This window comes from Hoplias malabaricus, chromosome 8 (assembly GCF_029633855.1).
Source record: "Hoplias malabaricus isolate fHopMal1 chromosome 8, fHopMal1.hap1, whole genome shotgun sequence".
In the NCBI taxonomy this organism is placed as follows: Eukaryota; Metazoa; Chordata; class Actinopteri; order Characiformes; family Erythrinidae; genus Hoplias; species Hoplias malabaricus.
In genome coordinates this window covers 16,203,195-16,275,283 of record NC_089807.1, presented here as the reverse complement: position 1 = coordinate 16,275,283, position 72,089 = coordinate 16,203,195, and the positions used below count along the sequence as shown (strand labels likewise).

Genomic DNA, 72,089 nt, shown 5'->3' with positions numbered 1-72,089 from the left:
ATCTGCCACTCCTACAAAAGATACCTAGAGAACCCCAAACTGAATATCTATGTTCTGAAATGAACAGCTAAATGTCTACTGGCTGTGATCTTGTTATAATGTCTTGTTTCTCAAGATGTTTTAGATATTTGAGCTACAATAACTATGTAACCTCTTTTGTCTAGATGATTTATATTTATATCTGCTAAACCTACTCCTACCTACTTTATTTCTGAAAGACTCTGCCTCTCTGAGATGCTTTTTTAAAACCCTTATCACCTGTTGCCAATAAACCTTATTTATCTTTTTTTATGTAGAATTACACAATTTTACTGGCCTTTCCTTGCCCCATCACAACCTTTGAGCTGTGGGGCTCAAATTATATCTTTTTTTAAATAATTAAACTTCCCAGATTAAATATTTGAAATATTTTCTTTCCAGTTTTTCCAATTACATATAATGTTTAAATTATGTGCACATCATTGCATTCTTTTTTATTTATATTTTGCAAAGCTATTCATCTAATTATATGGAAATGGTGTTTGTTCAGTGCATTTTATTTTTCGTGTAAGCATATTTTCATTAGTCTGTGCAAGGACTGTGCTTAATTCTTCCACATGTATTCTACGCATTTAATTTATTGTATTTTTACATGAATGTATATAAAAGTTATTTTTGTACTGTGAACTGTCAGTGTGTTCTTTCTTGATTCTTTATGTGATATAGCGATACAGGTCTTCGACACTAGAGGACACTAGACGTTTGAATCTTCAACTATCAGCTAATAGTTCAGAATACATGTGTATGTACTCTCTCTCTCTCTCTCTCGCTCTCTCTCTCTTTATATATATACACACACACACACACACACACACACATGAGAAAGCAAAAATGTTCCTTTTCAATTGTCAGGCACAGGCTTCACTAGTAAATTTATAGACTGTTCTTATGCATTATTAGAAGAGATTCACAACATGGCCCAGTTTAGCTTTAGTGACTGGGAGGAGCCAGCATTGTGAAGAGACTTGATAATGGTCTGTGAGACATTCTAGTTGTTAATGAAGGTGACAGGTGTGAAAAACAGTTCTAGGGAGCAGGTAAAGATGCAAACAGAATAATACTTATAAATAAGATTAAGCATATCTATTTCTGTGTGGATCAGTATGAGATTTTGAATTATAAGTTATCTCTAACAAATTATCTTATCAAAGTCTGTCAGTCACAAGAAAATTTCAGAGTTCAGTTATTGACATCCATATCAAAATGCTGGGGAATTGTATACTGCCCTAGTTGTAGTATACAGACCATAGACCCTAAGCTCAGGTGTGGCTGCTCCAGAGCATCCCATGTCATTACGTATGTGTTTATGGAGATTGTGCCCAATGAGTCCGGGTAGGTTCTGGATGCACTGTGACCTCTGACAAGATGAAACAAATACAGAAATTAATGAATTAATTTATTGTCTTGGCAGTATTTTTTTATTGTGTAAATTGCATGTCCTAGATAAAAGGTCTTGGATTAAGCAGTGGATGAAGAGATGCTGTATTAAAACTGACGCCTCTGCTGCCTACACTGTAGGGTATATATTTAACCAGAGCATGTTTAAGCAAATCCTCTCCTCTCAGGATTCCCTGTGCTTCTTCATTCTCATTCACTTTATGAGAGCTGAGCAGGCGTCAGACAGAGATATCACACTCCCTGACAGAAGAGTGTAGGCACATCAGCAACAATCAGCAAATTAGTCATGACACACACTGACACTTTCACTGAGAACCTTTACACCAGTGTGACATCTCACCCACATGAAGAAGATGCATCCTAAAAATACACAAGTGCATATTTAGATTCAGTGAGAATATGGTGTCAGAGGAAGACACTTGAGGGAGAAAGATGGCATTAACATTAACAAAGATCAAGATTTAATACAGACACGTTTGAGAGGACATTGAAATAATACAACTGAGATCATAAGATAAAAATAGCAACTTTTTGTATATCAAATATCTCTCTCTCACACACAGACACACACAGTGTATAGATGAGCATACATCTCTCATTTCTCTTACTTACACACACAGTAATACACAAAGGACACTAAGCAAATATTTTCTCACATCCATTTCTTTCACCGTGTCTAATTTGTTATCATTGATACAAAATATAATAAAGGAAAATGTGGAGAGGGCATTGAAGTAACAGGTACTGAATTAGTGTCTTTTCAGCATATCCTGTTAAGAAGAATATTCTTAAAAGACAAAGCTATCATGCATAGATTACAACCTGTCATGTTTTAAGTAATTTAGTCTGCCAGATCAGCATCAAAATTTCACTTTAGTTCTCCCTTTTATTAAATTGTTACAGAACTTTTGATTAAACCATTTTGAGAAAGATGTGTTTTTAGCAGACATTCTAGACTGAACTCAAAGTGAAATGATGACTGTAGTTAATCTCATGGCATACTTACAGATTCAGCCACCAAAAGTTCTGGATGCTGTACGTCTGTCCATGTATGAGGAAATATCCCATGGAAAAGCTAAGCTTAATATCAGGAATAAAAGAGTATTCAGTTTATTTTTACAGGTGAGTTACAAAACAGATTTTATCTGAAAGCACTTATCAAACCTTTTTATTTATTATTATTTTTGGCTAGCATTGGAATATTTTTTCTAAAATTTCACTAAAGCAAGTCATTTTCTTGAGTATTGATAAAAGTTCAGTAATGACAGTTTCCCCCACTGCGTCTCTTCTTGAGTCCAGATATGCCATTCTTCCAAATAAATTTCTGTGTAAAGCAGAAAAAGAGCATCAGTAAAGGATATGCTGTCAAAATATCTTTCTGAAGCAAACCCAGAATCTGAATGACACCGCTGTGAACAGCAGTGAGAACGGTAAATATAAAGTCCAAGCATCACAAGCGCAACCTTGATGTCATTCATGCTTTGAGGAAAAGGTGGGACATCCTCCACTGCTCAAAAAAGAGAGTGCATTAGCCTGGAGTGATCAAAATCATTAGCTGTCCACTTTGAAGAGTAGATACTTCTGACTTTGCTGTATGCTTTTTCTGAATCTTGTTTCCTTCTTAGTTTTTTTTTTTAACTTACCAATTCTTACCATTACCATCATGAGAAAAGTAGCCACTGTATTGCAGATCAGAGCAGTAAAGATATATAAAAGTAAAAATGCTCATAACTTCAAATGAGAATTATTTTTCTAATAGTTCATCATAACATTTTAACACAACATTGAGTGCAACAGATCTTTTCAAATAATGTAAAATAATGGAGATGGAAGGATTTTATCTGATTGCAAGGCAGTTATATAAATGTATTCATTCATCCAATCATACATCTGCTGTAGCAACTTCATTATGATCAGGCCATGGTGGGTCCAAAATATCATGGAATCCCTGGGCAAAAGAGAGGAACATACCTTGGACAGGACACCTGTCCATAACAGGGCATCACACACTCATCCAGTTACTGACACATTCACACGTGTGTAATCAAAGCATCCAGAAATAACTCACACAGACATGAAGAGAACACACCAATTTCCTTAGGAACTCAAAGAGAGAATCAACAAAGGAGAATAAGACCCTGGATCTATGTGGTAGCCACAGTACCTGCAGCACCACTGTGCTGTCCCACACACATATTGATTCAACTTTTAGACATTTGTTGCTGTATAATATTTTTTGCTGAAAACTGTATGTTCTACGTGGATTTCACAAAGTAAATAAAGTGTATGTAAGCAATGAGTATCATGTAAACAAATTCAGCTTGAGTGCCACCCTTTATTCCAGAGATACTCCTTTAACCACACATGATGTGTTTATGTGTATGTGTCAGTATTTGTGAGCCGTATCCTTTCCAAAGAGATTACACAAAATGAAAGATGCAACCACTCACTAAACAAGACCTTACTTACATCATACACAGCAATAATTTACAAAGATATTAATATAACCATTTTATGACATGTTTATATTTTAGGTTATCAAGTCCTAAAACTAGATAAAACTGAAATTCATAGAAACTCCATTTGAATGCATGTCCAAAGCACTTTTATTTGGTCACAGCTAACTACCCTAAATAGACCCTGCAACTGTTTTTGCATATACTTCATAATAATTATATGACAGTTTCCACTTAAACACCTATAAACCATGAAGTTGTGCACCTTTTAATTACATGTTCTTTCCCTACCTTTGTCAACCAGTATTAATTTAAATTTTACATCCTTATAACATTTATATTACACTTAAATAAAAAAGCATTGCAGAAAGTCTTCACTAGCATTGTATCATCGTACATTTCACGTCTCTGTTGTTTGCTTCTGACAGTTTCACTGCTGTGGCTTCTAAATGAAACTGTCATTTAGTACTTTGCATTCTTGTGAAGTGAAGAGTTGAGCACAGTGTTTTCAATGTCTTCAGTAAAACACAGCTGCTGACTGAGACATTTTTACAGTAAAGGGATGCACTTTACTATTAAATATGTTCTCAGATAGTGTACCCAAATGAAAATTTGCCAGCCTGACAACTTTAGATATTGTTATAAAACTACTCAAACAACTTTATTCATATGTTTTTAAATAGATATTTTCTCCAGTTTTTAGTAATTCGATATAATCAACTAGTAATTTGTGTCAATCATTTATTTTTGAAGCTGCTGCCAATGCAACATCATGGGACAGCAAAGCAAAAATTGAAGGAGAACCTCAGTGCAGCCAAGCTAGTAGTGTTTCCCAAGGTTTGACACTAATCTCAGCTTGTTTTAAAGTATCTCCAAAATAGACAGCTCAGCATAATTGAATAGAAATTTTAAGCGCCCAACACATGTACTTCAGTTAATTCAGACATGTGCACTGCCAGTCATCATACTGAGTGAGTGAGGCCAATGCCACAGTAGACCCTGACGTAACCAGGAGAAAATATCTTGCAATCTTCCAATGACAGGACAGTTACATCTCACAGGAGCCTTACTTACAATTTCTAACATAACTGTGGAAACACCCAAAATGAAACATGCTTATGCGTTTCCATAATTTGATGAGTGAATATTCTACTGTGAGCTGGAAAGCTTCTCCAAGAATAAGCAAACCCACACCCTCCTTAATAACAAATAAACCTGTAGGACAGTGTGTACCATAACACACATTTATACACAACATCACCACTCATAAAACCCACACACGCACTCTTAACCGCTGACCCCTTTCAAGCCAACAGAAAAGGGCAATAGACACACAGCACCATCCTCATCACTTGGGGCCTCTGATTTGCTGAAGTCTTTGATGTGAATCTGATTGGGATGACATTTAAAAGGACCACAGAAAGGTTAGAGAAGTGCATTAAATATGCCTTCATATATCTCATGGATATGGAGGTGGGGGATTTTCACATCATAAGCATTGCATTACTAAAATATTAATTACACTGCAGGTATAACATCATTTTTAATATAAAGCTTTGGAGTTTAGCGGTCACCTTTATATGTAATGATCAAGTGAACATGTATTAATCTTTTATCCGACTGATTATTTGTTTTATTACAGAGGTTCACTTGAATCAAACTTTGCAATGTAAAGAGGCATTTACAAGTACTGGACAGAAACAGAAAAAGCAGTTACAAATGTGCTATATGTCTACTGCAGATAGTTAATGTGTGTTTACTTGTATGTGCCCGTTTAAGCATGAGTGATGTCTAAATGAATATATGCTCATAGATGTCAGTGTCCATTTCTCGCTTGTGGCCACCTTTGAAATCCAGTGTTTGAAGATGGCAGGGGCTGTGACAAGGGAAGCAAGAGATTAAAGCTAATCCACTGAACAAAACATGGCTTTTAACTACTGAGAGGAAAAAATTACAGCAAATGCACTTCACATTGGAGCTCATTCATAGGGAAGCACACCTGCACATGGCTGTATTTGTCCTCAACATTAGAGTAGAATAAATTAATCCAATCAAAAGGACAAGGTGTGCTGTGTCTATGGCTCAGATGATAAAGCCAATGATAATCAGGGGAGTCTGCTGCTGATGGCTCTATTGATTATCAGACTCCAGACCCTTGTAAAACTAGGTCAAGGGCCACATTCTCTGGTCAGCATGAGCCAAATGAGCCAGACTACAGAGAATTCTATTACCAGAGGCATTGAAGGAGAACTGTATTACAGTGCCAAAACATTCGGTTTTTCTGTCATTCTGTTGCAGCATCTTGGTTGGCATCCAGCATTTCTGGTGCCAACTTTACTGTATTGTTGCTGCTATATATATATATATACAAAATTCAAAAAAAAATTCCTGAGATTGAAAGAATTGAAAGGTATTAAGAATTCACAGCACTGGACATCATTACTGAACAGAGGATTATGTGATCGTTAAGTGTGTCTTCAGGTCACAAAAGTCATGTTAATCACAGCATCTAAGGAAAACTTAATCACCTTATGTCCAGCTTCACAATGTGCTTTCAGAACAAAAATTGAGTGTGATTAAATTAAGTCAATATAACTAAGGCCATTATCTTTTCTACTTTGCATTCACAGAGTTTATTCATCTTGCCTTGTCTCTTTTTGTCTTTGCGTGTTCTGATTTATCTGTAAACATGTTTACACTGAATCTTATGCTTCATTTAATAGCATCAGTCAAGCGACTGTGTTTGCCAAAAGCCCTAACTTCTTTTTTACTTTTGCTGTCTGTGTGCCTGTCTCTCTGCTTCCCTTTATCCTCCTCGCCTTCCTCCTCCTTTCCTGCTTCTTTGTTTAGATTCAATTTTCTTTGTTGTCTTTCAGTTGTCCTTTTGCTAGCTGTCAACAGGAGCAAAGAAATATGTAATGGTGCAAAGAGGAGTTAAACTGAGTTATAGCAGATGCACATGTCCATGTAAGTCTGAGAATCATATGACTATAATACATGTATTATGCTACAGTAAATGACTAATAATGAAACACTTGTGCTCAGGTTAATTTTCTGTTTCTATGGTAGATCAATATTAGTATAAAGAACATAACTGCACACAAGTATTATTATAAATAAAGTAAATAATCAGAAAGGGAGACACTTTTGTTTTTATTATTTTCTACTCCAAATACAAGACCTGACCTGGATTATGGACCAAAATGGCATCTTTATTGTTTTTATTTGTATTTATTTTTGCGGAACCATATTAGTAAAACCATATTCTTGGTTTGTGGCTGATGTCACAGTATAGTGTAGCCGTTATATTGGAGAGAAACTCATTACTCAAACACACAACTCACATAAAAACGGTGATTTTTAACTTATTATTATATTATTAACTTATTATTATAACTATATTATTATATTGTTTCTGTCAATACCTCTTGTCCTCATTTAGATGTTAAAGCAAAAGAAATAAACAGTGGCAAGAAAAAGCATGTGAATCTTTTATGAATTTCATGGGTTTATGCCTAAATTTATTATAAAATGTGATCTGATCTTCATCCAAGTCAAGGGTACTGACAAATATATTCATTCATTCATTATCTGTAACCGCTTATCCAATTCAGGGTTGCGGTGGGTCCAGAGCCTACCTGGAATCATTGGGCGCAAGGCGGGAAATACACCCTGGAGGGGGCGCCAGTCCTTCACAGGGCAACACAGACACACACACATTCACTCACACCTACGGACACTTTGGAGTCACCAATCCACATACCAACGTGTGTTTTTGGGCCGTGGGAGGAAACCGGAGCACCCGGAGGAAACCCACGCGCACACGGGGAGAACACACCAACTCCTCACAGACAGTCACCTGGAGCGGGAATCGATCCCACAATCTACAGGTCTTTGGAGCTGTGTGACTGCGACACTACCTGCTGCGCCACCGTGTCGCCCCTGACAAATATAATTTGCCTAAAATAATAATTCAAAGAAAAATATGATCTTTCAGGTCTTTACTGAACACACTCATTCAATATTCAAAGTGGTAGTGGAAAAAGTAAGTGAAACCTTGGAACCTTTGTAGCAATAACCTCAACCAGGTGCTTCCTGTAGCTAGTTCCTGGCAGAACTCCTTTAGTTCTGTCATATCCCCTAGACATCTCATGTGTATGGCTCTCTTCAAGTCAATCCACAGCATCTCTATAAGGTTGAGATCTGGGCCCTGAGTTGGCCACTCCAAAGGCAGATTTTATTTTTCATAAGCCATTCTGTTGTGGACTTGCTCCGGTGTTTTGGGTCATTGTCCTGTTGCATCACCCAACTTCTACTTTCAACTGACATATAGACACACATAGAATTTTTGATATTTGATATACTTGGGAATTCATCTTCCTCTCAATTTCTGTAAGCTGACCAGGCCCTAATGTGGCAAAGCAGGCTCAAATCACCATACTTTATGGTTAGAATGACATTTTCATGGTGATGTGCCTTTTTTAAGCCAGATGTAGTGCTGCCTTTTCTTTCCAGATAGACCAATCTTAGTTTCATCTGTCCACAAAAAAATTGCCAGTATCATTGTGGTCTGTGTACTCTTTCACAAATTCAGGCATTCAGCAATCTTCTTTTTAGTAAGCAGCGGCTTCCTTCGTGGTGTCCTGCCATAGACACCTTGCTTGTTCAAGGTTTTATGGACTGTAGAATGAACACAGATTGTACCAATGATGCCCTCAAATCTTCGGCTGTCATGCTGGGTTGTTTCTGATTGGGATTACACTTAAAAGGACCACAGAAAGTTTAGAGAAGTGCATTAAATATGCCTTAATATATTACTTAATTGATAAGTCCCCTTTGTGCTTTTGGGGTCATTTTGACTGGCCCACTTCTTGGCGGATTAGTCACAATCCCGAAGCCTCTCCATTTGTGGATTTTTTGCCTTACTTTAGACAGGTACATTTCAAAAGTCTTTAAAATCACTTTGTAGCCCTTTCTAACTTTATGTAAATCAACAACTCAGTTTGGCAAGGCATGGCTCCCATACGCGTATCCTCCTTGTGCAGAGAGTGTTTTTTATCAGTCAAGGTAGCTCTAGTCCGCACATCCAAACTCATTTTCTTACCAAGACTCCTGGTATGCTAACACCTGAGGTCATTAACCCAAGGGTTCACATACTTTATCCACTAGCACTATGAGTTTTTTATAGTTGTTCTCAATGAAGACCTGAATGATCAGAATTTTTTTTTTTATTATTATTATTGTCAATACCCTTTTCCTGGATGAGGATCAGGTCACATTTATGACAAATTTATGCAGAAAACCATGAAGTTTCAAAAGGCTCCCATACTTTTTCATCCCACAGTAAGTATGGATCCCTGACACATTTATCCATGTCATGTATGTAAAGACAAGTCTGTTCCCTTGTCAGTTACAGAGCTCCCAAAGTAGCGCCATACTCCCAAAATAGTCCACATAACAGATAATAAATCTCTTAATACTGACAGTAATCAGATGCTAATTTGACATGAGAACTTAAACCTTACATCTCACAAAAAAATATTAATGACCTACGGTGCAATATGTGAGAGCACTATGGAGGGTTCCAAATCTGTTTTTATTATATATATATTTTAAACCTATCTCTTTCTTTTATTCCTTTTTTATGTAATCTGCCCTGAGTAGCTGATTTTATAAAATAGGTCTAGTGGAATTTTGCTGTTCTATTTTAGGAGCAGTTAACTGTAGTTTTCACAGACTTGTGCATGTAATGAACTGGTTCTCTGATTCTGATTCTGAAGTCACCCTTGGTCTCCCTGACCTTGTTCACTCCCTGTGTTTCCTCTGGTTTCTTCATATTGTCCAGTGGTCATAGTAGTGTGAGGTACGTTCTCCTCATGAGTGCAAGGGTTTCTTCTGAATTCTCCGTGCCCAAAAACACACATTGGATTGGTGACTCAAAAGTGTCCGTAGGTGTGTGTGTGAGTGAATGTGTGAGTGTGTGTGTTACCCTGGCGCCCCCTCCAGGGTGTATTCCCGCCTTGCGCCCAATGATTCCAGGTAGGCTCTGGACCCCCCGCAACCCTAAAAATTGGATAAGCGGTTACAGATAATGGATGGATGGATAAATAAATAAATATTTTGTTATGTATTACTTGCTGCTGCTTGCTGCTGTGTGTTGGTTAAAATGACTTATCATTTCTTTATGCAGTCTTCTTTTTTTGCATTCAGGAATTACAAGACTGAATTATTTATATTTATAGTAGCCTTTAACCATATTAAACACTTTACTGAATATGTACCTGCTTACCACCACCATTTATTTGAGAACTATCTGACCAAACAGAGCCTTTTCTGGTGTAGTTAGGGGAGCAATTTAAGTTTTAAAAGCTGCAACCAAGATGAATTTTGAGGGCTACAGACACATACAAACCTCAAGTTTACCACTGCGTATCACTTCTTCTTTTAATCACACTTTGAAACTGAGGAGACAAATTGCTGTCATTATGAAAGTGAAATATTTTTTATAATCTTGCTTAATATAGGATTTCAGCTCCTCAATAGTTTGGGTCTCTGCTATAGTGTTGCAGGGAGCTGTGTCCTAATGGTTAGAGAAGAGGGCTTAGGGCTAAAAGGTCATAGGTTAAATTCCCACGACTGGTAGAAAAATTGAGTGAATGAGTGTGTTCACAGCCAGTACTGTGTGTGTTCACTGCCACAGATGGGTTAAATGCAAAAAATAGAAATTATTATTACTATTTTTCAAAATCCACTAAATGTTTTTATTAGATGTCAGCACTGTTATAATTTAAGCAGAATGTGAAATGGCATTGTCTGGCTAAAATATACAAAGAATTATCTGATAAACAAAGTCTAGATGGCAGCATGTTGCTCCCAAACCAGTACTAATAATTCTGCATTAATGATGCCTTCACAGATGTGCAAGTCAGCCATGCTATGTGCACTAATGCACTTCCATACAATCATGGATGCTGGCATTTTAACTGTACACTTACAACAAGCTACATGGCCCCTTTATACATGGGTTGCAGCTGACAACACAGTACAAAGAAGCTGCCATATTGAGGACCTACTCATTACACGAACACACAGTTCAAATAAAAATTTTCATTTTTAATTGTTTTATTGTCTTTGTCAACACTTGTGATCATTTAGATGTTAAAATAAAAGAAATAAAAGTATGGATCCCTGACTCATTTATCCATGTCATATATGTAAACAGAATTTTGTTCCCCTTGTCAGTCAGTTAAGGAGCTCCCAAAATAGTGCCATACTTCCAAAATAGTCCACATCCATCCATCCATTATCTGTAACCGCTTATCCAATTTAGGGCGGGGTCCAGAGCCTACCTGGAATCATCGGGCGCAAGGCGGGAATACACCCTGGAGGGGACGCCAGTCCTTCACAGGGCAACACACACACACACACATTCACTCACACCTACGGACATTTTCGAGTCGCCAATCCACCTGCAACGTGTGTTTTTGGACTGTGGGAGGAAACCGGAGCACCCGGAGGAAACCCACGCGGACACGGGGAAAACACACCAACTCCTCACAGACAGTCACCCGGAGCGGGAATCGAACCCACAACCTCCAGGCCCCTGGAGCTGTGTGACTGCGACACTACACTATAGCTCATTTAAAATTGTTTTTGACATACATTGCATTACATGAGTGCACAAATCTTTATTTTATGACCAACAATGTGCCTTACGGAGGTTGTAGGGAGACATTTGGGATTCGGTTCATCTTGACTTCACTGCAGCTTGGAAACTTCTCTCACTGCTCATGCACACTTTCAGTAGTTCATGGAGAACTACTTTATTAAACTTTAAGCCAAGCCAGAAAAATAATTTCTCTTATCTGTTCTCTTTGTCTCAAAATTGACTATTTTTTTTTCAACATTTCAGGGTTTCAGGGTAATCAGGGTTTAAATGATTTGCACATTATTCCATTCTGTTTTTGTTTTCAATTTGCCGTGTCCCACATTTTTTGAAATAGGGTATTTACAATGTTTTTCATTTTGAATTTGTTTGGGATGTGATGTTTTTATTTTACTAGAACCTGTACATTTATTTTAGAGGCTTTGCATAACTAGTGTTGATATGCTTTTAATTTGGAATTTTAATTTAACCCTATTATGTCACACTTTAAATTACAGGCAGCTAATTACAGAGAAATTACCTGTTAAGTAAGGTGCAATAAAAAAATGGTACAGAGTAAGTGAAGGTATGATAGTAGATGTATATGTATATTCTTACTGGGTAAATTATTATTATTACTTTCAGCAGAAGCACTGGGTAATATTCATATATATATGACAAAAGAATTTTCTGGAGATGTCTACCTACACAGCAAAATCATCAGTGTTAAATCAACACTATTAGTATAATACTGAGAGTATTCAATTATTACACTAAGAGTGTTAATTTTACACTAATAGTGCTGATTTAACACTGGTGAATTTGCTGTGTATTATGTCCTGGACATTTTGTACACTGTTTAGCCTATGTATTGAGGAGTGACTCATTTATTGGTTCTTGTGCTGCGCATGCGCTCCACTCTTGTCCGTCTGAATCATGGAAGCTCCAGGCTCACATGACCACGGCAGTGCCTCAGTGTAGCCACAGACGCTCCTCCAACAAGTTGTGTGAGAGTCTTATACCATCAGTGCACTAATCTGGCCTCATACTGTCAGGTGCATTCTGATTGGATCTCTGTATGTCCATGTTTACACGTCTCTGCCTAGAGAGTCTGCGAGACAGCCCCAAATTAGGAAGAACTGATTTATTCAGAGCAGCAAAAAATGTAACTTATTGAGAGGCAAACATTCTTCAGTAATTAATAAATTTTACCTTTTCAAATGTGTCACTAAAGTCAATGTTTTACACTCAATATTGTGTATAGTGTGGGTGATATTTCTCTTAGTCTTTCATTCATTCATTCATTGTCTTAAACCGTTTATCCAGTTCAGGGTTGCGGTGGGTCTGGAGCCTACCCGGAATCACTGTGCCTCTAAATTAGCTCTATATAAAGGCCCCAAAACATTCTAGACACTAGATATGAATATTTTAACAGAAAATATACACAACTGGTGGATATTTAAGTTAAGAGTTTATTAAACATTACTGACACCATTTAAGAACATTTACACATGAAGACAAAGTACATTTACTGAAAATGTCAAAATATTGACATTTACTCAAAATAACAAAATATATGGGCTCATTTCAGGCCTGGGTATGTGTAGGTCAGTTCTATAACCCTGGTTTGTTGTCATTTTTAGATGGGGGTAAACACCTTCATTCATTTTGTAGCCATTTCCTTTTCCCATGTTCAGAAATAAGGCTTGCACTGATATAAATGAGGTGATGCAAAAGAGGGTTGTGGCAAATTCATCTACCATGCAAACATATTTTTAGATATTCTGAGCCAAGATTGTGCATGTTTTGTGTTATACAACTGTTTGTATAATTAATATTTTCAAAGCCCTGACCCATTTCCTGACATTACCCCACTTCAATATAAAAGGGCAATTTCCTATACAATGAGTTTTCCTCTCTTATATGTTTGCAAATCCTGGAGGGGGTGCCAGTCCTTCACAAGGCAAAACACTCACACATTCACTCACACACTCACACCTATGTACACTTTTGAGTCGCCAATCCAAACCCAACATGTGTTTCTGGACCATGAGAAGAAACCGGAGCACCTTGTACATAAAAGTCATATTTGTTTTTCCAACACAACAAATTTAAAATGGACTGTTCACTCACTGCTTAATATATCCCACTGGCAATGTTTTGGTAACATTTGATGCTATACCTATGTAATAAAGAATGTAAAACATGCTAAAATGTGTACATGTGGAGGGCACCAGGATGTTATAAATCATTTGAAAGGGAAATAGACTAACACTCAACCAAACACACGAAGATTGATATAGGAGGATTTTTCTGAAGCTTTGTGGCAGCCAGTCTACATTGTCTCCTGCCAGATTGGAATGAAGTCTCTGTACACACTTGTGCTCATGTGATAAATAATGCTTATATATAGGAAATGCTTTAAGTGGCCACTGTGATGTAAAAACAAATAATTAATCTGATTATAGGGTGTATTTAATGGGAACTTTCAGGGGTTCTTCAAAGCACTTCAAAGAATAATTCATTTTGTATAAGACTATTATTTGCTATATACATTTTTTTCAGTGTTACAGTTTACTAGAACCTTGAAAAAAAGCTAGCAAGCAAATATTTATTAACAGTCTCCTATTCAATACTGTGGCACATACACTAATTTTCCAGATCTATATATCTTGGTAGTAATAATTTTATTAGCATAACATCAGAGTAAATAAACATCAATATAGTATATATGAAGATGTATAAAATATGCTCCTCATTTATTAGCCAAACTAACTACTGGCAGATAAATACAATGAATATGGGTCTGTTTTGCTTATAGGTTATTGTAATATGAGTGTGACTAGATAAATAGCTTTTAAAATATAATTTTCTCAGGTCTTTTATGATATTGCACAATACTGTACGTATACTTAAATGGCAAATACATTTTAAATTTGAAATAATTTCATTACGAATGTATCAAGATTTTTTTTCTCATTAAAATATAATTTCTTATAACATGCTTTGTGGAAGCCACAAACCCAGAAATAAAGCTACTGAGAAAGCTAAAATATGGCACTTACGTGTATTATTTGTATATACACTGATCAGCCATAACCTTAAACCACTCGCGATATCTGGCACCAAGATATTAGCAGCTGATCCTTTAGTTTATTTTATTTATCTTGTAAATTACGAGGGCCTCCATGAATCAGTTTGTTCATCAAATGACTGGTTTTTCTAGCATATTCCAGGCAAAAGCGTTTACAACTGGAACAAGGACCACCCAGTCAGCCGGGGATGCGAGTGCACGATTGAGGACAAACTCCCTTCTCTTACTGTTCCGGACAAACGCATTTTCCCGCGAGTCGGACTCAGAGCTGGGGAGTGAAATTTATTTAGATTTATTTACTATTTATAAAATTATTTATTTCACATATTTTTTAGTTATTTGTATTAATATTATTAAATGCAGTTTTATTATCTGACATGTTCTGTCAACTGATTAATCCATTTTGTGCCGTCTCAACTCGGCTACATTGTAAATGACTGCCAACCTCAGTTGTATAAAAAACTGACCAATTGTATTTGGAAACTGAATGCTATGTTCCATTTAGAAAAGAAACGGGATGCGTTTATTGCGTATTTATACTTCAACTCATTGGTCGTGACTTTTATTTAGCCAGTCAGCAGCCAGAGTTAGCTTTCTATCTTTCAGCGCTGCAGCCAATGGAGTCACAGTCCCTCCTACAATTTTGGCGCTGAGAACAAGTCAGTGTTGAAACATTGGGAACTTACAGCTCTGCTTTTAGGTGTAACTTACGTTAACACCGTGTCTTTGGGAATTGACATTACATTCTCCCTCATCACATCTGTTATATGGGCCCCCTAGCAACCACATCGGAGCACTGGCTCTGCCAAAATAGAAACCACTGCTGAAATCAACTCCTCCGCATCCCTAAAGTTTGTATTTGTATATTATTGTAGGAAGATTAATTGTGCCCACCCACTTTTGCCCAGGCCTAAAGGTCTATTTCTGGATATGCCACACAGTAAATTCACCAGTGTTAAATCAACACTATTAGTGTTAACTTAGCTAACACTGAGAGTGTTAAATTATTACACTAACCATGTTAATTTAACACTGGTGAATTTACTATGCATTGATCCCAGAGATCCCTGAGATCTTTGGTATTGGTGGCAAAATCAACTATTTGAGCTATTGTTTATTTTCCATAAATCATTCTTTAACAATGAAGCCGTGTGTTTGGTCTGCACAAATGTTTTGGTGTGAATGCCAAGACAGACTTTCTCAGCAGACCACTGCCCAGACCATCAAACAATAGTCTTCTTTCCAAAGTGCATCATGTTGCAACTCAGCAGACCAGACCACCTTTTTCTGACCAGTCCTTTTTTTTGCAGCTTCTCCTACAGTAACTCTTCTTTGGGCTTGGAAATTATGGACTTTCACTTTCCTGGTACATTAAATTGCTTTGGCTCCTGATTAATCCTGCCATTTTGGAATTGCTGAGACCAAAATGTTATGACCATCACAATTTGGTCAAAGTTGCCTCATGCATGGCCATTTTTCCTGCTTCCAAAATGTTAAAAACTGATTGTTCAGTTGCTGCTTAATGTTTCCCACACTTTGGCACATGCCACTGTGATGAGATAATCAGTGCTTTTCACTTGTTTAGTGATTCTAATGTTGTGGTTGATCAGTTTTTATATATGTGTGTGTGTGTGTGTGTGTGGGGGGGTGTTGTTGTGTGTGTTTGTGAGTGTGTGTGAGAGAGAGAAAGAGAGACAGAGAGAGAAGCTTGTGGCAATGACTTATTTTTATCATTCCAGCTGCTCCAGATGTGACCATGTTCCTTCAGTCATCATGTTCTAAGAGAAAACAAAAAGATTCATGGTATATATACACGTACACACACAGACAAATTGACCATTCAAGAAATATAAAAGTAGGGAATTTTAGCATAAAATCTTAACTTAAACTGAAATCCCCAACTAAGAATAATGGTTTGTTGATGTAAATTTCAAAACCCATTGCAGATTTTATAGTCATATTGTAACTACAGTAAAAAAAAGAAAAACACTTAATTTTGTGCTTTCTGTCTCTGTACGTCTAACCTTTACATTCATGTGTGATCTGGGTTTGTGCAGCAGGGTCCTCTGTGGCTTCACTCGAGCTGCATTTGTGTATGCGGCTCAGATCATCTGGAGGCCATCGCAGTTCCCCACTCTCTACCTCTCCCTCTGAAGGCTCCACAACAATGGAGGGCAGACGCTTGGACAATTTTGGGTGTCTATCATGTATATCTGGGGATATCTGAACAAAGTCAAGGGCATATCCAAGATTGGATTGATCAGACTAATCTTTTCCATTTTAAGAAACTAAATGATATACTGAGATTAAAGCTACTGCTGAGATCTGCCCATGTAATGGCAGAAGAACTAACCTGGAAGGAGATACCTTCATTTCCAGAAGATCCTCCTACAGCCAGGTCCTCTCTTGTGTGTTCTGCTGTGTTTATAACTTCTGTCATTCTCTGGAAGAAATCAAAGTATAAGCATGCTCATGAAACCCATTAAGTGCACAGTTCAAAAGCCAGAGCCCATGATTGTACTGTTTTATTGTAATGTATTATGGGACATTAGTGCACATGGCATGGGTGACTTGCACATTTTGGAAGGCCCCTTTAAAGCTAAATGATATATACAATTTTGGACAAATCTGCTGCCCTCCAGATAATACCTTGCTTTTTTAGTAAGAAAAGGACAGTCCATATTCTGTATGGATTTACAACAGCATGGTTCCTAAGTAAATGAGTCTCAGTGCTAAACATGTTCAGACCCATCGAAAAGCAAGTGCTGCTGTTTGAAATGAAATTACCAGACATTGTGGTACTCTCAAGGGTACTTATTCAGTACCTTTAGTGAGGGAACATAACTGTACCATATTCTATTACAATTGTCGATTTTTATATGTTCTAATGATGTCATATTTTTAATTTAATATCCATGACTTATGTTATTTTATCTATAAAGAAATATTTCAAATATCCACCTCTCCTTCTTGAGAAGAGAATGTACCGTACCTTTAGGGAACACAAAGGTACTTTTATAATTCATTCATTATCTGTAACCGCTTATCCAATTCAGGGTCACTGTGAGTCCAGAGCCTACCTGGAATCATTGGGCGCAAGGCAGGAATACACCCTGGAGGGGGCGCCAGTCCTTCACAGGGCAACACACACTCACACATTCGGACACTTTTCGCCAATCCACCTACCAACGTGTGTTTTTGGACTGTGGGAGGAAACCGGAGCACCCGGAGGAAACCCACGTGGACACGGGGAGAACACACCAACTCCTCACAGACAGTCACCCGGAGCAAGAATCGAACACACAACCTCCAGTTCCCTGGAGCTGTGTGACTGCGACACTTAGTCATACATTTAGTAACCAATAATGTACCTCTATCATACTTTTTTCATTTCATGTTTTATTCATGAGCAATTTATGTACATATATGCAGCTGCTTTTGTAAATATTACACTCATTTTTCAAGTAGTACACTTGAAATATTTCATGTGTCCTGTGTATTTCATATTTTATGTATATTTCATGTACACAAGCTAATCAACTACAATTTACCTTAATTTGATTTAATGGTAATGGTTGTTTTCTGCAAGCATAATAATCCTTTCAACTGATAATACCAGTTATACTGTTGAATGCATTTATTACATACATCTTTGCATATGTTGACATATGGCTGAAGTATACACTTTAAATTTTAGATTTTAAAATGCCCAGTTTCATATAAATTGGCATATATGTGACTAGTTTAAGCATGTATTCTATGTCAAATATTTTAAATCTATATATTGCCACCATATAGGAAACATATGCTGGTTTTGTTGCAGACAAATAAACCAGCATTCTGAACAAGACAAGGTTTTGCTGTTAGCTGGTCCAGGTTTTTTAGCAGACCATGTTTCCAAAGTGAAAAAGCACAGCATATTTTATACAGTTAAAGCACCTCTTGAGTCCATTGTTTAAAGGCTCTTTTGATTCCTGAAATTCCCAAATACCTCTGATTCACAAAGTAATCTTGATTCCATGGACAATGTTATTTTAGTAAATAACAGTACTGTACCAATTATATATATTATTATATATAAGTGAGTTTATAAGACAGGCTAAACTGGTGCTCCTCTCTCAGTTAATCCAGCAATGTAGAATTTTGTTACAATTTAAAATATTCTTTATGTTAGACTTTATTCACAATAAAATACAGACGGTCTATTGACGTGTACATTCTCACTTTCTGTCAGTATCACATTGAGGTGTGAGGAATGAATGGGATGTGGAGGTAATCAAAGGAAAGTTTTATTTAAACAAGGACACAAACAGATATTAGACTAAAGCCTAAAGGAGACAACAATTAATTAATTAATTAATTTCCGGTTTCCTCCCACAGTCCAAAAACACACATGTTGGTAGGTGGATTGGCGACTCAAAAGTGTCCATAGGTGTGAATGTGTGTATGTGTCTGTGTTGCCCTGTGAAGGACTGGCGCCCCCTCCAGGGTGTATTCCCACTTTGCGCCCAATGATTCCAGGTAGGCTCTGGACCCACCGCGACCCTGAACTGGATAAGGGTTACAGATAATGAATGAATTAAGTTTTACAGTTGCACTATCCAAGATTTTACACATTTATATAACATGAAATGACTCATTTCACTGTAACGGTGTAGTGGAGTTAAGGTGACATTAGCAGAGAAAGGAGCCACACTGCTCTGTTTTGCTGTTCCCAAAGTCATTTTTTCACCCCTGGGATAACCCTGGGCCATTCCCATGTTTGTTTTGCCCTCCCCAACAAGAGGGCACCACCCACAAAACTTTCTGAAAGCAAGATGGAGGATTCCACTATCAAACACTCAGGACACAAGAAGTGGTAATTAGAAAGCAACTGAGGGTCTCTAACAACATTCAATGCTGCTTTTCATTATAGAGGTCATTATCAATATCTTTATCATAGACCAAGAACACATAACCAAAAATTTACAATGAAAGCTCACTCAAAAAAACACCTTGATCCTACACCCAAAGTCCCTTTTTGTCAACTCCACGGACCATACAGGAGCACTTTGTAGTTCTTGTTATCTTGTAGTGCACCTATTTCTCTTCACATTTTCATATCCCCATTTCATCCTGTCCTTTAATGGTCAGGGCACAGAGCAGGTATGATTTAGGTGGTGGATCATCCTCAACACTGCAGTGTTGAGTGAAGTGGAGGTGTGTTACTGAGTGTTGTGCTGGTAAGAGAGGATAAGACACAGCAGTACAGCTAGAGTTTTTTTAAAGCCCTCACTGTCACTGCTGGACTGAGAATAGTCCACAAACCAAAAATATCCAGCCGACAGCATCATGTGTCCTCTGATGAAGGACTAGAAGCACAAACTCTGCATCAACAAATGAGCTACTGTCTCTGACTTTACATCTACAGTGTGGTGTGTCTAACACAGTAAACAACACAGCGGTGCTCAAACAGCAGTGATGTGTCTGATCCACTTGTTCCATTGCAATACACAGTAACACGCCACCATCATGTCAGTGTCACTGCAGCTCTGAGAATTATCCACCACCCAGATCATACCTGCTCTGTGGTGGTCTTGTAAGGTCCTGATCATTTAATAGCAGGGTGAACTGGGAATAAGAAAATATGCAGAGAAAAAAGTGAACTACAGTCAGCAATTGTAGAACTACATAGTGCTCCTGTATGGTCATGAGCTGATACAATTGACAATGAGTGTAGACACAAGGTGGGTTTTCCTAATCCACTGAACGTTCAGTGTATAGACTATTCCTGCTACACTGACAAAATTCACATAGAGTACGACAGTTTCAGATTCTGTGGAGTTCTTTGAGTGTGATTATTAGAGACCCACTTAGAAGTTGTCAATGAACATGTTTCTGGCTTGTTACATTTCACAGCATAAAAGATGTGAATCACAGAAATTTCCAGTCCACACTAAGCCATCTGGCGAATCTCACTTATTCAGTAAGCTTAATTTGTGCACTATAAGGTTTTTTCATGTTACTTATGAGTAGAAGGAAAAATCACTATATTTAGCCATAAACTAATGCACATAGGCTACTCCAGAATATATTTACCACATCAAAGCTATATCAGTTTTTTTAATGAACTTTAATCTAAATAACAAAACAGCTTGAATCATGTACACTCATTACTTCTGCTAGGAACATGTTCGGTATCTGCAAAGAATGCCTCCTACAATATTCAATTTCCATCAAAGACTATATATTGAGTATTATGTCTATAAATATTTAATTCTATATATAAAGGTCATAGCAATTGTCATATCAGTAACGTTAAAACAATTTTTTCACTTTTAAAAACAGGCAATTTGATCTTTAAAAACAGAGTAGGCACATTCAAGACTCAGGAAAATGTAAATATTTACCTTCTGTCCTTCTGGTTCTAGCAGAGTAAAATAGTCCTTGATTTCTCAGCAGGGCACACCCACACTAAATCATCTGAAGCTCTGTTGAAGTACTGTGAAGTGTTCTGTAATCTTTCTGTTTAGGAGGTGTAAGTGCATGATGCTTCTTCAAACCAACCCACCCTTTTAACACGAACAGTCCAGTGTTACCCAACGTTTAGGTACTCTCAGCTTTCTCTCTCTCTCTCTCTCTCTCTCTCTCTCTCTCTCTCAGTCTATCTATCTATCTATCTATCTATCTATCTATCTATCTATCTATCTATCTATGTTTAAAAATAAGTGACAGTAAGGTAAAAAATTAACGTAAAATATTAAACCACGACATCATTATTATGGACATTTGAATTGATATTTAACTTTTATCCATCCTGAGACTACTGTACCAAAAACCAGATAAGGAACGTCTATATGTAGGACACTGTTGCCCTCTAGTGATTAGTGTCGCTATGTACATGAGCACAACATTTTTCAATTTTCAAATTAGTGTATATATTTGAACTAAAACCCAAAAACTCACCAGCGTGCACATTAATAATATTAATTACTAAACTGTATGTGTACTGGGATTATTACCCCCAAAGTAAACACTAAATTGAACAGGCCTTTATTGTACACATATTTGTCATTGTATTACACAACAAATTTCCACATTTAACCCATTGGAGGCGGTGAACACACAAGCACACATACTAGTGCACTACACTACATCCACTCTTGGAGAGGAAGGGAGTACATCTCTGTACCTATAGTCTATGATACATTACAAAAAGCAGCAAGTTGTAGCAGTGGGTTGAGAACTAATTTGATTAGGCCTTTATGGAGGAATGAGTCTTAAACTCTCAAGTGTAAGATCCCCTAATATCTGACAAACTCCCCTTTATTTTTTCAAACTAAATCTTGGCACCGTAATCATGAGTAGTGTCTTACACAGCATATCAATCCTTTTCGTTGTGCTGCAAAAAAAAATATTTTACCACAATTATATGTAAGGGGTTCTGTGATCTGAAGAGATATGTGCCATCAGTATATACTGTTTTGGTTTCAGGTTAAGTTTTAAATTTCCCCATGGCCAATGTTGTTAAAAAAGGGTTAGGTGCTTTCCTGTTGTCAGTTTCAAAATCACCAATGGTTTCATTATCATTTTCACTGAATGTAAAATGACTATGCATTCTGGACATGTGGAAAGGCTTAGAATAAAAGAGGAGCAGACGATCATGTCTATCATGTAGAACAGGCCTTGAAGTCTACATTAATACCGGCAAATTTTTGTAACATACTAGAATTTTTTTTAGTTACACATATATAAACAAATTAAGTTAAATTTTTTAGAAATGTATCTTTTTTAAAACCAGGTTGTCTAAGTATAGACAACAAATATATTTGTGTGTCCTCACTGACCATCTTTATATTTCCACTGAATATGAAACTATACAAATAGCTGACTCCATTGTAGATTTTGATGTAAACTTTCTGCAAATAAGATTTGTATCTCAAAACATAATCTATTAAGAAGTGTCAGAAAGCTTTTAATCAAAACACTTAATATAATAATAATAATAATAATAATAATAATAATAACATAAAACCTATTCTGCTGGTTAGGTCTTTATGGAGGAATGAGTGTAGTTTTGGACTGTCAGTGTAAGATCCCAGGATATCAGATTTTAATTTTACAAACAAATTTAGTATTCATACAGAAATTATGAGTAGTGTCTTACACAGCATGTAAATGGTTTTCATTGTGTTGCAAGAACAAAACCAGTAGCAATTAAACGTATGTTGTTCTGTAAACTGAAGAGTTGGGTCATCTGTAGATTTTAAGCACATGGCTGGGTTGTTTTTCTCTTTGTCTGAACCTTTTAAAGAAAACCTTGTGTTCATTAGTTTCAGTTTGATTTTTGACCGTTATATGTTTGAACGCCAGCTTGGTGACACACCCAGTGTTATAAAAAAAAGTGTTTGATTTTTGACCGTTATATGTTTGAACGGCAGCTTGGTGACACACCCACTGTTATTAAAAAGTGTTAGGTGCTTTCCTGTTGCTAGTTCATCACTTGTTTCCTTGCCATTTTCACTGCACAAAAAATATGTTAAATCCTGAAAGTGTGGAAAGGCTTTGAATAAAAGAGGAGCAGACAATCATGTATATCATTATCCATCTGTCTCAGGTAAGCTTCACTAATGATTTCTTCCTGATATTAATACATAGGAATTTTGAGGCTAATGTTGTTTACTCAGCTTTAGCACTCCATAAATATAACAGACTGATTCCTTAAGTAATTCTTGAAGGAGTGCTGCAAGTAGAAGCAGGTTTTGCATCAGTGTCACAGCGTGGAAGAAAGTGTTGGTGTCTGCAGTGATGCTGGATTGCAGAACAGTAGAATGTCATTTCAGGACTGTAGGGATTGTGATTGGTATTGTTATTGTTACAGTTATTATTGCAATTTTTTTCCATGTGGTTGTTCATTAAGGTGTTTTCTCACTGACACTCTGTAAGTCTAATGTTAAACTGTGAAAGAAATATTACATTAGAAGGAACACCTTTGCATGACCATTAAAACCTGATTTTGAAATGAATTTAAGAGATGAATTTTGCAGCAAACTACAAAATCTAATGTCTAAACAAGCAAGCAAATTTGTGTATCATGATCATTTACAGATATTTTCTGTAACAATTTATCATAATGGATGCATTGACTACAAAGTTGATTAATCAAGTTGATGGAACAGGAATGCTTATTTCTCATTTCACCTATATTTTTAGGGCAAATATTGTTACACATAACAACAAATTGCAGTGTAAATATTTTATTATTGGTTTGTCTTCACTAATTTTCCAAAATATTGATTCACTGTTTTTAATAATATAAACCAGTGTTGCTGTAGATACATGCACAAAATACTTTACTGTATGAAACATGATAAAGTCTATTAATTAGTCTTATAATGGAATTTAATGTTTTGGCTTGAAATTGTATATTGTATTTTGGAAAATATATTCATGTAGTTCATGATTTTTATTTCTTGCTGTAGTTAGTGATACATATTTAGAAACAATAACATACATTTATCTATTCTTCAAATGTCAGTTAATGAATAACAACATGTTTGTTGATAAAATAGACATTAAAAACCTGTAGTGGAGACCACTGAATTAGTATAGTTGGCACTGGTAGGTAGTTTGCCCTGTGTTCAAACTGGTATGCCGGCCTTCAGGCCAGATACTTAAGGACATGAGGGAGTAATATAAAGCTGTGATCTGTCAGAAACAAACACAGATCCCAATCTGTATCTCACGGTCTGCAATTTTTACAAATACAGTTAAATTCATGAATACATGCTTTTGGTTTTCATATATATAATTTTACGGGAAAATAAATTAATTTGTTTAAATTTACATTGTATACATTAGTAAAGAGTGATATGATCCACAAGCGCAGATTCAACAATATACAAATACATTTTTAATTCAAGACTGTGACTTTACAAATATATAAATATATATATTATATAATATAATATATATTATATAATATATATAATATATCATTGGTGTTTTTCTCTCCACAGATTAACAAGCAGCCATAAATGATGTTTCATCTCTCACCTATTTTCCAGTGACTTGATGATAAAATTATCAGGAACTACCTGGTTAGTACAATTTTTTGCTACCTCCTATATCTATGGCATTTCGGTAGTGGGTACTAGAATGTGGCATGATTTCGTTATGATGTGTATATTTTTCAGATGATCATTTTCATATTATAGAACTGTTCTCACCCATATGTTCTTGGCAAAACATTCATTGATAGGAGAAATTAACAGGGTTATTTAACAAATAAATGAATTACTTAATTGTGTTTCACACTCCCATCCTTTGAAAGGTAAAACCTGTTTCAAGTTATCATGGAAGTCACTGGATATCTGAACAAGAAAGACCTGGAAGATGAGAAAGCTGAAGATGTTCTTAAAGCTTTACTAGGTGACAGCAGTTTGTATGAAAAACTTTATCCTCACCAGCAGGAGGGTATTTTGTTCCTGTTCAATGCCTACAAAAATGGAAAAAACAGAGCTAACGGAAGCCGGAATGGAGCAATTTTAGCTGATGAAATGGGCTTAGGAAAATCTATTCAGGTCATCTTATTTTTGCATGGCATGATCATGAACACTCAAGATTTCAAGAATGCCTTGCTGGTTGTGCCTGCTGGTTTGCTCAGTGACTGGAAGGTTAAGTTAGAAAAATGGACCTCCAATATGAACATGTTCATTTACCATCACACTGAGACAGAACTTCCTGGAAAACTTAGGAATGTGCAGAAAAGTGGTGGAATCCTTTTAGTTTCTTACAGGACATTCGTTTACCATTACAAAACACTCACAACATATAAAGGCATGCCTTTTCTCTGGGACTGCTTGATTTTTGATGAAGCTCACAAGTTAAAAAACACTGCCACCAAAGCCTACAAAGCTGCTGCATCAATCTCAACTGGGTTTCACATTCTCATCACTGGCACACCCATGCAGAACAATCTAAAAGAGTTTTGGTCACTGTTCTCCCTCATTTCTGATACATGCCTTCTGGGAACATACAAAACATTCAAAAACAACTTTGAGAATCCAATTACAAAAGGAATGGAAGCTGACTCAGGGCCAGAAGAGAGGGCTCTGGGCATGGGACTCTTAGAACCTCTGAAAAAGAAAATAGAGTCACACTGGCTCAGAAGAACAATATATCAAATTCAAAGTCTGGAAGATCAGACACTGTTAGAAAACAAACTCTCTCAGGCTTTACAGCTTCCCACAAAAAACGAGTATGTTATATGGATTAAACTAAGTCCTGAGCAGGAAACTGCCTATTGCAAGGTAGTTGAAGACTCATATAATCTGACATTACAGACCTTCCATTCTTTGATACCAGTTTGTACACACCCAAGGTTAAACAGTGACATCTTGGAACATGAAATGAGTGATGTACATTTAGCTGAATCTGGGAAACTGTCCTTCATAATGGCACTACTTGAAAGGTTCTGTTCAAATGGGAATTTTGCACTGGTCTTCTCTAATTACATAAAAATTCTTGACATAATTCAGAAAGCTCTAAAACAGACAACATGGGGGAGAAAGTCATTTTTGAGGCTTGATGGAAACACTAATGAGAGAGACAAAATTGTCAGTAGGTTTCAGAAAAGGGAGTCAAAGAATATCCTTTTGCTTACCACTAATGTGGGTTCAGAAGGTCTAACCCTTACGGCTGCTGACTGTGTGGTTTTTGCTGACCCATCATGGAATCCATCTCATGATGCGCAGGCAGTAGGTCGGGCCCACAGAATAGGTCAAACTAAGGTTGTTGAAACTTACCGTCTTATCACCTGTGGCACACTGGAAGAAATGATTTACAGAAGACAACTGTTTAAAGGATCCCTGACAAAACAAGTCATGGGAGATGATGAGAATCCTTTGAGGCACTTCACACAAGACGAACTGAAGGGAATACTGACATTGCAGGAAACACAATTCTCATCAACCCAGCAACAGCTTGCGAAACATGGTGCCAAGTATCTCAGCATCACTGAGGTCTTTGGAGCAGGAATCAATACTCTGAGCACTACAAAAGTGTGTGGGATCTCAGATCATGGGCAGCTGCTCTCTGCCAGTCAAGGTGAAGATATTGAAGTGTCCATGGCAAGGATGCACATTACAGACACAGTTAAAATATGCCAGCAGGAAATAGAAGCGGAGTCTCATCTCACAAGAGACCAAACTGGCCTGGATATGGCGTTCAAGAAATGTGGCAGAAAAGCTAAATTCAGAAGGAGGGCTGACATAAAAACACCTGTCCTACCAAGAAAGTACAAAGGCTACACTACACCGTTTTCTGGCACAAGGCGAAAGACTCTACATATTTCAAGGCCTTGTGTGTTTGAATCAAGTGAGAGCTCCAGCTTCTCAGATGTTGAGGATGTAAACCTCAGTAACAAGTCTACACAACACACTGCCAGACATGAAGCCTCAGATGACTTGTTTAATCAGAGCAATGTATTTAACTTTATATGTCAGCCAACTTGCAGTGAGCACAGCAATGGAGAAGCTGAACTATTACAAGAATTCACAAGTTATGACACAAAAGATGGAAGCATTTTATGCTCTGGTAGTTCACCTAATGACTGTCAAAATATGTCATTTTCTGGGGGTGACACAAATTTGAATAAAAGTAAAACAGTCAACAACAATGACAGCAATGACACTGATCTTTCAAGTGGCATGGGTAAACACATTTCATGTTCCTATTTGTGTGATTCAAGTGTCAGCTCTAGAATCTCAGCAGATGAACAAGTTTCTGGAGACAACATACATTTTAAACAAAGCTACAATGACCAAGACGATAGCAGTCTTCCAAGTAACATCAGTCGTCAAATGGATACCCACAGATCAAAATCAGATATTACTGTAATGCTTGATGTTAAATTGGGAGAGCTTAATGTTTTTCAGGAAGAGCCAAATCCAGCGGGTGTTCAATTAGCAGAGGCAGGACAACAGCAAACTCTCTTTAAACAAGAAAAGGTCATGAGTCCTTCTCCAGAGTTCTCTGAAGAGTCCCAAAATAATATGAGCACTGATTTACACAAGAACACATCCATAGTTGCCGATTTGGACAAAAACTTGCCCTTAGTTGCTGTAACTCCACAATCTGTGAATACCATCAGGAATAGGAGTTCCAATTATACCTCTCATCACAGCACCTACATGGAGGAAAATAAATGTAGTCACCTACAAGAAAACAACAATATTTCAACTAACAGTTCCAAAGCATCAAATATCTCTAGGTCTGTGCTTAGGTTAAAGTCTAACCAAATTGTTCCTGTTCTATGTGATTACTCACTCACTCCAAGTTGTGTCTCTATGCTTGACACACCCTCTGGGGAAAAAGAAAACCATGTGCTTCGTGAAAACTTCCAGAGTACACCTTTACTGTCAGTTGAACCCCATGACACTCAGGATCTTTTGAAAAAAAGATTATTTTCACATTTTCACCCAGTGAACAAAGTTCACAGTGGCACCCCAGTGATGACCCCTAAGAAAGGAAAAAGCCAATTCAAAAGGACTCCTGTGTTGCCTCAAAATTACAAGCATTTTTCACCTTCATTAACAAAGACAAAAACGAAGAACACCAATTCAGTTAAAAAGTTAAAAGGAGACAGTACAGCGATTACAACTGGATTGAATTCATTACTAGCAAACCTGCTGGCAAATGTAAACACAGTATCCTTGAGTAATGTTTCTGTCCAGAAGGCTCTTAGATCAATATTCTTTCCAAAGGCACAACTCAGAAAAAAGAAGTACGGCTTATCACGAAAATGTAAACGTTCCACCTTTTCTGTGACTTATCGAAAGCATAAGAAGAATCTGCTAAAATCAGAGGGGATTGTTCAAATAAATCAACTTGTTGGACAGCCATATGGAAGACAATTAAAGTTTGACAGTGTAGTTGAATCAGAAATGAACACTTCACTCATTAACAGTGAATGGACTGATGCATTGATCACTGAAAAGTCAGGTTCTCTTTCTTCATCTTCCTCAAAATATGAGTACCTTTACAGTCATAATATTGATATGGAGGATGTAAACACAAAACAGAGAGGATATGATTTGCCTGAAGTAAAACAACAATACATAAGCCCTCTTAATGATATCTCAGTGGATGAATCACACAACTCTATGAAGTTTGTCCAGTTAAAAGAATTTACTCAAACATCTACGCTTGATGAGCCAGAGTTCAGTACTGCAAATAACAGTAAAATGACCAGTTGTGAAGAAGATGATGCAGAAGATTTATTCTCAAGTCACATGTCACATGTGAGTGAAAGCAAGTCTAAAGCTTCTATTTGGTCACTAAGTGTCTACAAATCAATCATTTCAGATGATGAACAAAATTGTGAAATGTCATTTTCTCCAGAAAACTACTTTATATCAAGAAAAGTATATCAAATTAATGATCATACTGATTCTTCACCTTTTAAGACATCCAGTATGAAAGATCAGTCAAATGAATTTACAAACATGCTTCCACTCAAAATGAAAACAGAACAATGTAGTGACAAGGAATCAGAACTAAGCAGCACTTTTAGCATGGACTGTCACTCCATTACTGAAAGTGAAGATAATACTGATGACTTTGCAGAACAGAATTCAGTTTTGCCAGTGGTAAAATTCACTGCACAGAGTCCATTTAAACAGATAAACATAGCAAATGGAAGAGATGAGATCCAAGATGCTTCACAGATTTATCACGAGTCAGATGGGGCATTTGGAATCAGTGCCAAGCTCCACATCAAAGCAATGGGGAATGGCATAGACCTGTCAGACTGCCACAAAGCATTTGCTGATGAACAAACTGATACAAAATCTACAGATGAATTACATTCATCAGATGGTCAAAATTTTATTAATGGGGATATTGATGAAATATTTTGCTTGCTAAAGAACCTAAAAACATTATAATCACTTTGGTAACTGAAGTTTTCTATAATTATCCCAAGATTAAAAAATTTTAACTGAATTGTTACAATTTTACTTACACAGTGTTTCTTTAATTTCATACATAATTGTACAGTTATTGTTTCATTCCATTGTATTGATTGTTTTTACTATGGGATCCTTTTTTGTCTGTGTTTTTGTAAGGGAAGTTTTCTGTTCCGTCATTAAAAATTTTAAAGAATGCATTAAATTATTGAATGTATTTGAAAAATAAATAAAAATGTTATGTGAAAAGTGTTAGGTGTTTATATTTATTTGCAATAATTCCACACATTTGTGGCCTATGGCATAAGAATTAACAAATCTCAGTAGTAATGACTGGTGTCCTCATTCATGCAATGTTTAGCAAAACTGTTATGCAATAATAAATAAATGTTTATAATATGAAAGGAAGACCTAGAAAGGTGGTAGAACGTTTTGAAATTATGAAAATAACATTTTAATTTTAAAATCTTTTTGATTATACTTGCCTGCACAGCAGTTTAACTAAGAGCAATCATACTGTTTCCTATAGTAACATAATATAGGACAAAGTAAGGGAATTTTCAAATATTTTTTACATATATTCCATCTCCATTTATTTACATGAATGCAATATTACAGAACCTTATATTATTAGATAATATTGAATAGCATAGTACAGAAAAACAAAATAATTTATACTAATTTAATTTTGATATTGTAATCCTTCATTGTAGAGCAGTGATTATAATGCTACACGACACCTGTATAAACTCTTCATTACTACTCACATAGACTTGTATAAACATTAAAACTTATTCAAATAGACTTCATTTTTCATAAACATTTTGACAACTTTGGTATCAGGTGAGTTTTATTTCAACAAAGTAATATTGACTGTCACATCATAAGCATTATGCCATTGTGGTATACACAAATCTACAAAGTCAGTTGTTATAAGATATGTTCTTTCCACACAAAAAGTTTTATGAGACAGTTCAGCGTCAGAATAATGACTGCTAACAATAACAAATGTGTTATGTCAAATGAAATAAAATGGACAAAACCAGCTTTTAAAATCAGGTCTTTACAAAGCTATCAGAATAATGTATTAATTCACGTTCCATACCCACTTCATCCTAGCCAGAATTGGTCTGAAACCTACCTAGAATCACTAAGCACAGGGCACAACCACACCCTGGACAGGGCACCAGTCTTTGTAGAACATGCTATAGAAACATGCTGTGTATATGTTTAAGCTTAGGCTCATTAGTCACTAGTTGTTTTCATGAATCTATGTTATAGTCAAGTAGCTTTATGAGTACTGCCCTACAGTAAAATGTTACCAATAACACGTCAGTTGTTGCACCAATTTTATAAACATTTGTGAATGTGTTTATTTTATATGACATCACTGTAGACAGTTTCCACAAAGAGGAGTACATATTTAGATATTGATACTAAAGCTTGTCTTCATTTTATTTAGCTAACAATACAGTTATTATAATGTATCCATATTTTGTATGATTATTCTGTTATAAGTGTCTTAGTTGGCTCTTACTTATATTATGAGCATACACTTCTAATTATATACAGAATATAAATGCCAATAATAATATAAATTAATCAGTTGATTGCACAGCCAATAATCATTGTTTCTCAAAGTGTAAGCTAAATTACTTCCCCCCATTCTCTTCTGTGGAGGAATCTATATGCCTTAAAAATGTTTCATTGCTTTCTACATTTTGTTTATCTGAATCTGCACTCTCAAAAAACCTCATTTTCTCAGTGTGTACTGTGTCTCTCAGCTTTTGTATTGATGAGGCAGTGGCAAAAGACATGGGCTCGACAGAGTCTCCTTTCACAATCTGTATTCTAGTAACAGCTACTTTCTCTTTGTCCTCACCAACTGTTTCTTTTACAATATGCCTCTCTACCAAAGTGTGTTGCTCTTTTTGCAACATGATGTCCTGAACTGAGTCAGATTTTATTGCTCCTCCTGCTAGCATTGTTTGAATATTGTGTGTATCTACATTTGCAAGGAATGCAGTGTGTGTGTCTGGTACACTTTGTTCATTTGACACAATTATGTGGATTTCTCCTGACATCTGCCTTTGAGTGTCCACTGAAGAAGAAGACATTTCAGAAGAGCATGGAATGTTCACTTTCACTGGCTGGTGTGGCTCCATGGATATTAGTTCAGTCCTGGCTGTTGAAGTAATAACATCACCATGTGAATCACTAATCTCAACAGTTGCAGTAGATTCAGAATATTTCACTTTCACTTTTGTAGGAGATGCCATTGTCAGACCAACCTGTTCAGTTGTTAATGCAGAACTTACGTCAGCAAAAGCATCAGATGATCTCAGTGACAATGTTGGGCTGACACTGTCCTCTTCATTCTCTTTTGAGGAACTCTGCTCAGGCTCTTCTTTTAAATGGCTCACTGGACTGTCTTCAGTTTTCTCAGGAGGGTGAGAAGACTCTTTTTCAGCCAATGTAGTTGTTTTTGTTGGAGATGAAAATTTGGGAAACCTGAACCAGCTAGGCTTCTCAGGTTTTGATAAGTTCTCTGGTTTCTGATAAGTTTGATCCAAACTTTGCTTTTCACTGTTTTCAAGAGTGGCTTCTTGGTCCGCTATCTTATTACCTTCATCTGAGGACACATTGAATCCCAGCTTGGGTAGTTTAAATTTAAGCACTGATATTTCCTGAGTGCCTCCTTCCTTATATTTTGCTATGCCCTCTGTTGATGGTTCATAATTAGCTCCTTTTTCATTTTCCAGTCTTGCAGGAGTTGATGTGTCTGTCTTGGTTCCTTCAATTTCATCTAAGGAGGGCATATTAAATTCAACATCAAAGCCCATGAGAACATCACCAATTGTCAATCTGGATGACTTGTCATGTCCTTGAGTGTCTTCTTTATGCTTGGCTTCTACAATAACCTCTGGAAGAGTAACACTCATGTTTGTAGCATCTTTATAATCATCCTTAGATTTTGTTTTTGAAATACCAATCTTTGACATTTTGATAGTAGGAAGTTTGAATTTACTTGTTGAACCCTTTTCCCCTTCTTCCATTTTAACAGCTGCTTCTGGTGGTTGTTGAGCAGTGTCTTTGATATCAGGTTCAGCCTGAAAATCATGTGTTTCTGCTATATCTCTCTTAGGTTGTGCTACTTCCAAACTGGTTTCTGGGGTCTTTTGAGCTGTGTTTCCAAATGTGGGCATTTTAAAAGAAGGTAACTTGAACTTATTTGGAGAGCCTTTGACAGCAGTATATTCCTTTTCTTTGGTTTCTTGAGATTGTATGACATCCTGTTGTGTAGTTTTCTCTTGCATAGAAGTACCTGCCTGTGCACTTGAGGATTTAGGGAAGCTTAAATCTGGGGCCTTAATCTCTAGTATAGAAGATTTAGGGAGTTTGACTGAGGGAAGTGTAAACTTTGTTGGTGAGTCATTCTTTGTTCCCTCTACTTGTCCAGTTGATACTGTAATGTGTGTTTGTGTTCCTTCCAACTCTACAGTTACATCAGCATTAGGAAGATTCACATCAGCTTCTGGAACCTTACTTTGAGATCTGGGTAGTCCAAATTTGGGAAAGGAAATGTTTGTCTGCTTTGGTTTTACATCAAGACCTTTAGAATCTATCTCTGGTAGATCAACTTGCATTTCAGGTGTCACGTTTAACATTTCAATGCCAAACTTGGTTCTGTCCTTTGGTCCATCTGTTGCTACTTTCATATATTTTTTTGCTTCTTCAAGGTCTATATTTACTTCTGCTACAGACACATCAGCATGTGGAAGACTTAAATCAGCTTCTGTGGCTTTGATCTCAGTTTTAGAGAATCCAAATTTGGGGAATGAAAAGCTTGGTCTTTTCATTTTCACATCAAGTTTTTTAGAATCGATTTCTGGTATGTCAGTTTTCACTTCAATATCCCCTTTAGGCACTTTAGTGTCAGGTAGATGCACTTCCATCTTTCCCTCTTGTATAGAACTCTCCATCTCTGCCTTGGCTGAACTGGAACCTAGTTTTGGTCCTTTAACCTCAGGAAGACTGATCCCAAATTTAGGCAATTTAAATGTAGTCCCTTGCTTTTCAGCTGGAACGTCCTGGGCCTTCATTTCTACAGGGAGTGATTTCTCTTCAAGTTGTATTTCAGGTCCTTTTACATCAATTAACAATGGCTCAGCTGACAATTTTAACTCTGACTCTGGTAGACTTATGTCAAGTCCTTTAGCATGTACATCTACATCAGCAATGTCTGCTTCCTCCTTTGAGATTTTAGCCCCAAATTTTGGGAATGTGATTGAAGGAAGCTTAAACTTTGTAGGAGAGCCAAACTTGGTTTTGTCCTTTTGTTCAATATCAATATCGGTTGTCACTTTAATTTCTTTTTTTGATCCTTCCAGGTCTATATTTCCTTTTTCTATTGAAACATCAGCCTGTGGAAAACTTACTTCAGCTTTTGGAGCCTTCCTCTCAGATTTGGAAAATCCAAATTTAGGGAATGAAAAGCTTGGTTGCTTAGTTTTCATATCAATACCTTCAGAATCTATTTTTGGTAAATCTGCTTTTATTTTGGCTGTTTCGTCTGACACTTCAATATCAGGTAGATGCACTTCCATCTTTGCCTCTGGAAGAGAAACCTCAACATCTGTTTTGGTTGTACTTAAATCTAGTTTTGGACCTTTTACCTCAGGAAGGCTGATCCCGAATTTTGGCAATTTGAACGTACTCCCTTGACCTTCAATTGGGATTTCCTGAGCCTTCATATCAACACTGAGTGATTTCCCCTGTGTGTTTACATCAGGCAACTTTACATCAACAGATAATTTCTCAGCTGACATTTCTAATTCGGCATCTGGTAGACTTATATCATGTCCTTTGGCTTGTACATCGACGGCAGATATCTCTACAACCTCCTTAGGTGCTTTTGCTCTAAATTTTGGGAGAGTTATTGAGGGAAGTTTAAACTTTGTTGGAGAGCCAAACTTAGTTTCATCTTTTTGTTCCAAATCATCAGTTGCTACTTTTGTGTCTATTTTTGCCACTTCCAGGTCTACATTTACTTCTGTTACAGACACATCAGCATGTGGAAGACTTAAATCTGCTTCTGATGCCTTCATCTCAGTTTTAGAAAATCCAAATTTGGGGAATGAAAAGCTTGGTCTTTTCATTTTCACATCAAGTTTTTTAGAATCCATTTCTGGTATGTCAGTTTTCACTTTAATCTCCCCTTCTGGCACTTTAGTGTCAGGTAGATGCACTTCCATCTTTCCCTCTGGTACAGAAATGTCCTTCTCTGTCTTTGCTGAACTGGAACCTAGTTTTGGTCCTTTAACCTCAGGAAGGCTGATCCCAAATTTTGGCAATTTAAATGTACTCCCTTGCTTTTCAGTTGGAATGTCCTGGGCTTTCATATCTACAAGGAGTGAGGTCTCCTCATGTTGTATTTCAGGTCCTTTTATATCAATTAACACGGGCTCTGCTGACAATTTTAACTCTGACTCTGGTAGACTTATGGCAATTCCTTTAGCTTGTACATCTACACCAGCAATGTCTACTTCCTCCTTTGGGACTTTAGCTCCAAATTTTGGGAGTGTGATTGAAGGAAGTTTAAACTTTGTAGGAGAGCCAAACTTGGTTTTGTCCTTTTGTTGAAAATCATCTGTTGTTCCTTTTACTTCTTTGTTTGATACTTCCAGGTCTATTTCTCCTTTTTCTATTGAAACATCAGCCTGTGGAAATTTTACATCAGCTTCTTGGACCTTCATCTCAGATTTGGAAAATCCAAATTTAGGGAATGAAAAGCTTGGTTGCTTAGTTTTCATATCAGTACCATCAGAATCTATTTTTGGTAAATCTGCTTTTATTTTGGCTGTTTCGTCTGACACTTCAATATCAGGCAGATGCACTTCCATCTTTGCCTCTGGAAGAGGAACATCAACATCTGTTTTGGTTGTACTTAAATCTATTTTTGGACCTTTTACCTCAGGAAGGCTGATCCCGAATTTTGGCAATTTGAACGTACTCCCCTGACCTTCAATTAGGATTTCCTGAGCCTTCATATCAACACTGAGTGATTTCCCCTGTGTGTTTACATCAGGCATCTTTACATCAACTGATAATTTCTCAGCTGAAATTTCTAATTCAGAATCTGGTAGACTTATATCATGTCCTTTGGTTTGTACATCCACAGCAGATATCTCTACAACCTCCTTAGGTGCTTTAGCTCCAAATTTTGGGAGAGTTATTGAGGGGAGTTTAAACTTTGTTGGAGAGCCAAACTTAGTTTCATCTTTTTGTTCTATATCATCTGTTGCTACTTTTGTGTCTATTTTTGCCCCTTCCAGGTCTACATTTACTTCTGTTACAGACACATCAGCATGTGGAAGACTTAAATCTGCTTCTGATGCCTTCATCTCAGTTTTAGAGAATCCAAATTTGGGGAACGAAAAGCTTGGCTTCTTAATTTTCACAACAAGTTTTTTAGAATCCATTTCTGGTATGTCAGTTTTCACTTCAATTTCTCCTTCTGGCACTTTAGTGTCAGTTAGATGTACTTCCATCTTTCCCTCTTCTATAGAACTGTCCATCTCTGCCTTAGCTGAACTGGAACCTATATTTGGTCCTTTAACCTCAGGAAGGCTGATCCCAAATTTAGGCAATTTAAATGTACTCCCTTGCTTTTCAGTTTGAATGTCCTTTGACTTCATATCTACACATAGTGATTTCTCCTCTAGTTGTATTTCAGGTCCTTTTATATCAACTAACACTGGCTCAGTTGACAATTTTAATTCTGCATCTGCTAGAGTTATGTCAACTCCTTTAGCCTGTAAATCTACAGAAGCAATGTCTACTTCCTCCTTTGAGACTTTAGCTCCAAATTTTGGTAAAGTTATTGAGGGAAGTTTAATCTTTGTTGGAGAGCCAAACTTGGTTTCATCTTTTTGTTGTAAATCATCAGTTGCTACTTTTGTTTCAATTTCTGCTCCTTCCAGGTCTATATTTACTTCTGTTACAGACACATCAGCATGTGGAAGACTTAAATCTGCTTCTGATGCCTTCATCTCAGTTTTAGAGAATCCAAATTTCGGGAATGAAAAGCTTGGCCTCTTAATTTTCACGTCAAGTTTTTTAGAATCAATCTCTGGTATGTCAGCTTTCACTTCAATCTCTCCTTCTGGCACTTTAGTGTCAGGTAGATGCACTTCCATCTTTCCCTCTGGTACAGAAATGTTCTTCTCTGCCTTGAGTGAACTTGAACCCATTTTTGGTCCTTTAACTTCAGGAAGGCTGATCCCAAATTTCGGCAATTTAAATGTACTCCCTTGCTTTTCAATTCGAATGTCCTGTGACTTCATATCTACAGGGAGTGATTTCTCCTCATGTTGTATTTCAGGTCCTTTTACATCAACTATCACCGGCTCTGCTGACAATTTTAACTCTGCATCTGCTAGAGTTATGTCAAGTCCTTTAGCTTGTAATTCTACAGCATCAATGTTTACTTCCTCCTTTGGGACTTTAGCTCCAAATTTTGGGAGTGTGATTGAAGGAAGTTTAAACTTTGTAGGAGAGCCAAACTTGGTTTTGCCCTTTTGTTCAAAATCATCTGTTGTTCCTTTCACTTCTTTGTTTGATACTTCGAGGTCTATTTCTCCTTTTTCTATTGAAACATCAGCCTGTGGAAATTTTACATCAGCTTCTTGGGCCTTCATCTCAGACTTGGAAAAGCCAAATTTAGGGAATGAAAAGCTTGGATGCTTAGTTTTGATATCAGTACCTTCAGAATCGATTTTTGGTAAATCTGCTTTTATTTTGGCTGTTTCGCCTGACACTTCAATATCAGGTAGATGCACTTCCATCTTGGTCTCTGGCAGAGGAACATCAACATCTGTTTTGGTTGTACTTAAATCTAGTTTTGGACCCTTTACCTCAGGAAGGCTGATCCCAAATTTTGGCAATTTGAACGTACTTCCTTGACCTTGAATTGGGATTTCCTGAGCCTTCATATCAACACTGAGTGATTTCCCCTGTGTGTTTACATCAGGCATCTTTACATCAACAGATAATGTCTCAGCTGACATTTCTAATTCGGCATCTGGTAGACTTATATCATGTCCTTTGGCTTGTACATCCACAGCAGATATCTCTACAACTTCCTTTGGTGCTTTAGCTCCAAATTGTGGGAGTGTGATTGAGGGAAGTTTAAACTTAGTTGGAGAGCCAAACCTAGTTTCATCTTTTTGTTCCAAATCATCAGTTGCTACTTTTGTGTCTATTTTTGCCACTTCCAGGTCTACATTTACTTCTGTTACAGACACATCAGCATGTGGAAGACTTAAATCTGCTTCTGATGCCTTCATCTCAGTTTTAGAAAATCCAAATTTGGGGAATGAAAAGCTTGGTCTTTTCATTTTCACATCAAGTTTTTTAGAATCCATTTCTGGTATGTCAGTTTTCACTTCAATCTCTCCTTCTGGCACTTTAGTGTCAGGTAGATGCACTTCCATCTTTCCCTCTGGTACAGAAATGTCCTTCTCTGTCTTTGCTGAACTGGAACCTAGTTTTGGTCCTTTAACCTCAGGAAGGCTGATCCCAAATTTTGGCAATTTAAATATACTCCCTTGCTTTTCAGTTGGAATGTCCTGGGCTTTCATATCTACAAGGAGTGAGTTCTCCTCATGTTGTATTTCAGGTCCTTTTATATCAATTAACACGGGCTCTGCTGACAATTTTAACTCTGACTCTGGTAGACTTATGGCAATTCCTTTAGCTTGTACATCTACACCAGCAATGTCTACTTCCTCCTTTGGGACTTTAGCTCCAAATTTTGGGAGTGTGATTGAAGGAAGTTTAAACTTTGTAGGAGAGCCAAACTTGGTTTTGCCCTTTTGTTCAAAATCATCTGTTGTTCCTTTTACTTCTTTGTTTGATACTTCCAGGTCTATTTCTCCTTTTTCTATTGAAACATCAGCCTGTGGACATTTTACATCAGCTTCTTGGGCCTTCATCTCAGATTTGGAAAATCCAAATTTAGGAAATGAAAAGCTTGGTTGCTTAGTTTTCATATCAGTACAATCAGAATCTATTTTTGGTAAATCTGCTTTTATTTTGGCTGTTTCGTCTGAAACTTCAATATGAGGCAGATGCACTTCCATCTTGGCCACTGGCAGAGGAACATCAACATCTGTTTTGGTTGTACTTAAATCTATTTTTGGACCCTTTACCTCAGGAAGGCTGATCCCGAATTTTGGCAATTTGAAAGTACTCCCTTGACCTTGAATTGGGATTTCCTGAGCCTTCATATCAACACTGAGTGATTTCCCCTGTGTGTTTACATCAGGCATCTTTACATCAACAGATAATGTCTCAGCTGACATTTCTAATTCGGCATCTGGTAGACTTATATCATGTCCTTTGGCTTGTACATCCACAGCAGATATCTCTACAACTTCCTTTGGTGCTTTAGCTCCAAATTTTGGGAGTGTGATTGAGGGAAGTTTAAACTTAGTTGGAGAGCCAAACCTAGTTTCATCTTTTTGTTCCAAATCATCAGTTGCTACTTTTGTGTCCATTTTTGCCGCTTCCAGGTCTACATTTACTTCTGTTACAGACATATCAGCATGTGGGATACTTAAATCTGCTTCTGGTGCCTTCATCTCAGTTTTAGAAAACCCAAATTTGGGGAATGAAAAGCTTGGTCTTTTCATTTTCACATCAAATTTTTTGGAATCCATTTCTGGTATGTCAGTTTTCACTTCAGTTTCTCCTTCTGGCACTTTACTGTCAGGTAGATGCACTTCCATCTTTCCCTCTGGTACAGAAATGTCCTTCTCTGTCTTTGCTGAACTGGAACCTAGTTTTGGTCCTTTAACCTCAGGAAGGCTGATCCCAAATTTTGGCAATTTAAATGTACTCCCTTGCTTTTCAGTTGGAATGTCCTGGGCTTTCATATCTACAAGGAGTGAGGTCTCCTCATGTTGTATTTCAGGTCCTTTTATATCAATTAACACAGGCTCTGCTGACAATTTTAACTCTGACTCTGGTAGACTTATGGCAATTCCTTTAGCTTGTACATCTACACCAGCAATGTCTACTTCCTCCTTTGGGACTTTAGCTCCAAATTTTGGGAGTGTGATTGAAGGAAGTTTAAACTTTGTAGGAGAGCCAAACTTGGTTTTGTCCTTTTGTTCAATATCAATATCTGCTGTCACTTTAATTTCTTTTTTTGATCCTTCCAGGTCTATATTTCCTTTTTCTACTGAAACATCAGCCTGTGGAAAACTTACTTCAGTTTCTGGAGCCTTCCTCTCAGATTTGGAAAATCCAAATTTAGGGAATGAAAAGCTTGGTTGCTTAGTTTTCATATCAATACCTTTAGAATCTATTTTTGGTAAATCTGCTTTTATTTTGGCTGTTTCGTCTGACACTTCAATATCAGGCAGATTCACTTCCATATTTGCCTCTGGAAGAGGAACATCAACATCTGTTTTGGTTGTACTTAAATCTAGTTTTGGACCCTTTACCTCAGGAAGACTGATCCCAAATTTTGGCAATTTGAACGTACTCCCTTGACCTTGAATTGGGATTTCCTGAGCCTTCATATCAACACTGAGTGATTTCCCCTGTGTGTTTACATCAGGCATCTTTACATCAACAGATAATTTCTCAGCTGAAATTTCTAATTCAGAATCTGGTAGACTTATATCATGTCCTTTGGTTTGTACATCCACAGCAGATATCTCTACAACCTCCTTAGGTGCTTTAGCTCCAAATTTTGGGAGAGTTATTGAGGGGAGTTTAAACTTTGTTGGAGAGCCAAACTTAGTTTCATCTTTTTGTTCTATATCATCTGTTGCTACTTTTGTGTCTATTTTTGCCCCTTCCAGGTCTACATTTACTTCTGTTACAGACACATCAGCATGTGGAAGACTTAAATCTGCTTCTGATGCCTTCATCTCAGTTTTAGAGAATCCAAATTTGGGGAATGAAAAGCTTGGTCTTTTCATTTTCACATCAAGTTTTTTAGAATCCATTTCTGGTATGTCGGTTTTCACTTCAATCTCCCCTTCTAGCACTTTAGTGTCATGTAGATGCACTTCCATCTTTCCCTCTGGTACAGAAATGTCCTTCTCTGTCTTCGTTGAACTGGTACCTAGTTTTGGTCCTTTAACCTCAGGAAGGCTGATCCCAAATTTTGGCAATTTAAATGTACTCCCTTGCGTTTCCGTTTGAATGTCCTGTGACTTCATATCTACAGAGAGTGATTTCTCCTCATGTTGTATTTCAGGTTCTTTTACATCAACTAACACTGGCTCTGCTGACAATTTTAACTCTGAATCTGGTAGTCTTATGTCAAATTCTTTAGCTTGTACATCTACACTAGCAATGTCTACTTCCTCCTTTGGGACTTTAGCTCCAAATTTTGGGAGTGAGATTGAAGGAAGCTTAAACTTTGTTGGAGAGCCAAACTTTCTTTCATCTTTTTGATGTACTTTAGAAGCATTCTCTATTGTAACTGTAATGTTTGCATCTAGGCCTATACTTCCTTCTGCTTGTGAAACACCAGTGTCTGGGACCTTCACTTCTGACTTAGATAACCCAAATATGGGAAATGAAGAGGCTGTTGGTAAAGTTTTTAAGTCAATATTTTTAGATTCTAATTCTGGTACAGCTTTCACCTTGGTTTCCAATTCTTGTACTTCACCATCCTGGTGGGGTACTTCTATCTTTCGTTCTGGTAGAGAAATCTCAAGATCTGTCTTGGCTGCACTTAAATCTAATTTTGGTCCTTTCACCTCAGGAAATTTTATCCCAAATTTTGGTAGCTTGAATTTTTTTGCTTGGCCTTCATTTTGACTTTCCTTAGCATTCATATTCACAAAGAGTGTTTTAGTGTCTTCCTCTATTTCAGGCTTTTCCATATCAAATGATAGTGGCCTGATAGGCAATTTCATTTGAGTATCAGGGCTTTTTTTAGGTTCTGGTGAGGTCTTGGCTGGGAGTTTTAATTTTACATCAGAAACACTTATTTTATCTTCTTTGATGTGTCCATAATCGACTGAGATGTCAAATGTTTCTTTTGGTTCCCTTATATCCACATCCATTGCAGAAATGTCTTCTGACCATTCTGAGGTTCCTTTTGGGACATCTTTTCTTGATGCACTTACAATCATTTTTGGTGCTTTTACTTCAGGAATACTGATTTCAAATTTTGGCAGTTTGAACTTTCTGCTTTGCATTTCAGTTTTAATATCCATCATTTCAACATTGACAATATGATCCACTGTGTCTTCATCAGAGTATTTTATGTCAGCTGACTGGGCCGGTAGTTTAACTTTTGTGTCTGGTAGGCTTGTTTTCATTTTTGTGATTTTGTGATCTGTTGCAGTTTTGGGCCCAGAGATATCTTTCAGCTTGATATCAATATGAGGTACATCTACTTCCAATTTTACCTCCTTTATTTCTCCAGTATCCTTTTTAGAAGTCACTTCCTTCGTTGGTAATTCAATACCAATATCTGGGAACCGAATATCAGGTTTTGTGATCCCAATGCTTGGCATGCACATTTGGGTAATTTTTGATTTCTTACCTATGTGTCTTTGAGTTACTTCAGTATGAGAAATCTGAGCACTGGGCTGTTCAACTAAAATCGAACTGCTTATACCTTGTAACTCTGGGGTTTGATGAAGGTCTTTCTTTACTTTTATATCAGTGGTTTGAACAATTGATTCCTCTATGGCTTCCATTCCTGGGATTTCAATGTCTTCCCTCTTTGGGAGTTTGAATTTGATATCTCCTGTTTTCCCATCACCTGTAATCAGTACCTTGTCGGATTTTATTTGCTGGGTTTCACCTTTTGGCTTTGTGTAGTCTATTTTGGTCATAGTGACTGTTTGCTCGTCAGCATATGGTTGTTGAACGTTTGATACCTTGATCACCATGCCCTCTTCTAAATCAGTACCTGAGGACTCTTCTTTGCCTATTTTGGTTTTTGTTATCTGCATGCTATAATCATCACTTGTGCTAGATATTTTACGAGGGGATCCTCTAGGGGTGATGTTAGTCTTATCTGCTTTCATTTCCATAATTGTGATTTCTCTTTGTACAAGTACTCCTGTAATATCTCCTTCAGGCAGTTTCAAAGCTGGGAATTTTGAAACAGCTTCTTTAACATCTTCAACATTGAAATCTTCATCTGCCCGCTGAGCCTGGATTTCTCTCTCCTTAGTAATATTTATAATCTTCTCAAGCTTTGGTACTTTAATTCCAGCAGTTTGATGACTACGTTTTGATACTTTATCCTCCATGCCTGGAATCTCAATGTCTTCTCGCTTTGGGAGATTTTTTAATTCCACTTGTGTCATTCTGACTGGTTCTTGGATTACAATTCCAGAGTGATCTTTGACCTTTGGCAATTTATACTCTGATTTTGACCTTTTCTCTGGACCAGCTAGAATGTCATCAAAATTTGTCTCCATTGGTAGCCTTGAAACATTTATTTCCAAAGCTGAGTCTTTTGCATCTGTAGCTAAATCTGCACTAAGATCATTAGGTTTTGGTTGTGAAATAATAGTGACAGTTTCCGACACATCGCTGGCTTTTGTTGTCTCAAAAGAATCAGATGGCATAAACTGTAGACCATTTACTGTACTAGCAAAGTATGTCTTTGATGTGGCCATGTCTGCCAGTGGACCTCTGGTTCGAATCCCATACGTCTCATTTTCAAATACAGTTCTTTCCTTCCACTGTTTATCACTGCCAGGCCTTGGCAATGATTTTAGTGCTCCTACATCTGACAAATCTACAGAAATATCAGGTTTGGGCATTTCCTCTTTCTTACTCCCCGATTCCTGTTTTTTCACTGAACTATCCTTGCTGATTTCCTCTGTATTGACATCAGTGTAAAGTTGAGATGTTTCTGCCTCTGACATTGTGACAGGACAAACAACAGTGTCATATGTAGATGGATCTGAGGTTCTGCTGATTCTTAATATGTCTTTTGCCTGACTATCTCTGTCTAATTCTGATTTTTCCTTCTGAGGAATACTAACTTTCAGTTTTGATATCTCTACCTTTCCTTCCTCTTGGGTCTTAATATCAACTCCAGAAAGCCCTGTAAGAGCATCTGAAACATCTGTGGTTTTTAGTGTATTAGTGAGACTAATTAGATGAACCTTATGTTGTATTTCCACTTCTGACACATTTGGAAATGCATGTTCACTTGCAGTTTTGGGTAAATCCTTATATTCAGCTTCATCTTGGCCCTGTGAAATCTCAGAGTTCTCAGAGGTCAGCTCATTTTCTTTCCTCTGAGTATCCTCAGCAGACTTGCTCCTGTGGCCTTTCATTTTAAGTTTAATTTTTTGCTTCTTTTTCTTGTCTTTTCCATCTGGAGATTTTAGGGGTGATTTGCATGGGGATTCTGTGTCACTTGTTGGTGGGCTCATCTCTAATTTCTTATGCTCCTCTGCTTCTGAGGTGCTGTGGGATCTCTTGAATTGTGCTCTGTGTGCCTTGCCAAATGTGGGGAACTTTGGCCATGAGATGCGGTCTTGCTGTTTTTTCTTTCTTGGACTTCTCATCTGCGGGGAGCCCCCCTCATTGTCCTAAGGAGCATCAAAGAAGTGTATCTTAATTATTTTACAAATGAAAATGCCAAATATTGTATGAGAAATCAAAATCATGTAATTACTGTGGTAACCTCTGGGTGTATATCATAATCTTCTGGTATGGGGGATTCCACCTTGCGTCTTAGACAAAATTCCATTTTATATGGATGAGCATGCTCAAGAATTTGAAGTGCATCTTCATAAGACACATTATCGAAGTATACTGTAGCACTTAGTATCTGATCACCTGGTGAGATACAAGGAAATGTATTCTTAGATATTTAGTAATAAGTTAAACAATTATTAGTAGATGAAGGTACATTAGATATTTATTTATGTCATGCTCACATCAATTAAATTATTTATTCTTATATCCCTTTATATAAAAATCCTGGGGAGTAACTACATCAAAAACAATGCAAACTGAATTACACTTTAGTTTTTTGAGTAAGACTTGTTGACCTGAGTATTTAAAGTAATGCGAATGGGTGTTCCTTCTTTTCCTTCTTTTATAAATAACTAGTATCTGTATTAAATATAGCCTTGCATACCCTCCTTCACAGTCAGGTGTCTTGAAGCAGGAGAATCTGGTTTCACTTCTTTAATGAAAATCCCCTCTTTCCCTCCTCCAGTCACTATTAGTCCTTCAGCACATGTTTCTTTTACCATTTTTACAATTACTTCAGTTCCATCGCCCTGTATGTCCTGAAAGAACAAATGATGTTTTCTATAATCAGCTCCTTCTCATTTCTCTGAGATTCTTCTGAGGCTAGTCTGAGGTTTATGAACTACATATCAGTGGAATTTTAAAGTAGTGTAAATAAACTGCAAACTTTAGAATACAAATAGGTTCATGAAATTAACAAAAAAAAATAAACACACTATAACATTTTATATGTGACATGCTTATTAAACATACATTTAATAAGGTAGAAAAAAAAAAAAGTAAGAATAATGGTAAAGCCTGACCTCTGTTTCTCTCATTTTGGCAGAGGAGCGTTTATCAAATAGAGACCCAAACCCAACCCGTCTGCTTTTTTTGATGCTGCCACTTTTGTGTGGTATGTCTATGTTGTCCTCTGCCTGACAATGTATATGGATATGCATATTTAATAAACAAATAAACCAAATGATTAAAAAGGATTTATTTGCAGTGTTAGAGCAGTCACACCAGGAGTCATGTACCTTTTTTTCAGCTGGAAATTCCTCTACAGGTGAGGAGCCTTGAGGACGAGGTCTTTCCCCCTCTAAAATCTCAGGTTCATCACATACCTAACAATAGTCCATAACAATGTTAAAATAATTATCAAACTAGATTGAAACAATAAATCAGTGATGCCACATAATTGTTATTGTTATTATCATTGGGGAAAGTATAGGGTTTTTTTTCTACATTCTTTGTCAAAAGCAAACATAACTGAAAAACACTCACTGAATCATCTTCTGTGTCTTGTTCAGGTCCCCTCAGCCTTCGTCCAGCTCCTGTTTCAGATTTAAAATGCAGCAGTTATTCCATCATTAGACACAATACTTGGTCTGTGCTGTTTCCCATACATTATAAATATTACACTTTTTAAATTAGGTAAAATAACTTGCTTAACACAGAAATGCACACAACTCCAAGTAATAACAAATCCTTTAAAAGGGCTTTAAGATCTTTATTTATGACACTTTATACATGATAACATTTTGTATTTTTGTTTTTGTATATTAGTTTAAACACAAAAGTTAACACAACTCTATAAGCTAAAATTAAGGTAGTGTTTTCCAGGCAAGTATTCCCAGAGCATACAGGCAGTCCATTTTCTGATTCTATCTGTAAAGTGAAGAACTTTATTGATCTGAAGGATAGGTTTACATACCTAGCAGAGATCTGCTTGCTGATTAAAGGGGAAAAGTGATGCTGTATTGTCTGTACCACTGAACATCAGTTCCAAATCTGTTTCTTTAGTGTGTGTGTGTGTGTGTGTGTGTGTGTGTGTGAGAGAGAGAGAGAGAGAGAGAGAGAGAGAGAGAGAGACAGAGAGAGAGAGAGAGAGAGAGAGAGAGAGAGAGAGAGAGAGAGAGAGAGAGAGAGAGAGAGAGAGAGAGAGAGAGAGAGAGAGAGAGAGAGAGAGAGAGAGAGAGAGAGAGAGAGAGCGCACAGTGGCACAGCAGGTAGTGTCGCAGTCACACAGCTCCAGGGGCCTGGAGGTTGTGGGTTCGATTCCTGCTCCGGGTGACTGTCTGTGAGGAATTGGTGTGTTCTCCCCGTGTCCGCGTGGGTTTGCTCCGGTTTCCTCCCACAGTCATAAAGTCATAACGTTGGTAGGTGGATTGGCGACTCAAAAGTGTCCGTAGGTGTGAATGTGTGTGTGTGTGTGTGTGTGTGTGTGTGTGTGTCTGTGTTGCCCTGTGAAGGACTGGCGCCCCCTCCATGGTGTATTCCCGCCCAATGATTCCAGGTAGGTTCTGGACCCACCGCGACCCTGAACTGGATAAGCGGTTACAGATAATGAATGAATGTGTGTGTGTGTGTGTGTGCCAAGCATAGACTCTTATGTTCTAAGCATTACATATTCACAGTATCACAATATGCCCCCACCAAACACACACATACACACAAAATACAGTAACCATTAGAAGCAGTGGGCAAGTTATGATGTGCCTGAATGCTGCAGCCTGATTATCTGCCATGTTTCAACTTGCTCTTTGAAGGCAGGTGATCAGCCTAACATTGTATAAGGTATAAAAGCATGTTTTTCAGGCATTTGATGTACTATTGATGATGATATTTTATGCAACCTAATCAGATGTGGCAAAGTAATGCACAACTGCAGAAACGTGTCACTAATGACAGCACTTTCAGTATGTCATAAGCCAACCATTGCTCTAATGAACCAATACTAAGCATTATTGTATTTATCAACATTGAAACTATATATGTTATATAGTTTCATATGTATATATAAATATTTTAAACATATTTTAGCTCAGTGTCTGGGCATTGCACATCCTTCAGTAATGTGCATACATTCAATAATGTATTTGAAATATGATACTATAAGTGTTTCATCCCATCACAGCCTGTATGTTAGGTATAATGGCCATAAATCAAAACTCCAATATAATGCTCTCTTGCATTATGAGATAATGTAGACATGACCATGAGGCTTTGAATATTGTAATGCATGTCTACAGATATAATCTAATGTTTGTTGTTGAATGTATATGTAAAAAATCTGTATGAGTGCACCATAAACCCCATCATAAATGTAAACTGATATCAGTTTTTGTGAATAGGTTATTTTTTAACAATATGAGCTAAAATTACACTCACTGTAAAACAGCCAAACATTTCAGCTGATGCAGAATGATATTTTGGAAATGCATTTATTTATTTGTTGATTTTTGGTCCGGTCCAGTGAACAGATTTCTTCTGAACACTGGTATTTGCTTAGCATTTGATTAATTGAACTCTGCAGTCCAAGGCAAACATCCTGGTAAGTCAGTCATTTGTGACAGGAATCTGAGAGGTTGTACTGAAGATTTACAGATAGAACTGGAGTGCATAGCTTGGTGAAGCTGTGTGCATGTGTCTGCATGTGTCCAGGCTTTATACATAAAAAGTAGGCAAATGTCTCAGGTTACGTGAGGACATGATTTTAAACAATTTAGTAATGAAAGTTTTTTTTTTAATATATATAAACTTCCCTTTCTCCGTAATGTACTTCAGCCACTGTATGGCTAAACATAGCTAATCAGCCAAGACAAGTTACTGCCAGAAATGTGCTTCTTAATTTAGTACTGAAGCAAATTTTACTAAGAAATTAAAAGGTCTATATCAGTCATGCCAATAAGACTTGCAATTTGTGTTTTAAGTATTGAGGTGAGGCATTGCAATTATAAATAATATACTGTCATTACAAACACTGGGCAACCTTGAAAAGCAGTCAGAAATTGTTTGAATATATGCCATCCCAACAAATACAATTTTACAGCTCAACAGCTTACAGCTTACAGCTTAAATTTCAAAGATGGTCTAAAACATTTGGATGATGTTGTTCATGTGTATGAATATTTGCTCACTTGAGGTAAAAAATGTGCATATATTCAAGGTTCCAGACCCCAACTATCCCACAACAGAAAAAGAACCACAGAAAAGATTTCAGCTCACTAAAGCTGTATTTCTAGAAGAGAAATTCACTTTGACCGTTTAATGACAAGTTACTCTCTTCAAATAGAATGTCTACTACTGATGATTATAAACTAAAATCAAGCCAATGCAATTAATGTGTGCAATCAAGTTCTCTTAAAAAAATGTATGCTATATAACATCTTATAAATTGCACTCACCTGAGATATGGTTTAACTACAACTAGCTGTGTATACCTGCTGTATCTCTTTCTCATATCTGTGATTATGCCTCACCCAGTTCAGTAAACTCTCCTGTTCTAAAGCTACCTGTATTTCAGGGCAGGAGGATTTGTGGTGCCCTGCCCATTTTACACACCTGTGAGGCAACTCACATATATGAAAATCTAATTTCTTTATTGTGCTATTACTTGTATTATTGTGTATAAAGACAAATATATGAGATTAAAGGGACTAGACAGAAATTTTTATTAGGTTGTGTGTGAATGCTACTTACATCTTTAAACATTAATCAAAGAATCTGACAGTTTTTGACATAAGGTAATGCTTGATGTAATTACAACATTTTGTTTCAGAGCTGTAATTTTCTATTACTTCTGCCAGACAATTATGGGGAGAGTAACACAAGAAATCATAGATTTTTTAGCACTATATAACAATCAGCCACAATATTAAAATTGCCTCCTATTGCCATCCATTGCCCATTGATTCAGGTCCACCTGCCATACAAGTGCACTTGTTTTGGTTCTTTGTTTACTCATAGAGTAAAAACGGGCTAACAAAAAGTACAAAGCAACAGACTGCCTATTCTGTAACTGTAGAAATTCCAGGTGCTCCTAAATGGAAATTGGAGCTGATTAAATGTACAACGAGCACAGAGACAAGGAAGTAATGACTAATCGGTTTACAACTATGCAGAGTATTTGTAAAAATATTATTTATTTTCTAAACATTTACTATTACCATTAACTGGTTAGGAAATTAATAAATGAAAACACAAAACCCAACGTTTAGTGAAAATTTTGCAAAACTCCTTTATCTTTAGCATATTTGGTGATTATCATTACAATCTGGACTTAACTTTGCAACTCTTGAATTGATTTCCTGTGCTATTTCATGTGATCTGAGAACTGGATGCTAATTAAATTATGTATGTAACTCCTCCCAAATCAAATATTTGTTTTTAGGGTGCTGTGTAAAAGATGATAAGACTATGGCCAGTTTACCTAAGTATTTAAACTGATTCTGTCTATGTATTGTACATGTTTAAGCAAAACCTAAAAAGAAAAGTCTGCCTGTTTAGGATGTAAACATATGATTTAAACTTAATAAGGTTCTGGAATTTGTTTACACATGCTTCGGTATGTCAGTATATATTCCATTCATTCATTCATTCATTCATTATCTGTAACCGCTTATCCAATTCAGGGTCGCGGTGGGTCCAGAGCCTACCTGGAATCATTGTGCGCAAGGCGGGAATACACCCTGGAGGGTGCGCCAGTCCTTCACAGGGCAACACAGACACACACACATTCACACCTACGGACACTTTTGAGTCGCCAATCCACCTGCAACGTGTGTTTTTGGACTGTGGGAGGAAACTGGAGCACCTGGAGGAAACCCACGCAGACACGGGGAGAACATACCAACTCCTCTCAGTATATATTTATGACGTCTAATTTATGTCTTACAAACCACATTTCCAGAAAGGTAGGGTCATTGAATAACATACAATACAAATCTCTGCTTTCCTATAAATCTTGATTATTTATTTAACTGGCAAAATCACAAAATTTCCCTGTGTATTCTCAAACAATTTGACAGTATTTTGTAAATATTAACACATAGAAATTTATGTATACAACACACTCCAAAAAATTGTCACATCATCTTGGCTTTTTTTTACACTGTTTAAATATTTGGCAACAGGGGATAAATTGTTTAAATTTTGCAAGTGTAATTTTTGCCCATTCTGACTTGATACAAGACTTCAGCTGCTCATACTCCATGGTCACCTTTGCCTGATTCTCTTTTTCATGATGCAACATAGGGGAAAAATCTGGACTGCAGGCAAGTCAGTCAAGCACCCATACTCTGTCTATGAAGCCATGTTGTTGTAACACGGAAAAAGGCCTGCAATTATTTTGCTGAAGTAAAAATGGACGTCATCCTGACAGCAGCTTATGCCTCTAAAAACCCAATGTTTGGTCTCCACATAAATGGAAACTTCTATGATATGTTTCTGAATGGTATCTTTCATCATTACCACAGAAATATGATGTTCACTTTCCATGAAAACAAAGCTGAAACATGGACTCCTCTGACCACAGCACTTATTTCTTCTGTCTTTTGAACCATCTAAGATGAGTGAAGGCCCAGAAAACTTGTTAGCATTTACGCATAGAACTAATATATGGCTTTCTCCTAGTCTAATAGAGTGTCAGGTTTTTTTTAAGTGGTGGACACTTAAGATTTTTTGAAGTACTCCCATGTCCATGTGACTACACACTTAAAAATTAAGATTTTTAAGGTCCTGTCTTAAGGTCCCAATTTAAACATATTATCAAAAAATGGTTCTTTATGGAACAAAAAGTGGTTCTTCTATGGCATTGCTCAAAGAACCTTTTTTAACACCTTTATATTTAAGAGTGTATAATTACCACTGAAAGTTTATACAGTGCCACCTGAGGGCTTGAAATGACACACTCATTCAAGCTTTGTGCCAGCCTTACCCTACATGACCTTGTATTTTTCCAGATTTCCTGTCTCAGTATAAAGTATGCTATTCAAATGCTCCTATTATGTTTTTTATCATTATTTTTTTAATATAATCACCTGCTTATGATTATATTTTTATAATTACCTGCTTATAGTGTAATACTTCAGGGATGCATAGATTTTCTAAAACTTTTTACTATTATTTTGCTGTATCCCATCTTTTTTTGAGTGTATTGCAGGCATAAAAATTATAATTTTTTATATTTACAAAACACAATCAACTGAAAATAACTGAAATCTTTTTAATTATTTTTTTTTTTGTATATTTGGCAGTTACGTGCAAGGTATATAGGAATATTTTTTTAAATCACAGATTTTGGTTTTTATTGCATTTTACTAAATGTTTCAACTTGTCTGGAAATGGGATTTGTATATACTTCACGTAATTATGTGGAGATGTAATTGAGATATTTTCCATTTTAAAACATTCATTTTGATCATCATATATACCCACAACACAATGGATAATATTGTGTTAAGTTTTGCTTCTGCTGCCAAAGTCACAAAAATGCAAATTTAATGACATTCGGCATTTGACATAACTTGTACCATTGATTGACATTGCAATTTTGTAAACATACGAAAGGTATTTGGATTGGTATTCAAATGTTTTACTGAATTTACAGCATTTCTACTTTGTATATTTTATATGCTACCTCAGGATGAAATGCTGTTAACTTATGTCTCTACAAGTAGAAGACACTGATTTTCATGCATTTTTACACTTTGCATTGATATATTTCAGCATTAATCAGCCTAGTGTCATACTCTGTGTCAGATGGCATATGTTCTGCCACAATATTTATTTGGGTTTGACTACTCCTACTGCTTTTTTACTCCTACTTTGTCAGCCCTTATCTAGCCCTAGTGTTTATCTATGACAAATTGTGACTATGGTCAGTGCATTCACTGTATGGAAAATGTAATTCTCTCATTTATCAAAATTCAGATCTTATGGAGATAGTATATGAAACTTCATCAAACTATGTATAGACTTTAACTGTTAGCTCCTGTTATGTATTCTAAATGGTAAATTCATTTCAATGTTTCTACTATGAAACAAGCAGCCATTATAGGCTACCTCCTTATTGAAACCATTTCCCAGAAGGGGTTCACTTTTGTTTTTTAGTCACAATTTGATTGACAAGGGTAAAGTAAAGACTTAAGTCAGTGCCACAAAGTAAATCTTTCAACGTGATCAACATCATAAAATGTTAGACATATGTATGTTTTTCTCAATCCTAAACCTCAGTTTTCCTCTTGCAAACACGTAATGGAACAAGAGCAAAAAGCTGAGTGGTCTAACTGATCAGTAGGAAATTGTTTGTTGATGTAACATGTTGTCTGTTCTGTTCATAATGGGTTATACTAAATGGAATTACAAATTTAATATGCAATATTTTTGCTGCTGTTCCTGAAATTTCTTTTTTGACAGTCACTCTGTCACAAAATTCTGTAGACAAGTGGCTCACACATGACCATAATTACAATCATTAGAGCTTATTTTCCTGCTTCTGGGGCCACATGGAAGGATACAGTGCTTATTAGTTAATGTAACACAATTAGTACTGGCAGAGTTGAGACATTAATTCTGACCTGTATTGGTAACACACAGAAGAGTCTTTCACTGTAAAACAACTGTAACTTGTTTACATCCTAAATGTAATTAGATTTCAGTGTAAGGAAGTAAAATTAGGAAATAGAAGTGGATTTTCTTATCGATTATAATTAATTTGGCCAAATTCCCTCAACCTTCCTCTTAATTAGAAAAAAAAGTCACGGGTTAGAACAATAGAGGACAGTAGGAAATTGTAATGAAAACTATGATAAAGATAAATTTTACTGTGAAAATTTACTCATAGCAAGACAAGACTTTAATCACTCTCAGCTGCATTTCTAAAATTCACCAGCAGGTGCTAGATCCTGTTAAATGTCTCCATCCATTTAGGTGCATTTTCCCACATGCCCATTCAGCATCATTCATTATTCATAGGTAGAAAGGCCATAAGAGACTGAGACACTTTTAGTCTACCTTTAACAGCGATTTATATGCGAGCTGTCTCTGCATGTGCAAATACTTTGGTCAGGCCCCACCTCAAAAGATTTTTGTCTCAGTGTAAACATGAGGTGTGCATAAGGTGCATGAGTTGTTTTGGCAAAATTTTGGCTGCTGTTATTGAAGAAGTATGCATCACCACAAACAGAGTTCACTAATTCCAATCAATACCCATCCTCTTTCTCAGGGTGCGCTAAGAAAACAAATGCATCATCTTGCATATCTTGGCTGTTTTCCAAGCCTCACCAGCTCAGAATCACACAGAATGACCTTGCAACTGTGTTGTGTAATATCTGTTTCGACTTACACTTCACCATATACTTCACAAACATGTAAAAAAAAAAGGCTATATAAATAATATAATATATAATATAATATTATATATATTATTCTATTTTATATATATATATATATATATATATATATATATATATATATATATATATGTGTGTGTGTGTGTGTGTTTGATATTGATCATATTGAAAGCTTTACTTGAGCCACTGCCTTAAGTATTTACTTTACCCATGTCAATCAAATTGTGACTAAAAATCAAAAGTAAACATTGTAAACGAGTAAATATTGTTCAGTCCATTCTAACAGTTTTGTTGTACATAATAATTTGATCTGCAAAGTACTAGATATGGAATTTAAAATAACGCTATTTTTGTAATATTATTTATTTTGTAATCCATACACTTAATTATCCCTGAAGCCTTAGTAAACAGCACAGATCATTTCATTACAGTCTCAGTACTCTATTCTGTAATTATGCCTCAGTGCTGTGTTTTAACATGTTCTGGACTTAATTTTACACTCCCAAATGATTGCAAAATTTCACAGATTCTCAGATAAGGGCTTTTTGCTGATCAACTACTTGGGTACATACAAACAAGTATCAAAACTAAGACAAATGTTCAAATTTTCCTAAATAATGTTAAGCGTGAGTATTGTGAATCATGTTCGGTTTAGTTTTATATGGAAAAAAAAAAAGAATCCATGACAACCTTCCCATCGTGTCTAGACTAAGTCTTGGCTTACATAAAGGGTATTACTCAATAACCTAATAGCTGTGAAAACAAGAGCAACAGGGAGTGTAATGTGTATTGTGCACATTTATATATTTTTTACACTATTTTTACAGATTAGTTGGCTACCACTTCTAACAAAAAAAAATATTTTATTGGCATAATATTCAGATATTGTGAAGAGAAACATAATTAATGTTTCAAAGGCAAGCACTACATAAATCAACCACAATTCCCAGTATTTCAAGTGTCAACTGTTTGAAGTGCCCCCACAAATAGCACTGAAGGTATTGAAGCCAGGTATTGACTAACTTCTGATTTTGGTATCGACTGTGCACTTTTCTCTGAATTCCCTCAAAGGGAAGGGCATGTCTTAATTTTGTGGAAGATTTAGGCAAGCTGTACACACACCCTGCTAACTCAAAGAAAAGCCTGTTAGACATTGTTTACATTGTCTAATGAAAAAGTTGCACCACTTGCTTATGTTTTTTATTTTTCAGGCACAAATTGCTTTCATATACTGATCATGGAAATCTGCTAAATTATACTAATTAATACAAGACATCATTTGCAATAAAAAATATGCTGCCTCAAAACACTTTATGAACATCTGGTTTTACAGTTTAAAGGTGACAGTGAAAGTTTATAACTTTTAACATGTGTTGCTGAAGGCTGGAAAGTGTCAAAATATTACAAATTTTTCATACGTTCCAGAAATCTGAGAGCATCTACAATGCTGTGCGTTCGTGACTGCAGCTACCTCTCATTGCATACTGCGTAACTACATACACGCCCAAAACACAGCCACACCCACTTTACTGCAGACACACCCAGATAACCCAAACACACTGCAGAGTAATTATTTCAATACTGTTGTTGACATGTGCTGTTAACATTCTTAATACCAGAATAATTTCCACACAAACACAAAGACATGGCAGCACCTAAAACCTAATGCCTGCATTGCATAGAGTGCTGAGTACTGAGTGAGAGATAAAAATAGCACACAGCACGTAAAGTCAGAGAGAGAGAGAGAGAGAGAGAGAGAGAGAGAGAGAGAGAGAGAGAGAGAGAGAGAGAATGCCCACCCGTGGCTGGCCCATGCCAGTTGGGGAATGCTAGATGAAAACAGTCACACATCGTGGTTGTCCTTTACGGATCTTGGGACAGGTGTCCAGCGAGGTCCTGTTCAAAATTCTGCTGCTCCAGCTGAGACAGCTCCTCACACTCCTGCTGGAACACTGCAGTACTCGGGCTCTTTTCCCCAATCACAAAGTCAGTGGAAACGCAGAGAGACAGAAATAGACGAGTGAGTACCTCAGACAGAAAGAGCCGAGTCAGGGTCTGGAAGAGGCAAGTGAAAGTGTAAGGGAAAGGAGAAAGCAAAGGATGCTGTGCTGCATCTGCACTGGTTAGCAGCACACTCTAGAATGATGCTCTCCTCTCTTGTCCTACAAAGTAAACACAGGCTCCTATGCAGCATGTATACCCGACTGGGGCAGGGGGTGGTGGGGTCTGTCTGTTTTAGGGGTGGGAGGCAGGCTGTTCAATTCCACTTTAACTCCACCCTCCTCATTAACTTGACCAACCAGTGCAAGGACACGCAGGACAGCCCGGCAAACCATTAGTCTAGGACTTGAGAAAAACATCTGTCTCTTTTCCCAAAGCATGGAAAAGGGGGGCATAATTCAATTTTACATGAAACAGTACATGGTTTTATATCGTTTGAATGGCCAGACAAGAAAAAATGCAGGATGCAGTTTTTCGTTAATCAGGGGCGTGGAATGAGATGAGTGTAGGAAAAAGAAAAAAAATTTAAAGGCTGTTGTGACCTGTAATTAGGGGCAGAGTAGGTGTACACACCATTGCAAACATTATCCAGGCATCTGGTAAATGTTCATTTGCCTTGTGAAAGGAGGTCTTCCTGATTTCACTTGCTCCACACTCTCTCTCAGGTCATTTCAGGATGGCCTAAGATGGCCGCAAAGTGCTAAAAGATTTAGGACTGTGGCCCAAGAATAAAAGTGATCTCACAGCTGAGGCGAACGTGACGTCACCCACTGTCCAGATCACTGCTGAGGATGGGTCTGTGTTCACTCACACACACATGCACACACACACACACAAAACGTACACACTTATCAACTGCATGTTGCAGTGCATGCTTTAAATCATTAAACTCTCAGAAAATTTAAACATAGTGAATTCTACTGAAGTACAAAATTTTGTATTGTGCTGGCAGTGGAATGTACAGATGGCTATAAAGGCCATTTTTCATGATCTACTATGTTATTTATTGTTATTTTGGACCATGTAGGGCTCTGATTTAATATTTTCACAGACCATTTTCATTCCCATTCACTGACATTAAATCATTGTGTGCTCTAATGATAGGTTCAGTCATGATGCAGTGCAATTATGATGTCAGTGCTTAAAAATCGCCAGCGCCAAATAGTGCAAGAAACAAAAACCTTGCTCTTTTTGTATTATTATTATTATTATTATTCAATAATATATTCAATTGGACATAGCACATACATTTTGGGATCCGGAGCGCCTAAAAATCCTGCAAACTGAAATAAACCAACCAAGTCAATTTTAACGTGATCTGTCCAAGTCTGGAAACATGGGCTCAAATAAGACGTTCTGTATCGTACAAAGTTGGCGGGCACAGAATTTCACACCTCCTTATCTATGACTCTGCAATCACAGCACTGGACACATTTGTTTGTAAGAGGACAAAGACAGGGTTAAACAGAGCATAACAGGCACAACATAGAGTATGAAATAAGATTAGTGATTAAATATGAAGAAAATGACAATGGAGAAGAAAAATAACAAAGTTTAAATACATAAAAAAACAGGGTTTTTGCTCCTCGTGCCCCCAATTCTATCTGACTCATATTTAAAGTAGAGTCTCATTCTTAGTAGACACTGAAACTAGTCATTATGAATCTGAACAGGATTGTTTAGACACTGAAAAAAATGTGTTGTTTGATCCTTGAGGTATTATGAGCAAAAATTTCACAGGGGATTTCTTTTGGAAAGCACCCTCTTTAGTAGTTAGGTAATAGTGATTAAGAAATCACAGAGCAAAAAAACATCAAGCATTAATAAAATGATATGAGTAATGTCTCAGATTTTAAATCTACAAAATGGAACAAGGTAGGTATGTCTAACAGAGTGGACAGTGTTTAAAAACTCCAGTAAAACTACTGTGTCTCATCGTCTTAGCAACGCAACACACACCAACACAACATCAGCATCACTACGGCTCTGATACTGAGCTACCAGCCACATCATATCTGCTGGTTGTCTTGTGGTGGTCCTACCCCCTGTAGAAGAGGGTGAATGGGGCAAAAAATATATGCTGCAACAGATTAACTATATTTTATAACTGTAAAACTACAAAAGTGGACCTGTATGGTCAAAATAGCTGATAAAATGGACAATGAGTGTAAAAACAAGGAGGCCATTTTAATGATATGGCTGACTGGTTTGTATTTAGAATTGAAAATTTTGAATATTGTCAGATATATATCAGCTGGCAGACAGATTGTCTGAAGGCCATACAATATCTGCTTTTCAGATTCAACTGAGTCAGTCCCTTTTCATCTCTCTGCAGTACAGACAGGGAGTGGCTAGATGATACTGCATTAGCCTCTGGCCTTCACCCAAGAAAAAACTTCACACTAAAAGCCATTTAGGGAATTGAGAAAAGCAAGAGATTGGGCCTTGTCACCTTCTCTATTTTAATGCTTATATGAGCTGAGATCTGTTAATATGATTGGTCTTTTTTTATATATCACAATTTACAGTAATGTTCTTAGTGGCCTGCTATTGTTTGGGACAACATTTTAAAGGTTTCTTTGTCTAGGTAATGGCACAATGCAATTATAAACTCTTCCTCCATTTAACGAGTTCCATATTGCCTATGGAATATGCCACTAAGGAGCAGCCTACAGTCACTATACTTGTTCTGCATAAATGGATCCCATTTGAATAATAATTTAAAAATGTATAAAAAGTTTGTTGGAAACACTTTAATGTTTCCCCTAATCATTTAAGAGGTTTCAACAATCAGAAGACGGTAACTGGAATTAGGTGCCCTGTCATAAAAAAAACACATTTTAATGACATGCCATTTACAACAAAATCCAAAGAAATCCAATATAGTGAAGTAAAATATTTTGAAGAGGACTTCTGAAAACCTGGAATGCCGTCAGGCTACAAGACTGGTTCTATGACCTTTAAACCATGACACAGACCTATAAACATTTTTCTAATTGGTTGTTAACAAAATATTGTAAAATAACATACGTTTACTAAAGTGTTTGATAACACAGTGTCAGTTACATCTCTGGGACTGTGACTTACCTGGCAATTTAGAATTTACATAAAAAAAGCAAAGTTCTGTTTGCGTTTCTAAGGTTAATTGTGATGCAATTTCTTAGTCAGATTAACATTTAAATACAAACTATGACATCTCTGTAGAACATCTATCTATTTAAGCATTTAAGCATTACAGGCAGCATTTAAAGTGTGCTGTTGGGTGATAGTGCCAGGATCTGTGTATAGCTGTGTTTGTAACAAATATCCTAAGCTAGATTTGGTTTGTATTGCATGTTGTTGCAGAATTTCTGAGAGGAATGTTCAATTAAACGGAATTGTAATAATGTCTGAAAAACTATACCACCTTTTGCATTTGCTTCTCTATACCACATTGTCCTAAAACTCTTAAATGCATTTTGAGATAATAGTACAATAGTCCATATGCTACTGTAATCAACCACAGTTAAGATCGTTTTGAGGTCAGCATCACCCTCAAAAACCTCATTTGCCAAATCATTTTCCATTCTTAAAATTAACAGTTAGATGCATGCTGCCCCGTCCATGGCACAATGTAACCTCCATGTCCCGTGACTGTGCTGAAGGAGTCAAATGAAAAGAGCAAAAAAAAAAAAAAAAAAAAAAAAAAAAAAAAAAAAATAAAGCTGGATGAATAAGTTCACTGTTGTGTGCTTCTGTTTCCATGACCTCTGAGGACAAGGTTAGCATGCCTCAAATACTAGTTTCTCTTGGGAATTAGAGGCAGAATGAAGCAAATTGTTTGCCAAGGTTAAATATCACAAACAACATAATTTGGTGAAGTTGGGGTTTTCTTAACATGATTTTAAATGTACACAATATGATAAATATTTACTTCAACACAATGTGGGCAATCAGCAGGATGCAGGGAAGAGAAAAAGTGAAAATGATACAGTTGGAAATTGGAATGTAATCATTTTTATTCAAATTATTATATTTTATATGCAAGCTGATGACTGGTTTAGCTGAGAAGATACCAATAGCTGTTAGCATGGCCAAAAATATCTATAGCTATAATCTTTATGGACTGCCTAAACTGAATCTGATTAGGATTGCTCAATTTCAGACGGAAGCCTTTACAAGAGTTTATTATGAATCTGTTCACACTCTGTCAAAACAAGAAAAGGGCGTTTTCTTCTTTGATATTTGATGAGGTACTCTAATACTCAGAAAGCCATTTGAAACCAGTCTTCCTTTTTTGAAAGGACCTACTTGGGCCTAACTATCTGGTCAGTGAGCAATTTTTATACAATACTAAAATAATAATTATCCTGCTGCAGATCCAATGACAGTCCAATTTTAGCATCTCAACGGAGATCAATATCGCTTGAGTATCCTGGAACAATTATTCTGTTGCCTAATATCATCTATATCAAGTATCATGTGTGTCTTGGAAGCATAGGATCTCAAATCTATGTAAAAATCTTCTGTATTTATATGACCAAACTTATATCTATATTACAGGCAAACTATAGAAAATATGAAAATAATGAATAATGAGAAAATATGGCACAGTTACATTATTGTCACTAAAGGCACCGTGTAAATGTACCTTTTATTTTACAGTTCTCTAATGAGAGATTACAAATATTATATTATATATAAACCTCTCCTTTTGAACAAGAGAATGTGATTAACCTTAAGGAACACAGCTAGACTTTAAAGGCTTAGCTCTACCACCAGGGGTCGTTATCTCCTCTGTTTTAACCAAAACTCGGTGCCTGGTCCAGCCTTCTGAAATGATTATTCCTGCAAGTCATCAGCTATTCATTTGTTAATTAGAACACATACATTAAAGTAAATCCATAAATAATCAGTATTCAGTTCCAGGACAGCATTTTACAATTTTTTTGCTTGAAATCCAGTCCATCACCAACTACTGGACAACTACAGACATACAGCTTTAGGAGGGACAACTCCCAGTCCTCTGTTCAATGTAATGCTTGGACTGATGCCTATTAGTCCTCATCTATGGAGAGAATTAGCTAAATAAATTTGTCTTATGTTTTATTATTGGCTCACACAAATGCCAGAAGAGGCACCTAGTATTAAATTAGCATAATTGATTAGATTTTTTTTTCATTAAAAAAAAGGTCCATTAAATTAAGCAATTTTCTGTTAATTTAGGGCCCTAACTATAATACTATATATTTAAAGTAAAGCCACTGACAACATGCTATTTGTCAGCCACAAAATTTAAGTAGCTGAAAAAAAAGCATTTTCCTAGGTGCTCAAAAACTGATAACTGAAACATGATGTTACACCAAAGGTTTATTTTAAATATAGATTTTTACCCAAATACATTTTAGATATCTACAGTAATTAAACAATAGGACAGTCTGAAAGGAACCAACAGTATTTAAAGTTAATTCATTCATTCATTCATTGCCTGTAACAGCTTATCCTGTTCAGGGTTGCGGTGGGTCTACCCGGAATTACTGGTCGCAAGGTGGGAACACACAGTCACTATTTACAATTTCCTTCTATTTTTTCCCGCTTTAATTTCTTTATTTTTTGTTGTAATCCTCTAAATAAAATCAAGATGATGTTATGCACATTTTGTATATATTTCTGCACACCCACTGAACTGCTTAAAGGTAACAGTACCGTGTACATACTTCATTATATTACTTATTCTCAAGGCATTTTCTGTAATTTTTTCTTTACCCACCAAGTAATTAAAAAAATGTGTGAGGAAATTAGATAACAATTTGAATTTAGAAAAAGAACAGAAGTTCAACAAGCACTATTATTTTGCATTACTGACAAAAGTGATTTTAAAAATGGCCAAAAATGATATGCAGCTCAGACTATAGAAATGTTCAAGAATAACATATTTTTATTGTACACTATAGGGCAATCTTTAAAAACTGCTTTGGCCTTTTGGCCTTTACCTGTTCTACCTTCTAACTGGGGGCTTTTTGTCCCATTTCCCTCCAGCTCTTCCACAGCAACAGACCCTGACTCTTTCCTTTAACTATTAGAAATCGAGGTAGTTTATAGGCATTAAACTGACCCACTCCATCATCTCTCCCCATGGCCAACAGCATAGTCACGTTTCCTTTAAAAAAACAAGGAGAAGTACAATTTCAATATTAAAAGTTTACTATAAACTAAAATAAATTCTCATTCAACAGAGTTTAGAAAATGAAGCATAGATAAATTAGTATTACTGCAAAATCAAAAGAAGTTACCTGTGTGGTAAGATTTCAGTCCTTTTCCAGACAGGCTGTTAATAATATTAGCTGCAGCTACTCCTGCATGGAGCTCAGCATGATAAGCCATCTTGGGTTCATTGACATCAGCACAGTCTCCAACAGCATATAAATTAGTAAAGCCCTCCACCTGCATGTGTTTATTCACCTTCAGAGCCCCATTCCCTGCCAGATGACTACCTGGAAAAGAAGCAGACATACAGGAGAAAACAGAGAGAAACTCAAGTCTGGATAATCAGTGCCCTGAGCATAAATACTGGATGAAGTAAATAAAGTAAACAATTTCTTCTCAGGTTGAATTAGAAATAACAGGATAGGTAAATAATTAATTAAATGTTAAAATTTTCTGATTTATATTTCACTTGAAATAAGGTATTTACATCAAAATATAAATGTATTTGCATGTTTGCACATGAATAAATCAAGTATTTTGACAACTACAAGGGGAAAAGGTCTTGCAGTTTCAAATGGATTTCTTTGATGCTATATCTGTATCATTTGTATATCTATTATGCTACCAATGACATACCAGTCATTGCTATTAGTGCTGTCATGGTCAAAGAAATTGACATGCTGTGATTTAACAGGGCTCAACACTGCAATATGCAATATTACTGCTCCTCTTTATCCTGATTCTGGTGCTATACTCCTAAAACTGACCTGATCTGTGCACTCTGAGGCTGCTCCAGGACTTAGGGCTTGTGGAGGCAGTTGGGCTTCGATAACTGGATGACAGGCAGCAAGACCTCTCACATTTGATGTATTTCCCTGTTTCACAGTGACCTTTCTGGCAAAGGCTTTGCATAATGCTTTGACTTAATTGGCTGGTTCTCCCTTTTCATTTGGTTGAAATCCGAAATGCTCCCAAACTGGCAAAGTTGCATTTGGTTTTGCGACTTGGTTTGCTGCCATTTTTTTTTATAAAAGAAGACATCCAGCCATTCAGTAGCAGCAGTTCAGATGCCAACAGCTGGGAAATTTTACACTCAACCTTTTTTTAAACAACTTACTTAACATTAATTACACATGTACTAAAGTGTAAAACAAAAAACATCTTGCCAAAAAAGTGAAAACACATATACATTGTGGTTGTGATGATTGCTTGCCGTTCCCTGTGGCTGGGTGGTCCGTAGTGAGGTATTCTACACTCTCATTATTGGTTACTTAAGGTACAAACAGTGTAAAGGTACCTTTAAAGGTACAACTGCTTTTAAACGTCCAGTTGTGCTCCCTAAAGGTACATTATATTCTCTTCTCCAGAATGAGAGCTGAATACTTTTAAGATTTCATTATAAAACTGTGTCAAATATTAAATAGAGTGTATGAAATGAGCACAATTTTAAAATCTACAAATATAATAGAACAAGGTACAAATATGTTCCCTAATTAATGGTACAAATATGTACCCTGGAAGGTACCACCACAGAGAGAGCAAAAGGTACCACGACAGTGACAAATTTTCTGACCGTGTAATACTGAGGTTGACAGGCCTAGTTCCTATAACATCAAATACATCTGAAAAAAAACGGACCTAGACTGGACTTGTAAGCATCTGAGTTGACCTTGTTCCCTGTACAGCAAATGACAAGATCAACAGTACACTGCACATCCTTATCAGTCTTCACTATCATCCCCTTCCGTGTGACATTGAACTCCAGTTCATTCAGATTCGATACCTTCTGACCTATACCCAAGTGAACAGGGAACATAAAAGAAGGTTAAGTAATTTTAAACAGGCATCTATCACAACTGCAACATCAATACACATAGTGAATGAAAAAAAAATGAATGCTAAATATTCATATAAATGTTAAATGTAATCACTAGTCCCAAGTATATGTGTGCCACATGTTTTAACATGTATTAGTGTTATTAGTACATATTAAATGTCAAGTTAATGTATTAGGAAAAGGAAAAATCCCACATATCATAATTGATTGTTCTTAAATAATGATATATTTTAGATTAATAAAATTGATGAACATCTTATAGTATGAATTTGAATGTTTGAAATTAAGTGCAAATGTTATTTTGTAATTCAGAGTCAAAATTTATGATTTACGATTTTCAATTTTAGGGGCGACACGGTGGTGCAGCAGGTAGTGTCTCCAGGGGCCTGGAGGTTGTGGGTTCGATTCCCACTCTGAGTGTCTGTCTGTGAGGAGTTGGGTGTGTTCTCCCTGTGTCCGTGTACGTTTCCTCCAGGTGCTCCGGTTTCCTCCCACGGTCCAAAAACACATTGGTATGTGGACTGTGACTTAAAAGTGTCCATAGGTGTGTGTGTGTGTCACCCTTTAAAAAACTGGTACCCCCTCCAGAGTGTGTTCCTGCCTTGCACCCAATGATTCTAGGTAGGCTCCAGACCCACCTCGACCCTGAACTGGATAAGCGGTTATAGACAATGAAAGAATGAATGAATTTTAAGCAATATAATTTACTCTTTTGCCCTGTGAAGGACTGGCGCCCCCTCCAGGGTGTATTCCCGCCATGCGCCCAATGATTCCAGGTAGGCTCTTGACCCACCGCGACCCTGAACTGGATAAGCGGTTACAGATAATGAATGAATGAATGAATGAATTTACTCTTTTCCCTTATCTTTATGTTCACACAGAAAACATGATCCAATGTGGTCCAATTCTAATGAACACATGCCCAAAACAGCTGGTTTTACTAATGGACAAGGGGAGCATGGACAGTCTGACTGTGGTTACACAGACCCATATGTAGCAAGCTGCAGTTCACTATGTATTATGACACCTTTTGTACCATGAACCTATTAACTTCTGTCTACAGTTCTGCAGTAGCTCCTCTGTGGAACATGCGTCTATGAGCCTTGCGAATCCATGCCATTGGTTCACCTATTGTCTTTCCTTGGATCACTTAATAGATACTTTCCACTGCAAACTGAGAATATCCCATAACCCCTGCTGTTTTGAAGATTCTCTGATCCAGTTGTTTAACCAACACAATTTGGCTTGTTTAAGTTGCTCAGGTCCTTACGCATGCCATTTTTCATGCTTAACAGACATTCAAGAACTTGTTGTTCAATTGCTGCTTAGTATATTCCACCCCCTGGCAGGTGCCATTGTAATGATTTTATCAATTCTATTCAATTCACCTTTTATTATTGCTGGGGCTGATCAAGTATAACAAACCATTGCAGCAGAATCATAAACATTTACCCAGTAACAGTTCCACTCCCTTTTGTAGCAACACATTTTTGGCCTCCTCTCTCACACTGGAAAGCAGCTCTGGATAAGCTAGGGCCTCATGGGCGTGAATAAGAATCACCTGCATAAATGAATGGAAATGAATTAATTAATTAACAAATATGCAAATAAAAAACAACATAAGCTTCAATTTCCTGTCAGATTCTCCAACACAAGCAGCCACTAGTACTATTATTTATTTAATTTGGAGTTACTGTCTGAGGTCAGATTGAGGCATACTTTGATTTTGTGTGTCCTATCCACCTTAACTTCTTTTGGTTTATCTCTTAAACCTAAAGTTGTGTTGTGTAGAATTTTGTCACTGCGTGCTTAAATCTAAAAACTGATACAATTTAAGGTTTGCTTTAAGGACAATTACTTTCTTGTTTGGAAATTCTGTACGGAGCTCAGCAGCCATTTCCACCCCAGTGGCCCCACCACCAACTACAAGAACAGAGTCTGCTGCCTGGATCTGAAATAGAGTCATACAGAAACATGTAAATAGGCCTCCCCCTATTGTCCTCTTTAGATTAAGCCAGTTGATAAGATCGGAACACATGCTGGAAACAGATTAAGCAAGATTTTAATGAGTATGAGAACACGAAGATCCACCTCTTTCACAATGTCTTCATAGTTCTCAATGGCCTTCCTGTAGGAATCCACAATATTGCATTTGCCAGGAAAGGGTCCATCTGTTCCAGTGCATAAGATGAGGTGGGAATAACTAACTTCCTGTAAAATAATAGAACACTCTGAGGCTCTAATAACTAAAGACAATATTTTATTCATGTAATATAATGCAATGACACATTTGTGAAAGACTACTTATTACCTTTCCATTGTCAAGCACAACAAATTGTGCGGTTGTGTCTATCTGTATAACACGCCCCTGAAGAAAACTCAATCCAAATGTTTCTTTGTATGGAATAAACGTCTGCTTAGCGAAGCCTGTAAACAGAAAACAAAAAGAAGACAATTATCAAATATAATCAAAACATTTTTACATAAAACTGTGTAAACAAAATCTGCCTACATATATATATATATATATATATATATATATATGACTTTAATATTTTTCTTTATATGTCAATCTGAAAGGGAATCATACAGAAACATATAAATAGGCCTCCCCCTATTGTCCTGTTTAGATTAAGCCAGTGGATAAGATCGGAACACATGCTGGAATACATGTCTTCCACAGAGGAAGTAGAGTTTGGGGATCCCAGGGAGGGCTCATCTATCACTGGGGCTGAGGTGGCTGAGGTAGTTGGAAAACTCCTTGGCGGTAGGGCCCCAGGGGTGGATGAGGTCCGCCCTGGGTTCCTCAAAGCTCTGGATGTTGTGGGGCTGTCCTGGCTGACACATCTTTGCAACATCGCGTAGACATCGGGGGCAGTGCCTCTGGACTGGCAGACTGGGGTGGTGGTTCCCCTGTTTAAGAAGGGGGATCGGAGGGTGTGTTCCAACTATAGGGGGATCACACTTCTCAGCCTCCCCGGTAATGTCTATGCGAGGGTACTGGAGAAGGGAGTCCAACTGATAGTCGAACCTCGAATTCAAGAGGAACAATGTGGATTTCACCTGTAATGGACATTAGTCAGTGACAGATGTTGTAAATAACATATATTGAAATATTGAAAATGTGTTTAAAAATCATATAATTGTTATTGAAACATTTTATAATATATTGATAAGGAATTATTGTCCAGTCTTAATTGCACTGGTATCAGATAGTGGATCAGATACAGCATTATTACTGTTTTTAAACATTGTGCCTACTCACTGGCCACTGTTTTAGGCAAACCTACGCTTGTTGGTCCACGTTGTAGATGTACACAGCTTGTGTAAGTCGTTCTGTATTGTTTTATATTTTTATTTTTTGTTCACAAGATGCTTCTCACAGGATGTAGGGAGGAATATTCTCAGTCCAGTAATGACAATGTTGTCATTAAAAATGTCACCATCACTGCTGTGTCTGATCCACTCATAATGGCGCAACACACAATAGCACACCACCAGCATGTGTCAAATTGCAGCTATAAGTGCAGCTGACAAAATTGGAAATGAGTAGAAAAATTTGGCCACTGTATGAAATGTTAACAAATATAAATGCTTTCAAATAACTGGGAATAAAGTATTTTACATTAGCATACATTAGAATTTACGGAGCCCCTAAATGGACTGGGAAAAAAAAAAAAGACCACTGATTTTGCATTCCCTCGCAAATAGTTTTGCGTTTCCTTGAAAACCGGATGTTTGTGAGAGACATGCTTGGTAAAGGTTTTTTATTAAGATTCTTAGCTTGACCCCTACCCCAATGCACCGTCCACACTTTTTCTTTTTCTTTCACGAGCCCGCTTACGTCTCATACACCTATTAGTATGGTGATCGGTGGAACAACGGCGTTCTGACTAGCACTTTAAGGATGCTACTGAATGTATATAAATTTATTGCTCACAACTTCCTCTGATGTTAGGCAGTTCCTTACGGATGTATGAACGATTCACACTGGCAACTAAACTGTGTGTTAGTAGAGATAAATAAATTCATATATAATATCTGTTTCAAGTGGCTGGATTTCGCTGGAAACTGCAGTGTCCTGAGGTGTTGACTGAGCCCCAAAGACAATTGTGTATCATAAAACATTTGCAAAGGAACGCAATTTATTTGCGAGGGAATGCAAATGTGTTTGCGAGGGAACACAAAATCAATAGTGTTTTTTTATTTTTCCCCCAGTCCCTTTAAGGGCTCCGTAATAATTAATTAATGTTTTTGCGTTCTGTACATTTCCAATTTGGGGTGTCTTGTTTTTTTTTTGGAGGGGAAAACAATATACAGTATAATTATTTCTATATTAATGTATATATTGACATATCTGCACCTTGTATATTTGGCACTTCCACATTCATGATCACAAATGTTTAGTGCATTAAATGTATTCACTGTATTGTTTAACATACCACTCTGAACCGAAGCCCGCAGAGCTGCAACATTGTGATGGAATGCGTCTAAGGGGTCAATCAGCATAAAGGGCACTCCGTGATGTTTGAGGTGTTGGGCGGCTGTAATTCCTCCAAAGCCACCACCCACTATGACCACATGGACACTGTCATCAACAGACAACTGTCCTCCCATACTGCAGACCTACAAATTCAAGGCAAAATCACGTGTTTCATTTTTTCCCCCTATAATAACTGGAGTCAAGCCAGCTTCCACCTGGAAAAGCTTGGTCAAACTAGCCAGCTTAGTTTTGGTGGAACTGCGTATTCTGAACATTACGGTAAGAGTGTGTCGAGGAACGAATTTCAAAATAAAAGCCAAAAGTCAATGACAGGAAATCTATGTAATAAATCAATAATTTTCTAAATAAATAATACATGAATAAAAAACAAATATTTGTTATTTTGTGGAAATAATAAAGATATCAGGACATGTCACTCAAGTCATTCTGATGTGCCATTTCAAAATAAAGGCCCTTTGTGTTGTCCCATCTCTGTAACTTTAATTCCAAATTTATATAATTATTAAAAGAAAACCATTAGTTTGCACAGAACAGTTTCACTTCATAATGATAGTACAACACCTGATTATGTCAAAGACCCAGGAAACTTATAAAATTAACATTACCAAACACATTTATGGTCAGTGTAGTGTCCCTTAAAAACATTTTCAACACACAAAAACTTCATAATGTCCATATTCTTGGTTATGTCACTAAAACATATTCCACGATCCAATACAATGTGCAATGTATAATTTTTTATAAATTTGTCTTCCGCATGTAACCCATCTGTGGCAGTGAACACATGCACATACTAATGTACTAGGGGCTGTGAACAAACACCCAGAGCGGCAGCAGCCATCGGCAGCGCCCGGGGAGCATTTGGGGATTCAGTGCCTTGCTCAAGGGAACTTCAGCCAAGGATGAATAGAATAGAACCAGCAACCTTCCGATACCAAGCCCGGTCTCTAACCATTTATTAAAATTCACTGTGGTACATAGAACACTTTATTTCACTAAGCATGTTAAACATTTTTTTTGTTAAACATTTAATTATTAAAACACATAATTTAAATTAAGCATAAATGTTCACTGTGATTGATGAGCTGTGAGTATTATCTGGCTTTTTTTTGAATAGATATAATTTTGTGTATAATTCCATTACATGCTTGTCTCATGTTCAAAAGCATTATAAATTTGTTATTAAATTTACAGAGATGGGACAACACAAAGGGCCTTTATTTTGAAATGACACATCAGCATGACTTAATATTAAGTGAGTGACATAATCAGGTGTTGTATTATCATTATGAAGTGAATTTTTTTTGTGCAAACTAATGGTTTCCTTTTAATATTTACATACATTTGGAATTAAAGTTACAGAGATGGCGTTTACAAAGGGTGTTTATTTTGAAATGGCACATCAGAATGACTTCAGTGACATGTCTTTATCTTTATTATTTCCACAAAATAGCAATTTGTTTTTTATTCATGTATTATTTGTTTAGAAAATTATTTATTACATATATTTCTTTTGGCTTTTTGGCTTTTAATTTGAAATTCGTTCCTCGACACGCTCTTAGCGACCGCGGTCACGCCATCTGCACTTCGCGAAAACGCAGTCACGCCATCTACACTAGGATTTCTTGTGCGCTTCTACATCACAGTTTACGGTAGAACGTGTGCGAGCGAGAGGGGGGACTCGCAGAAAAGCGCAGATATTGAAAATTCATAAGAAATTAATTTAAAACATAATGTTTTAATGTTTTAATAATGTTTTAAATTAATTTCTTATGAATTTTCAATATCTGCGCTTTTCTGCGAGTCCCCCCTCTCGCTCGCACACGTTCTACCGTAAACTGTGATGTAGAAGCGCACAAGAAATCCTAGTGTAGATGGCGTGACTGCGTTTTCGCGAAGTGCAGATGGCGTGACCGCGGTCTCTTAGCGTAATGTGCAGAATACGCAGTTCCAACAAAACTAAGCGGGGGCTAGTTTGATCAAGCTTTTCCAAGTGAAGGTAGCGCAGCGATTTCCAAAGCCTTCTACATACATTACAATGACAGATTGTATATAGACATCTGTGTTTATAATGCAGTGTATTATTATAAACTACAAGCATTTAAACTTAGCTAAAGCTAAATGTTGTATATAAAGCTGTAATTGCCGATATGCAGTTATTGTGAAAACACGTTTTGTCTTCGTGCTCGTTTGTCAAAGAAGTATGCCTTAAAAGGAATGAAACTGCCAACCTGTAGGGCGTCTGGCACAGAAACACCACACTAAACACGACAAAACGCCTCCACATTAAAATCCTACTGAACTCTGACTTGGATTTTCTTTAGCAGCGTTAAGTGGGCGTGGCTTTACGCCCAAAAACTATCTAGGGCTGCGTCCAAAATCGACCCAGCTCATTCTGTAGTGCACTAGATAGGGCTGAAATAAACAGTATCAATTCACAATAATACCATTTGTTTAGCTCTAAAAGTATCTTTCAGTCCATTACATATTATAACTCTGCAGCAGGTGTTAAGTCATGTTTTATTCTCTCAGATATGTTTTGGGGAAATTAAATTCTAACAATTTCACTAAATTCAGTGTGTGACTCCTCTAAAGACGCAAAAACGTTCCAGGAGGACGACTGACCGCCACAATGTTATTTGACGTTTTCCTTCCCCGGAAATACCTCGTTACACCGGGTGTATCTGAATAGGTTTGACGAAACTATTCTTATACAAATACTTCTACAGACTCCGGTAAAGTTGGTTTCATATTCGCATTTTCAGATTTCTTTCTTCAATAGTTCTCAAACGGTGCATGCAAATGACTTAATACTTGCAAAGTATTGTTTTTGGGATCCAAGACAAGCAGCTACAACTCAGTTTATGTCAGAAATGTTTGCCATTTAAAAAACACGAAATATATTGTTTACTATGGGCTGCCGTCATCTCCGCGAGAGCTAAGGGACCGTTTACAAACTACACTACACAGTAAAAACGAAGCTGACGAACCACGCACATGACATACGCTACATTTCTTACGTTGGTAAATTTAACCATTAGTGGCCCGTAGTGATGTGTTTTTGAGAATACATTTCAATAGTATTTGGATCTTTCATAATTTTGTTTCTAAACAAGTTGTATTTGATCAAGTGCCACCCACATGACATACTACACCTCTTATTTTGGCCAATTTAACCATTGCTGGCCCATTGTGATACATTTTTCATTATAAATTTCAATAGCTTTTGAACCTTTGATGATATTGTTTCTAAACAAGTTGTATTTGATCAAGTGCCACCCATATGACATACTACACCTCTTATTTTGGCAAATTTAACCATTGCTGGCCCATGGTCATACATTTTTCATTATAAATTTCAATAGCTTTTGAACTTTTTATGATATTGTTCCTAAACAAGTTGTATTTGATAAAGTGCCACCCACATGACATACTATACCTCTTATTTTGGTCAATTTAACCATTACTGGCCCACAGTGATACATTTGTCATTATAAATTTCAATAGTTTCTGAACCTTTGAAATTTTCATTGCAAAACAAATTTTATTTAATCAAGTGCAACCCACATGACATACTACACCTCTTATTTTCATCAGTTTAACCATTGCTGGCCCGTGGTGATGGGTTTTTGAAAATAAATTTCAATAGCTTTTGAAGCTTTGATGAAATTGTTTCAAAACAAGTTGTATTGGATCATGTGAAACCCACATGACATACTACACCTCTTATTTTGGTCAATTTAATGATAATATTAAGGCAATCCAAATGAAACCAGCGCTGACATCTTTCACAGTTGTTACTGTAATGGGTTATGGGCATTTGTAAAGGCATTGGTAACTAAGAAACAAACACAGAAAATGCTTGTGAGAATAAGTTTTTGGCCAAATGTTTGCTGATACACCATAGCAGCCAACTTGTAAAACTTTAGCAATTACATACCAATGCCTTTACAAATGCCTAGCAAATATTTTCAATAACCCATTACAGTAACAACTGTGAAAGATGTCAGAGCTGGTTTCATTTGGATTGCCTTAATATTATCATCCCTGCAAAAGATGTCAATTGGTTTTGTGTGCTGTGTCATAAACAAGACTGAGACGG

General features: G+C 36.8%; 3 protein-coding genes across 7 annotated transcripts in view; 1 reads left to right on the top strand and 2 right to left on the bottom strand.

The window, feature by feature from the left end:
• LOC136705878 (exocyst complex component 3-like protein 4) overlaps positions 1-607 on the top strand; it is an 8,864-nt gene extending 8,257 nt beyond the window's left edge. Inside the window, exon 13 of the mRNA XM_066679693.1 lies at positions 1-607. This exon is cut by the window's left edge and continues 15 nt beyond it. The gene's annotated coding sequence lies outside the window, so the exon portion shown is untranslated.
• Positions 608-30,277: 29,670 nt separating this feature from the next.
• On the bottom strand, positions 30,278-55,420 carry LOC136705324 (protein AHNAK2). Of its 2 annotated transcripts, XM_066678806.1 has the most exons (8): positions 55,259-55,420; positions 45,610-45,659; positions 45,363-45,449; positions 45,147-45,260; positions 44,729-44,882; positions 44,270-44,424; positions 31,899-44,174; positions 31,640-31,765 (listed from the first exon to the last, which is right to left on the bottom strand). In XM_066678806.1, exons 1-8 carry the CDS (start codon positions 55,308-55,310, stop codon positions 31,751-31,753), a joined length of 12,903 nt encoding a protein of 4,300 aa, XP_066534903.1. In that variant the 5' UTR covers positions 55,311-55,420; the 3' UTR covers positions 31,640-31,750. The 2 variants fall into 2 exon arrangements, with proteins under 2 accessions (XP_066534902.1, XP_066534903.1); XM_066678805.1 differs by having other exon boundaries at positions 30,278-44,174.
• On the bottom strand, positions 55,343-70,307 carry aifm2 (apoptosis inducing factor mitochondria associated 2). Of its 4 annotated transcripts, none has more exons than XM_066678808.1 (10): positions 70,219-70,307; positions 67,926-68,109; positions 65,795-65,910; positions 65,575-65,694; positions 65,342-65,434; positions 64,936-65,044; positions 63,285-63,437; positions 61,733-61,933; positions 61,555-61,599; positions 55,343-55,427 (listed from the first exon to the last, which is right to left on the bottom strand). In XM_066678808.1, exons 2-10 carry the CDS (start codon positions 68,098-68,100, stop codon positions 55,393-55,395), a joined length of 1,047 nt encoding a protein of 348 aa, XP_066534905.1. In that variant the 5' UTR covers positions 68,101-68,109; positions 70,219-70,307; the 3' UTR covers positions 55,343-55,392. The 4 variants fall into 4 exon arrangements, with proteins under 4 accessions (XP_066534905.1, XP_066534906.1, XP_066534904.1 ...); XM_066678809.1 differs by having other exon boundaries at positions 55,426-55,514; XM_066678807.1 differs by lacking the exon at positions 55,343-55,427 and having other exon boundaries at positions 60,808-61,599.
• Positions 70,308-72,089: the final 1,782 nt, after the last annotated feature.

Bases quoted from the DNA above. Each gene is read 5' to 3' on its own strand.
- LOC136705324 (XM_066678805.1), bottom strand. From the start codon at position 55,310: ATGTGTGACTGTTTTCATCTAGCATTCCCCAACTGGCATGGGCCAGCC. The intron at 44,883-45,146 runs GTCAGGCTTTAC...TTGTTCTTTCAG, and splicing joins CCAAAATGAGAGAAACAGAG to GACATACAGGGCGATGGAAC. The intron at 44,175-44,269 runs GTTACCACAGTA...GATGCTCCTTAG, and splicing joins ATTATGATATACACCCAGAG to GACAATGAGGGGGGCTCCCC.
- aifm2 (XM_066678807.1), bottom strand. From the start codon at position 68,100: ATGGGAGGACAGTTGTCTGTTGATGACAGTGTCCATGTGGTCATAGTG. The intron at 63,438-64,935 runs GTAAATGTTTAT...ACTTGGGTATAG, and splicing joins GGGAGTGGAACTGTTACTGG to GTCAGAAGGTATCGAATCTG. The intron at 61,934-63,284 runs GTCCGTTTTTTT...CTTCTTTTCCAG, and splicing joins TGCTTACAAGTCCAGTCTAG to GTAGTCATCTGGCAGGGAAT.